At 31.9% G+C, this 59,145-nt stretch overlaps 4 protein-coding genes and 1 pseudogene across 5 annotated transcripts in view; 1 reads left to right on the forward strand and 4 right to left on the reverse strand.

Annotated features, from left to right (window-relative positions):
* Nucleotides 1-155, reverse strand: part of LOC107896691 (50S ribosomal protein L7/L12) — a 2,005-nt gene extending 1,850 nt beyond the window's left edge. Inside the window, exon 1 of the mRNA XM_016821919.2 lies at nt 1-155. This exon is cut by the window's left edge and continues 574 nt beyond it. Coding sequence (XP_016677408.1) covers nt 1-18 — 18 coding nt within the window. The 5' untranslated portion in view covers nt 19-155.
* Nucleotides 156-1,979: 1,824 nt separating this feature from the next.
* Nucleotides 1,980-3,502, reverse strand: LOC107896674 (peroxidase 72). Its single transcript, XM_016821905.2, has 4 exons — nt 3,153-3,502; nt 2,868-3,059; nt 2,629-2,794; nt 1,980-2,546 (listed from the first exon to the last, which is right to left on the reverse strand). The coding sequence occupies exons 1-4, from the start codon at nt 3,381-3,383 to the stop codon at nt 2,131-2,133; spliced, it is 1,005 nt and encodes a 334-aa protein (XP_016677394.2). The 5' UTR covers nt 3,384-3,502; the 3' UTR covers nt 1,980-2,130.
* Nucleotides 3,503-30,293: 26,791 nt separating this feature from the next.
* On the reverse strand, nt 30,294-32,634 carry LOC107905397 (uncharacterized; annotated as a pseudogene).
* A 1,315-nt stretch (nt 32,635-33,949) lies between these two features.
* On the forward strand, nt 33,950-39,309 carry LOC107896664 (uncharacterized). Of its 2 annotated transcripts, none has more exons than XM_016821887.2 (7): nt 33,950-34,846; nt 35,967-36,109; nt 36,290-36,561; nt 36,761-36,915; nt 37,569-37,831; nt 38,527-38,589; nt 38,743-39,309. In XM_016821887.2, exons 1-7 carry the CDS (start codon nt 34,552-34,554, stop codon nt 39,004-39,006), a joined length of 1,455 nt encoding a protein of 484 aa, XP_016677376.1. In that variant the 5' UTR covers nt 33,950-34,551; the 3' UTR covers nt 39,007-39,309. The 2 variants fall into 2 exon arrangements, with proteins under 2 accessions (XP_016677376.1, XP_016677386.1); XM_016821897.2 differs by having other exon boundaries at nt 34,221-34,846; nt 38,739-39,309.
* A 14,229-nt stretch (nt 39,310-53,538) lies between these two features.
* LOC107896656 (late embryogenesis abundant protein D-11-like) lies at nt 53,539-54,245 on the reverse strand. Its single transcript, XM_016821879.2, is given in 3 exon segments — nt 53,539-53,715; nt 53,718-53,861; nt 53,951-54,245. Coding segments are annotated over 3 exon segments (438 nt in total). The 5' UTR covers nt 54,152-54,245; the 3' UTR covers nt 53,539-53,622.
* Between the last annotated feature and the right edge of the window lie 4,900 nt (nt 54,246-59,145).

Genomic DNA, 59,145 nt, shown 5'->3' on the forward strand with positions numbered 1-59,145 from the left:
AAACCGTAAACTTTTCATTTTTCTTCCTTTTTGCTTCAATTTTCAGTTTGGGTGTTCTTAGTTTGAGTCCAGTGGGATCACGAGAGTGCAAGGAAAACAAAAGCTACGAGTGTTGCAGAGGGTTTAGGCATAAGCCCTAGGTGTAAAAACGGGTCGGGTCAATTATGGGCTTGAACTTCAGCCCAAATATTAATTTTCTTTTTCTTCCAGGAGCAAGCGGCTGAGGCCATCATTCGACTGACACTACAGTTGAAACCATAGCTCTGCAAAAAGAAAGGTCAAATTCTGCAATTAGACCCTATACTTTGCCTGAGTTATTTAATTTGGTCATTTTCAGTCCCTCTACTTTTAGAATTTGAAAATTTTACTCCTGACCAAAGAATAGCTATTAAATTCATTAAATTAAGTTATGTGATTTTTAAAATTTGATGTATCAAATATATTATCGCATGTGTAATACTATGTCGGTTTGTTATTTTTATTTACTACTAAAAAAACAGCTAATATATTTAATTACTGTCATTTGTATTAAGATTAAATTTTTGAAATTAAAAAAATATAGCCATTAAGAATGATCAATTGGTGAATGTGGACTAAATCTATAACTTTATGCATAGTACATGACTAATAACATAATTTAATCAAACGGATTTAACTGCTACCATTGAGTTAGGATTAAAATTTTAAAATTTAAAAAATATAAAGACTAAATTTGATCAAATTAGAGTATAAATACTAAATCTACAATTTATATAAAGTATAAGGTCTAATATCAATTTTTGACCCAAAGAAAATGAAAGGTAAAAAGCACTATGAGGACTTTATTTAGAGGTGTTGATGGTCGGGCCTAGGTATGATATTAACACATTTTATATTTTTCTAACTCGGTTTGATTCAAATTATGAGTTTAAAATTTTACCTAAACTCGTCCATATTTATAAATGTCTAACTCAAGCTCATTTTAAACCCCCTCATATTATTATTTTTAAATATATATTTATATTATTTTTAATTTAATATTTAATGGTTTAATATTTTTTGTTTATTAAAAAATGTATATATAATCATTTTAACATTTTTTAGCATTTATACTATAATAGTATTATATACTATTATATATTTAACTTTTATGTGTTATAATTATATAATATATATAAATAATATAATAAAAAAATTTACAAACTTAAAAAAAAAAAGAGGTTAGGTTGATCTCGGGCTTGAACATATTTTAAATGGTCTTAATTTGTTTTCCAAATCCATATTTTAAGTAAACCTTTAGGCTTGAGTGAGTAGCTCAACCAATGAAAAATGGATAAATTAATCTCTATACGTTATATTAAAGAGCAAATTAGTTATTCAGTTAAAAATTTTACCCATTTTTATTGTTAAAAACTAGTTATATTACGTTAGAACGAGTTATTCTATCAACTGCGTTCTACGATAAGAAGATAATATGCACATGCATCTTACAATATAAAAATTAAAAGATGAAAATCAATTTAGTTGATTCCATATCAATTCTAGTTGTAAACTTTTTTTTGGCACAAATAAAAATTTTAGTTTGTATGAGTTGTACCTAATTTTGATTTCACTTATTAAAATATTTAATAAAAATTTAAATTTAACTTAAACTTTAAATGATTTTTTTTTAACTTACCTTAGAGTGTTCAATGTAGGATAACTTTGTTGTGAAGGATGAGATTTTATTTATTTTGGATTTTTTGAATGATTAATTTTTATTTATTTTATATAATTGGTGAATATTTTATATTTTTAATTTATTTAATTTTATTCCTTTAATATTTATTAATGTGAAACGATATATTGTATAGAGTAAAAAAAAAGGATTTTTTATTTCACATAAAATTTTGAAAGCGGGTGATGTCAAATTTGCATGAACTGATTGAGTGTGGGTCCTTAGGTGCATGCTATAAAATATTGTTGTGCATGATCTTATAAATTAGACTTCATTCTATTCATCCTTTTACTTTCAATTTTCATTACTCTGCGGATATTCATGTTTGATGAAACAATCAAGACAACTCCATGCAATACATGAAATCAAGAAGGAAAGCAAATAATAACATAAAACAGGAGACTATATAATATTTATTCACTTTTTAATGCCTATTAATAAGCATTAACCTTCCTGCAATACTTTCTGATCTCACCCTTGTAGCCTGTCAATGGTGAGATATCTCCCATCTTAATCATGGACTTAGCAAATTGTTGAAAGAACAGTTCCTGGTTGTAAGCGTATGTCTTCACCAATTCCCTTGATTCAGCATTTTTTGTAAACAAAACTTCGTCAGAGCTGAGCAGACCCTTGTAGGCCAACAAGTTCTTGAAGTAGCTGTTATCAAACTTCACAGGGCTCACAAAATCCAAGAAAAACAGGTTCTGGTCACCACCTGATTTTGGACAATGGGTGCGCAAATGTGCGGCATATGATTGGTCAAGTGTGTAGTCTGGTTTTCCATTGCCTGCTTGGTTGTAAAGCCTCTGCCTGAAGCTGGTGCATCGAGCATTTCCTATTGTGTGGCTCCCTGCACAAAAATAAAACATGTTCTTTGACTTTTGCCTTCTTTAGAACATATCAATGCAAGATTTTGAGTCGAGTAAGTTTACCGGAAAGTGCTACGAGATCAACGATGTCGAGGCCTTGTAGCTTGAACTTGGTGAGAATTGTTTGGAATGTGTTGTTTGGGGCAGGGATATTGTTGTTAGAGCCACTCAAGCTTGCATCTCTGGAGTCCCTTCTTCCAAGAGGGACATCCCAATTAGGTCCTCCAGTCTGCAAATGCCAAAGGAATTAATTCAATGCAAATGCTTTGGCTAAGCGTAATTAGAGCATGGGCAGGACTTACAAGAACAGTAGAATCTCTAGCAGCCAGTGCCATAATATCAGCACATGATACAGTATGAGAACACTCTTTCTCTATTGCAGCTTTGATCTCATCAATGACTTCGAATCCCCTAGCCGAATCACGGTTAGGGTTCGACCTTTTTTCGCTAATTATAGTCCCACTGCTGTCTAGTAAGATTGATGCATCACAACCCTGTGACAAAAACCAAGCGTTAAAAGGTATTAATTACTTTTTGTGATACACTGAAACTGTTACGCCAGATGTGGCCAATATATAAAGCAAGACCTTGACAAAGCAGTCATGGAAGTGTAGCCTCAGCAATGAAGCAGCCATACGAGGATCCTCCGCGACAGCTTTAGCTACAAAGTGTTTCACAATCTCTTGAGCTTTCGGACATGAATGATCGTAAAACTGAGGGTAGAGGTACCCTCCTCCGCCATATATCTTGCCTGATAAACAAAGGGGAACAATGGCAAGAAGAGAAAGAACTGTGATAAAGCCCATAGAATGAGCCATATTGGTCCTAATAGCTTCCTAGTTTGTTGTTGGCCTTTTAACTTGATATTTTCTAGACCAAAGTTGAAACAGCTGAAGAAATGTGAAGAGGAATGTTGAAAACTTGGTTATGATGAGAGGTTCCAAGGGACATATGGGTATTTATAAAAGGGACTAGTTCGTTTGAATGGTCGTCGAACAGATGAAAACAACATTAGGTAAACTAGCTTTGCATCAATCAGAAAAAAAGGAAAGAAATGGTTAAGGTTGGAGTTAGTATAGTAATATGCCAATATTTGCATACTGCTGTTGACCAGTTCCCCTGAAATGTATTAGTTGTAAGTTAATCACCCTTATTTCTTTAGGCAAATGATTAATCGTACAATAAAACTAGCTTTTGGATTAGTTCATTACATATCCCTGTAATATATGTATATTTCAAATATATTTAAATCAAACACATACTCGGTATCTAACAGGGGACAGGCTTACCTACTTCATTGAAAAATAAACCCAAACTCATAATTTCTTTGACTAATCTGAATCATCAAACTTCATTCGACAGTGATTCTAGTTGTAGTACTAAAATTTTACTGCTTTTGTCACATGTTCAACATTTTAACACCTGCAATACGTTTTCATATTCCTTTGTTTCAAAGGCAACAATTAAGCAGCACATGGCAATCATTTCTTTTACACCAAGTTAATTCTTTTTTTTCTTTTATCTCATTGGAAGGATCAACAAAAGAAATATAAGAATTTGTAAGTAGAAAAGATGGTTGATTCCTATACGAAGTAAAACAAGTAAAGAAACAAGCATAGTTATCTTCCCTTCAATGTCTTAGATAGCAATATTAAATCTGTTTGCTTCAATTAATCTCACATTTCAAAGTTAATAAAGTTCCAAAAATTATTATAATCTTATATTTCCAACAATATTAAAATTTTAAATTACTTGTTATAAAATACAAATTTCATAATTACAATTAATAATTTAAAAAATATATGTTATTTTACTGAATTTATTGTTTACTTTAAAAGTTCATCTTTGATGAAAGAAATAATTAATTCTTATGTCTAAAATTGTTTTATAATAAAGATAATATAATAAATATAGTAAAAAGTAATTTTACTTTCAACAAAATAATCAAATATAATAATGTTACATTGCAATCATCATATTACAAATATAATTTTACGTAATCTTAATTTTAGACTCTAAGTACTTTCCTTTTTAGTTAGTTGTCTGAATCTCCACGTGGAGCCAAAAACCTACTCATAAACCTACCCATATCAGTTGATATATATCCATTAAAAGGAATCCTTACTGTCTTTTTGTTCAAGTTACAATTGCCTAAGAACACACACACACACACAAAAGGCACAAAGACCCCATTTTTCATTGCAGGATATTGATTATGTCATACTTGAGATTTTTTAAAACCGAAATAGGTTGCCTCTTACTAGTTACTCCTTGCATTCTTGGTTGAGCCTCATCTAACCTAACTTTCAAGCTATTGAATGACTCATACTTGGCGACCATTAGGTTTTTCATGGATTTTGATTGAAGATTTTATCTTATCAAATAACTACTGTGTGGCAAACCCATTATATGATGGGAAAAAGTAGGAATAGCCAAAATGTCAAACCATTATATAACAATAAGTTAAAATATTCAGGAAAGTAAAAAGGTATCCCTTCACGTGTCCTCTATGGAGTAAACTTCTATTCTTTTTTGAAGTAAATTTCTATTAAAGAAAACAAATGGAAATGGCTACATCTTACATAGCATTTTGTCGGTGGAATTTTAGATTTTGTTCTGATTATGAGAATATAAGATAAAATATAGAAATGTGAGAGTTTATTTGGACATTCTAATTTAAAAATATATTTTATTCAATTGTTGTTGTTATAATTTTTTTATTAGTTTAGTTTCTTTAATATTTTTTGTTTCAATTTCCATAAAATTATGATAAATTATTAGAATTCTTATTTTTATTATAACTTATATATTAATAAATAAATATATTGTGTTGAAATAAACTTATAAATCATAATTATAATAATTCATGAAAAGTGATTGCAACATCAACCATAATTTTAGTTATAACCATAAGTAATATATTAAAAAATAAAATATTAAATAAGAAATAATGATTGTAATTATAATATATGATATCTACTAATTTACTATTAAGAAAAAAATATTTTTTTAATTAGTCTTAAATTTTATTTAAGATAAAAGCTTAAATTGATAGAATAATAAAAACAAAGGGTAAACTGGTCCAAAAATTAAGATTGTACTCATAATCTAAAATTACTCAAGGAATGGACTGTAATGAGATTACACCCTATATTACAAGATGGCCAAAATGTTAAAAATCTAAACACCGTAATCTCATTCTGGAATGTAACACCATAATGTTACATTTGACGAACCAAATGCCCCCTCAATATGTTAGATTTTCGATGATTCAAGGATCTAATAAAGGTCTCACGTATTTCTCTATGACATCACCTATCAAGGATAACAAAGGCAATCTAGTTCACCAAGTTTTTTTTATCTTTCAAATTAACATACAATTTTAAAAAAAAAACATGACAATGCTAAAAAGAAGGATAAACTACACTATTAGTGGCTAAATTATGGGTAAATTTTTGTTTTGGTCACTTAATTAAAAAAAATACTATTTGGCCACTTAATTAAAAAAAATACTATTTGGCCACTAAACTCTCAAAAAATTTTCCTTTAAGTCATGAACTATTCAAAAGTTTTTTTATTTAAGCCACTAGGACGTTAGATTTTTTTTTTAAGTTCCACCAGCAAGCTCAAAGCAACAATTCGATGATTCGGTGAACGGTACGACGGATTAGTACCCATCGATGAGTAGATGAACATGCCTTAGGTTCAAGTCAATTTGACAGTCAGTAGCAGATATCAAAGAAAAAAAAGTTTAAATTTTGATTCGTATATTCATGACATCCAAAGCTATTTCATGAAAAAAAAACTAAAATGTAGAAGAGAAGGGGAAATAGAGCTTTCCATTTTAGCAGGCAGTGCAAATAGAGAAAGCTATATAGCATTGGTTTTAATAGCCCTGATGACTTAAATGAAAAATTTTGAATAGTTCAGTGACCAAATGTAACCTTTTTAGTTAAGTGACAAAAATGAAAACTTACCCATAATTTAGTGACTAATGGTGTAGTTTACACTAAAAAGAATTATATATAATCTGAGACCTTAACTCTCATATATAGCTTTTGCATATTAATGTCAATTGAGTCTTAGCTCGGTTGGCATTGGCATTATGGCCAATGCATGAGGGATTATAGGTAGTTTTAAGTATTATATAAAAAAATAACCTTTGCATATTAATCCTAATCTTTAATTAACACATCATCAATTAGAAATTAGTTACTATACATATTTAGCTCATACTTTATTTAATAATTTAAGCCTAATTAACTTAAATTGTATTAGATCACTTTAAATTTTAAGCTAACTCTTTTATAATAGTAAATAATAACTGTTAGTTGTTGTTGTTATTATTATATATGTATGTGACGTCTAATCCAACAATCTCTCACTTGGACCACATATATATACTTATCATCATATAATTACATGTCATAATATAATTTTATGAGCTCAAAAGTTTACAATTATAACCAAAACGTATTCCAAACATTTTCGTTCATTAATTATATTAAAATAGAACCAAGGCAACTTTTGCACATATATTGTAGCTAAATACATCCCTAATCATGTATATGAACGCAACCAAATGATACAAGTCAAGTATGGATGCATAACTTGAAAATTACATGCAAATCATTATTAATACCTCTAAGTCACAAAATATCTAAAGATATAAGGCAATCCCTAAGGCTTTACTTGGTAGAGTATGAAAATTGAAAAGATAGAAAATTGAAAGGGGGAAAAAAATAAAAAGATGAAAAGTATAAATTTTCTTTCCATGGATGTGCTTGGTAGAAAAGATGGAAAAATTGAAAGAAAAAAAAATAATTTTCTTTCCATACATTACTTGGTAGAGTTGAAAAATAAAAGAAAATAAAATAAAACATTTGAAAAATGCTTAATTTTGAACTAACGTACACCTCTCTCTTATTTTCTCTCCTCTTATCATTCAAATTTGGAAGGATTAGTTTTTATGCATTAGTATGAAAAATGATCATATCTCCTATTTTCTTTCATCACTTATCTTTCCTACCAAGCACACTCAAATTATTTTTTCCACATTTTCATTCCCCCATTATTCCTCCATTTTTCCATCCAACCAAACACACCTTAAGAGCATGAATTAAGTCTTCCTTTAGTGCCCTGCATCTTTTACAAGTAGCATAATGCATAGGAGTTATAAGCGCAATTTTAGCCACAATGAGCAAAATCTCATGGCCTCTCTCCAAGAAAAAATTTTAACCTGAGGAAACATTTTGTGTAACACCCCAAACCTGGCCTAGACGTTATGGCTGAATCCAGAAGTGCCAAATGAAATGTGTTGAAAACCGTTGTCATTAAATTAAAAACCCTTTCCAGTTCTTTTTGCCTTTATCACTATTATTAATTTCAAAGCTTTCTTTCATTTAATCATTTGGAGATAAAACGTATTTGTAACGGAAGCTTGTAAAATCATAGTGTTTAGAAAAACCGTTCAAGTTATAAGTAATTAAAACCAAAGCCAAATAGTTTTTAAAACAGTCCAGAGAGAGTCCCAAAAAATACAAACTCTCAAATCATAACACCAAACTTAAATAAAAACTAAAACAAGTAAAACAATTTTGGTGAGTGTTCACCCTCGAGTCTTTCGCTGCACTAATCCACTTAGCTTTGTGGATTACCTGTATAGAATAACAGAAAAGGGTGAGTTTACGTAAACTCAGTGTGTAACCCCACAGAATTAAGCAAGTACACATACAGAACATCACAAATCAGACAAATTCATATTCGAGCCTGGGCCCATATCGGATGCAAATACAGATATCAGAATCCTACCCCTATCCTCTACACACCATATCCGACCATCCCTACACACCATGTGGAGTTTAAAACACCCACCCATCCCTACACACCACAGTGTACCAATGCGACACATAACAGAGTATAATGCAGCCGTACTGCCAGATATTAGGCATAATCTGCCTTTCAGAACACTTCCTCCAATATACATCATCCCACCCCAATCATAGTAGCAAAACATGCATACAGAATTAACAGATACATCATGCTTAACATACTTTCATAAACGAATAGCAGATAATCAAACATAGGCATGCTCATAACAGTACTTCAGTCTAACAGAACACATACATTTAGGGTTTAGTAATCCTTTACCGACCCTACAGTAGGTCTACAGTTGACTAGGACAACCTGTGCGACTCTACGAAAAATTTTAGTAAAATGGACCCACATGCCCTTGTGGGCCGACATGCTCGTGTAGGCCACACGCCCAATTTGGCGTAGGCCATGTGGCCCACACGGCCACACCCCAGCCATCACACGGCTGTGTCTTACACACGGCTTGGCTTTCGTCAATCACATGGCTATGTTATCGCCAACTGCCTACCACACGGCCTACTACACGGCTGTGTGAAGTCGACAAAGAGGTTTTTGGGCTTTTGTCAAACTCCATTTTTTGGTTTCGGGTACACACCTGGTATTTAGTGCGAAAATTATCCCGAGCCTTCAGAAACCTAAAATTGGCATACCCTACAATGATTTAGCAGATTGATTAACCAAAACGACACAAGAATTGACCAAGACCCGACTTACCGCCGACGACAAGTTGCTTCTAACGGGAACTAAACTATTGAAGAACCACTCCTTGTTTCAAAATCTGCTTCTAAACACGAATTATCACTATCAATTACTACAAATCAACATTGCCAAAATACCAAACAAAAATTAAACACAAACAACACCCAGTTACCCAGCGATTAGAGAACTCCAACAACAAAAGGACGATTACACGACAGAACCACCAACCGCTATTAAGAGAGAATACAGATTAATGGCGTAACCAAAGAGAGGAAAAAGTTAGCCACCACCAAGAACAATTGGAAAAAGATAAAAAAAAAAGTCAAAAGGGAATTCTTGGGAAAACATAGAAAAATTTTAAGAAAAAGAAAAAAAACAAGATATGACACAATCCCCTTGATTTTCTCCCACTACCTACATGATCTCAACTTGCTCAGAATTTTAGTCCAGCCGAAATTCTATCTGACAACTGAACCAAAAATAATATTCTCTTGCTAACACAGGGATTTGAACTCCAAACCTCTTACCACTTGAACCAGCAGGCTCATTCTGATGTGGAATTACAGAAAATTAAATATAAGCCCACTAAACAAAGATAGGGCTTTATCCCAAAAATAACAAAATTTTCCCAGGGCAAGACTTGAACCCAAAACCTCTCACACACTCCCAAAACACTTAACCATTGAACCAAACACACACTTGTGTCACATTTTCACAAAAGCAGAAATAAGAATTTTGGGGCGTTACATTTTAAGATTTCAAATCACTTGTTGGTAAAACTTGTGCAAACCATAACCTAATGACTTCAATTAAAGCTAAGTATAAGTTATCTTGGTATAGTATACTTCATTTGCTGAATGTCCCCAAATAATAATATCTACATATTTCGAATGTCCCCAAATAATAAAATCTACTTGTTTCATTCCACTTACTACCCTTACTATTAAACAACTCACACACTTTAGCATGTTTTGGAAGTTAACCATTAGAGCTCAAATCAGTATCTCCAAGCACCACCGAACCCCACATTGAACCCTAAATCTATATCCTCATATCATCCCTAATCTACCAAAATAATATTGAAGGCAATTTTTTCATGGCTGCATAATGTATCTCAGTTACGTATGAATCTTCATATAGACCAACTTTCCCAATAAGACTTGTAATGCCCAAAAAATTCTGATATGACATGTGGCATAATTTTGGACTTGAATATTAAGAAAATTATGATAAAATTTATAGAATGACGTAAATAAGAATTTTATGAAAGAAACTTGATATTGGAGATGGAAGTATGTGAAAAGAATTGCAAAAATGAACATATGACAAAAAAGACCAAATTGTAAATTTTAAAAAGTACGAGGACTAATGTGCAAACTTATCAGAATATGGAAAAGATTATTTATTGTGGATTATTTGACATGAAATGGATTAGAATGTGATTTGGTGTGATGAAAAGACTTTGGGGACTAAATTGAAAATTTTGAATAATATAAAGACTAAATTGTAATTTTCTCATTTTTATCAGAAAAAAGCCAAAGTGAGATTTACATTACTCATGGAGTTATAATAAATATTTATGATGAATTATGAACTTAAATTGATTGAAGTATTGAATATTGAGAAGAAATCACTAAAAAAAGGGGAAAAAGAGAGCAAAATGATAATTTTGCCAAAAATATTAATTTGGTCAATTCTTGAGACTTAAATGATTAAAATAACACTTAAATATGATATTTGGTATTTGGAATTTATTTTGGATTATTTGAACTCCATATTAATGGAAATTGGCTTCAAATTGGCATAAAATAGACTTGAAACATGTAAATATGCCCATTTGATGGTATTTTAAATATGGGAAGGAAACTCATCAGCTCATTCTCTTCTTCTCCAATGAAAGCAGTAGAAAAACATTGAAGTTTCCACTTCCACCTTCCATTTTCTTACTTATTTCATCAATTGCTCTCAAGATTTCCACTGCCCATATTAAGATTTTGTTAAAATCTCTATAGAAATCACCTCCTAAACTCACTACTATCAACAACTTCACCAATTTTAGTTTAGGGTTTATGAAGCTTTTGTAAGAAAAGACGAATCTAGAGTGAGAAAGCTTCAATAATGGTAAGAAATGGTTTCCTACACATGTATTAGTTTGATATTTACTAAGAGTTGTCATGAGAAAACTTAGAATGAATTTATATTAAGTTTTGAATGTATTTTTGGTTGTATAGAAGTGGGGAAATGTTGATTCATGGAGTGCCAAGCTTAATTGATGATAAATTGGTATTCATAGAGACTTCCAATGAGGTAAGTATCATGGATACTCATACTTATCCTAAGTTAGTAAGCTTAAGAATCATGAAATTAATGTTATAATTAATTAAGTGTCTAATTGTGCTAGTATGATTGTGGAATCCCATGGAAAAATGTGAAATGATAAGGCACTAAAATGGGGTCGAAAAATTGATGTGTGATTATGTGGGCCTTTGTAGCCAATTATGTGAAAATGTGTTATGGTTGCCATGGATGAATCTAAGACTTGAAAGGATATGTATGTATGTGTACGAACCATGCCACTAATATAAAGAGAATGATTAATGCCATAATGGCCAAATTATGTTAAATTGTAAAGTCATGCTTTATGTCGACAATAGTGGATACAAGCTAAAATATGAGAATTTCCATAATATGACAAAGGAAAACTAAACACTAAAAACTGGTATAAGGCCTAATTAACAATGTGAAATGAAACGTATATGTAAATGCATTTGGGTGCCTAAAAGTAGTGAAACCTTCCTACATAATGAGCTTTAAAAATTGAAACAAAAGATTTTAAGTGACTATAATCATGTTTATATCTGAAATGAATATACACATATTATGATAAATGAAACTGACTACTAATTTCTATTTTAATGGTGTGAGCCATGTAAATTTCACTGGTTTTTGTTAAAATGACACAAGCTATGTGATCCTTATTGAATTTTGGTATAATGGCAAATAGCATGAGATATTTGTGCTGTAACTAAAAAATAAAATGAAACGAAAATTTGTATTGAATCTGATAATGATTTGATATGAAATCTTCTGATAAACTGAATTAATAAAACAAAGCCCTATTAGCTTAGTGAGTTAGCTAGGACATGATTGACATGCCAATTAATAAAAGATGCGATTTTGACTATGATTTAGCCTTCTGGCATAGTACTTATATACTTCTGTTATTAGTACTTTGGTACTTTTGTTACTATCACATTGGTGCTTTTTTTACTGACACTTTAGTGCAAAAGTGCTTTAGTCTTTGGACACTAATGCTACAACATTTTTATTATTACTGTGTATTGCTTAGTTAGTCTTGAGTTGTTGGATCTGGTGCCCTAAGTGCAGTATATTCGTTTTGTATACTTGTATTTTTTAAACAAATTGGTTTAATAAAAACATCAATAAATTACATTAATACCCTTGTATATCATCTTCATTGGTTTTTGCACATAAAGCAAAATGAAAGAAAATATTGGCTCACTGGTTATCTAACATTTAACTAATACTAAGCAGTATTACATAGTCGAATCATAATACGAAAAGACAACTTATATTAGTAGATGAACCTAAATATGTCTCAATCTAATAAAAAATGAGTAAATCGATTGAAAGACTAATATGTCATCTATCAAGTTCAATTGGGGAGATGTTTTTCCTTGAGCACCAGAGCAAATGACTTTCGAAAGATAGAGACATAGATGTGACTAACTAGATTGGCAGTACATCGAACAAAACTTAAGTAGAATAGATCCTAAATCCGTTTATAGATTTATTTACTTATGATGTTCATAGTGCAAATATACATTATGACATTCATTGTAACGCCCCGAATTTAAGCCTAAAAGTATTAGGCCTTGAGTAGGGGTCCGTAAGGAGGTTGTATATAAGCATTTAATTGTACAAGGAAATGACACAATTAAATGTCTGCTTTAGTGGTTAATGGCCCTGAAAAGTGTTGGAGAAATCTTGGGTTCAAACCTGGGCTTTAGCAAAAATTTTGGTTTTAAGTGAATAAAACCCTAGATGCTTGGATGATGGCCTTTTAAATTATTGTGGTAAATAAATATCACAAGGAAGCATGTGGTCTAGTGGTTGTGGCGTCATTAAGGTTGCAAGGGAGCTTGGGTTCAAGCCTTGGCTCTTGCAATTTATTTTGGTGTTTCTTTTAAAGGAACCTAGACTTTGGCCTATAGACCTTATAATTAATTGAAGATAAAATATGACACAAAAAGAGCCTATGGTACAATGACAAGGTGGTGTGTTGTCTAACTGTGAGGTCTAAGGTTCAAGTCTTGGGATGTGCAATAGAGTATTTATTTTGCTGTTTGAGTTGTGCAAGAGGTGGAGTTGGACTGGAACTCTATGGTTGAAGTGGCCATAAAAAATAAGGAATTTTCCTAATGGTTGAAAGTAATCCCACATCGGGAAGCTAACATGAGAATTGGTGATTGTGGGCTTCGACGCGTTCGTCATAAACATGTGTGTATTTACGCCCTTCTTTGTTGGAAGTCGACAAAAGTCAAAAAGCCGAAACTTCGGCATTTGAGACCTCACAAGCGTGCGATCGCTCATGGGGTAAATCGAGCTCACGAAACGTGGGCGTATGACGAGGAAGGCTACCATAAGCGATCTCATGGGCCGGGGCCATATGGGCCCAATAGGCCCGTGGGCCCACGTGGGTAAACTTCACTATTAAGTGGGACGTAGATAGACTTCTCATGTCGTGCACACGACTTAGGTAGTTCTGGGCCTAGATGGGCCGTGTGGGCCCAATGAGCTCGTAGGCCCTACACGAATTAAATCTACAACTTGTGATAATTAATAGACTAAGCTATGTAAGTCACATAGTCGTATCTAAATTTGGGCTAAATGGGCCACACGAGGGTTGGGCCTACTTGGGCCGAGTAATGGGTCTTAAGCCCATTTGCACCTTTATGGCTGTTTAGGTTACTTAAGTCGCTCGAGGCGACAGTGGACCTTTTGTTTGGTCGTTAAAACCTCGGTTTGTAAAATCACCGTAATACCTCTGTATGGTAGAATGACGATTATGCCCTTATGTTCTGTATGGCTTATGTGCTTATGATTTACATATATGATTGTACTAAGTATGACTTTGCATACACGCAATATTTATGACATGACATACTGCATGGGGTTGGGTTATTATTGACGGAGGAAGTGTACGACTTGTAGCCGTTCTGTACAAGTCTTTCAACCTTTCTGCGATACTTATGGCTTATAGCTGTTCTGTTAACTGGCAGCGTTGCTGCGATATTTATGGCCTTGAGTCGTTCTGTCTACGGCGTTGAGCCATTCTGTTGACTTAGTGCCGCAACCGGTGCTAAGCTTGGTGTGTTGGCTGGGTGGGTCGATTTTATCCCCACATAGTGTGTTGGTTGGTATGGGTGATGTATTGGTTAGACTGGGTTGGGAATCTGTCTGCATATTTGCATCTGATATTGATTCTGTATTGGGCTTAGGCCTTCTTGATTCTGTTATTGGGCTAAGGCCCACCTGATACTATTTCTGTGATGGGCTCAGGCCCAGTCTATTTCTACATACTGTATATCTGACTATTTGTATTATAAGTGATTACACACTGAGTTTTCACAAACTTACCCTTTCTGCCTAACTGTGTAGGTAATACCCAGACTTAGACAATTTGGAGTCGCGAGGGACTCAGAGGTGGCCACACGACTGAAGTGGATTTGCAACTTGACTTTATTTATTATAGATTTCATATTTGGTTTTTGTATTATGTAATAAGGACATAGTGGGTTTAAGTTTTAAGTGGGCTTTTGATTTCTTATATTAAACGACTAGTCTAGGAAAACTTGAGTTTCCAAAATATTCACGATTTTCAAAATGCTTCCACGATTTAAGTTGAATTAATATTCCAAAGACAAATATTTTGGCAAACGTTTGTGACGAGATGATTTGCTAACCCTGTACAAAAGGTTTTAATTTTAGAAATAAACTTTTAATGGCAACTCGATTCTTAAACGACGCTTCGATGTGACACGCCATATTCGGCCATAACGTCTAGGCCGGTTGTAGGGTGTTACATTCATAGTGCGACATACATTAGTCTTGAGTGAATGTTGGATTATGTATGCGTAACTTGTATACTTTGATGTAAGTAAAAACCTGTGTTCAAATAGATAAGTAACTGAAAGTTGGTGCGTCGGGTATACAACTTCATAATTGAATAAATAGGTAAATGATATCCTAGTAACATCTTTCATAACCCAAGAAATGGGTAAATGATATCCTTGTTGGATTTGGTGCCTTAAGTGTAGTATATTTGTTTGTAAACTTGTAATTTTTAGAACAGATTGGTTAATGAAATAATTCATAGATTACATTAATATACTTTATATAATGTCTTCATGTGGTTTTTGCATGCAAAGCAAAATAGGCTCACTGGTTGTCTAATTTTTAAACTAATACTAAATAATATTACGTGGTTTGATCATAATACGAAAAGACAACTTATATTAATAGATGAATCTAAACATGTCCTTAATCTAAAAGTAAATGAACACACCGATTGAAAGATTAATATTTCGTATACCAAGTCTAATTAGGGAGATGCCTTGTCTTGGGCATCGGAGCGGATGACTTCTAGAAGATATAGATATAGATGTGACTGATTGAACTGAAAGTACATAGGAGAGGACATAAGAAGAATAGATCCTAAATCCTTTTATAGATTTATTTCACTTATGACACTGAAAGTGTGGCATACCTTAATCTTAAGTGGATGATGGGCTATGTACGCATGACTCGTATACTTTGATGTAAGTAAAAGCCTAAGTTCAAATAGATAAGGAACCGAAAGTTGGTGCGTTGGGTGTATGACTTCTGCAATCTGTAGCATCATTCACAATAGTGAAATTCATAACCCAAGACACGGGTAAATGATATCCTCTCATTTGTATTACATGATAGATGAAAAGTAAATGTCGCCACGAGTTGTTCATCTTTGTGATGAATGACTTGATTACTACTTGATAGTAATTGAATTTTCATGAAGGAAGATGTAATGGTCACCATGAGATAAAATAGGATCATACTGGGAGAGCAGTTTTGTCCCAAATAGATTAAAGATATCCTATGAGGGCAACACACTTATGACAAGTTCATTGGACGAGCACTGATCGAGTTGCTTTCGTAATGATATGTCATTAGGGAGAGCTCAGCCATGATACTATAGTGGAATGACTTTGTGACTAAATGAGTTTATAATTAATAGGGAAAATTTGGAACTTAATTATAAATCATTTGAGCCCTAATCACATATGTCCAATCGGTCCCTTCATTAGCTCGTTGAAACCATAAATGAATTGCATGTTGAATCAAATGAACAGAAATGGATTGTAACACCCTTATACCCAACCCGACTACTAGCTTAAGTATAGAAATGCTACATTGATTGTCAAAAACTCTAATAGTAATATCTAAATAAAAAAAACATTATAATTTACACATATTAGTTTCGTTATTTTAGTATATTAATAATTGGTATTCGGGATAAGCTGGAATAAAAGTTTTCAATCATTCTTGCATTTAGAACAATAATAAAGTGAAATAAGTGTCACATGGCTGTGTGCCTCGACTATGTAGAGGACATGGTTGTGTGCCCAGGCCGTATAGGTCTTTGTGCCCATGTGGTTCGAAAAATATTTTTTTTCAAAATCCACATGGCCATGTGGTTAGCTCGTATGGGTCATATGGTCATGTGACTGATGCGTGTAGATTTTGGGAACCGTGTTTAAGTTTGAAATTCAAGGGATAATTTTCCAAATTAATCCCTAAAGTTTAACTATTTTAACCCTTGTTTAAATATCGAATTTTAAGTCAATTTAGTTCAAATATAAATTGTAATTAAGTATTTTAAAACCCAATTTTCTTATACCACTTAATTAACATATAAATCATTTCATATAATTTAAGCAAACAACAAGTTTCACATTTAAGTCTTTTCACATTCAACGTTAATACACACACCTAGGTACATGCTATTTACTGAAACGACAAAAATTAATACCTTGCCCCTTTCTCAGATCTACTAATGTGATAAGAGGAGATGCCTTCGGTCTTCAAAGATCCTTTTCTGCTACTCTTAACCTATGCGTATAAAACACGTGTTAAGTTATTACTACCTTAGTAAGTACAACTAGTATTTAGATAATAATCTATGTTATCAATTATAACTTATTTATTATTTAGTACACAAAATCATTTAAATGACTTGTTTGTATTCATCATACGTAATTTACCAATCAAATCACTTATCCTTACAATTAGGTCCATTTTTATTCTTATTTGCTCATTATACACCAACTAACCATATTGATTTGATTATCATCTATATAATACTTGAATCACATAGTTTATTTCAGTTTCTCGTTTTATTAGCCAAGTTATAGATAAATCACTTTTCTTATCTCAACCTTAAATTTCCTTATGTTTCACAATTTAATTACTTTCAACACATAAAATCTTTATAATTCAATAATCACTAAAGCTATCATGTAGCTTTTTCAGAAGCCTATTAGACTTAACAGAACACATAGGATATATAGAATAGAACAGAACACCACCGAAGTGGATAATAGATGTAACACCCTTAACCTGTATCCATCACCGAAACAGGGTTATGGAGAGTTACCAGAGTTTTCAGAACATTTACAGATATTTACTGTAATATTCTATTCATTTTCTGAGATTTTTCATAACATTCCTTAAATGGACCCTCGAGGCCCAATGCGAGTAATATAATCGAATCGGGACTAAATCAGGAACTCAGGGAATTTTTCATGAAATTTCAAATTTTTTTCCTAGATACAAGGCACACACATCCATGTGACCCTAGGACATGCCCGTGCTGCAGGCCGTGTTTGACCCCGTGTAACTCTCTGACTTGTACCAAACGGCCGGCCACACGCCCGTGTGCTAGGCCTTGTAGTATACACGGCTGAGACACATGCCCGTGTCTCTACCCGTGTGCTCAATTCTGAGCATTATGTTTCTCAAATTTAAGGTGCAAGGGACACACTGTCAAACCATACGCCCATGTGCTAGGCCGTGTGTCACACACGGTCAACACACGCTCGTGTGTCTACCCATGTGGACAAAATAAAGCCATTTCCTAGCTTTATTTTCACCCTTTTTAGCCTTGCACCTACACCAGCACTTCTACACAATTTATCACACTCACCAACCACATTTTCATACCAAAATTTAAGTATTATACATGTCAATTTATTCTCATATTTATCTAGATACCATGTTCATATTTGTGCATATTGTATCAAATATGCTAATTTAATTCATTCATACATATCTCATTGTGATTTCTATTAATCAATTATTTTCAAACATATACCATGATATAGTCTTTTATACATAAACTCCAAAACATGTTCATAACTAGCCATTCCTATATCTAGTCATTAACAAATATTTAAATGCCATTCCTTGGCCAATTTAACCTATACATGTCATTATAACCACAATTGTTTTACCATATGTACCGAAATGGGTCGATGGATAGTGTGAGTGATCTCGCCAAGTTTCCAATCCAACGAGCTTCTGATTTACTATAAAACAGGAAAATAAAACTAAGTAAGCATATAATGCTTAGTAAGTTCGTATAACATGGTACTTAACTTACCATTTATTCTATTTCAAGATAAACATGCAAGACATGTTCAATCAATTTGATCTTAAGCCCTACACATATCCTCATTGCCCTTGTTAGTCATACATTCCATAATAAGAAACATATATGGGCTCAACACAATTAGATTTCTGGATATATATATATTTTTCGTGTCACGTATCCATATAACATGTATAAATCATATCTTTATATTACAAGTATATTTTTATAATAATTCATCTTGAGTTCAGATTATTTCATATAAGAACTGTACTCATATAATTCAAAATATCAAGGTCAAGAATAGTATACTCAAGGTGTACAAATCTATAATCAAGGATGAACATACTCATCAAATAAATTCCATGTACAAATATCATCATTTCATATTTCCATACAGATGCGTGTAATAACTCGTTTTATTATTCATATCTTCTCATATCTGGATTGTTACCGTTGAATTGATTCGGACTATCGATGGATACAAAGGTAGTACACTTGAGGTGTACAAATCAGGATCCGTCAATTCATGTGCAATGGTACCCATAAGGTACAATTTCAGAGAGTACGCTCTCGAGCCACACATATATACAACAGAATTACCAGTCCAGGCTAAATCCTGTCTCCAATATATATATTCAATAGAGCTTAGTCAGGATTACCTGTCCAGGCTAAATCCTTTTTATGACATATGCTCTAAAGCGCTTGATCTGGATTACCCGTCCGAGCTAAATCCATTCCATAACATATGCTGAGAGGACTTATATCAATAAGGGAAATCACATTTATCCATCGATTTTCATTTATTCAAACGAGATTTAACATTTTTCAAACATTATCTGGCATGTGATTATTTCATACATCTATAACATTCATATAATTCGAATAAATGCATTCCACATTCATTTTAAGCATAAAAATAACATTTTTATCTATTATCATTTACCGGGCATTATTATTGATCGGGCCTTGTCAGATACATTTTCAATATCATATATATATGATATTTATACAATTCACAAACACAAAATTTAATTTAAACATATAAATATACACAATTTAGTTACACAAACTTACCTCGACAAATGTTCGTATACGTAAAATCTACTAATCTGACATTTTATTCTTGTCCTCATTCTAGCTCCGAATTTGGTCTATCCGGATCTATACGAATAAATTTAACATCAATTTAATATAATTCATACTAAATTTAGTCCAATTTTCCCTTTATAAAAAATTACCATTTCGCCCTTAAACTTTTAATTAATGACGATTTCGTCCTTAGGCTCAGAAAATAAAATTTATGCAATTTACTCCTTATTTCAAGCCTAAACAAAATTTTACTATAAAATTTACAGCACATGTATTCTATAAAATTCAGAATTTTTCTTCAAATTTTACAACTGTACATTTTAGTCCCTAAATCATGTTTTCATCAAAAATCACTTTGTAAAAGTTGTTTATCTATCAACAACCTTTCATATTCTACCATAACTTTCAAATTTTTCAGCATATTCATCCATGAAATAATTTTTTTACTTTGATAAATTTTCAAATTGATCCCCCAAAATAGATAGATTAAGCTATCACGATTTCAAAAATATAAAAATTACTAAAAATGAGACTTGAATACTCACCTAATTTGGCTAAGAAAGCTTACTTTCTCTTTCCTAGGGTTTCCATGGAATATTTGGGGAAGAAGATGATATAAAATGATTTTTTATTTCTATTTAATTATTTATCATCTTTTAATTTTATCACTTTCCAATTTAGTCCCTAGCCTTTTTCTAATTTTCCATGGATGAATCATCCAAAAATATCTACTAACTTTTAATTAATGGTCTAATTACCATATAAGGACCTCCAATTTAAAGTTATATAGCTATTTAATACCTTTAGTTATTAGAACACAACTTTTGCTCTTTACACAATTTAGTCCTTTATCAAATTAAACATGTAATCAATAAAATTTCTTTACGAAATTTTCACACAATATTATTATCATACTGTAGACCATAAAATAATATTAAAATAAATTTTCTTTTCGAGATCGGATTTGTGGTCCCGAAACTACTGTTCCGATTTCTCTAAAAATGGGCTGTTACAATAGAACACTATCGAAATAGATAAACAGCGAGCACAAATGTGCTAATCAGAGAGCACTGCCGTGCTAATAATCAAAGATTACTAACGTGCTAATAATCAGAGAGCGCGTTAAGGTTTCTTAATGACATGCCACTAATATCCCAATAGTTCTTATCTCATCTACTTGGGCAAGTCATAACATATACACGTCACTTTTACACTTTTTACCATATAATCCTTAAAACAATACTTCATATAATTATATCTTCCTTTTTCATTAACATATGTAACTTGTTTCAGTATTTAATAATCTTTCCACAATTTCACTAATAATTCTTATTATACATTTCACCTATAACTTTTACTTACTTTACAATTTAGACCTCATTATGACATTTCATGTAACAATGTCTTTCACTTTTAATAAAAAATATAACTTATTTCATTTCTTAGTTTAATTTCCATATTTCACCACGAATTCTTATTATCACATTTACATATTATTTTACTTATCTTACAATTTTAGTCCTTAGGATATCAATTCACTAAATAGAACTTTCGTATCTTTTCAATACATGTAGCATGTTTCACTATTTAATATAATTTCCATAATTTATCACTTATTCATATCTTATCTACCTTACGCTATTTTTACATTTTTAATAATTTTAGTCCTTTGTAACGATAGTTTATTTAACAATATTTTCCACTTCCAATAATACATATATCATATTTCATATTTATTAATCTTCCATAATTTAATATTAATTCTTATCATAGATATATTTCATATATCACTTTTACATACTTTACAATGTAATCCCTTTCTTTTTCATATTTTATCATATAATCTCACAACATTATCACATCATTCTACTCATCAATTCTATACATATATCAATTCATACACTCATTTATTTATAAAGATTATAATTCTATTAACTTTTATACCTTTTATGATTTAGTCCTTTGTATACTTTTAATCTTTTCCTTACTTTTCTTTTATTTTCTTTATTATATTTTACTTAGTCAATTCATCATACCAATATACTCAATAATTATCTCATTTTATTGTTTAATTATATAACATGTAAATTTCTAATTAAACACTATATCTAGATTTATACTCAAACTAATTTTACTTAATAATTCATTGCATATATAAAATAAATAAAACTTTAGTTGTACTTACAACTCAAAACATGGAATCAACCTTTTTTCAGCTTCTTCTTCCTTTAGCTCCTCCTTTTCCAGTGGCGGGGCGTAGTTGCCTCCCCTAAAATGGTAAATTTTTACTTTAGGCCCTTTATAATTTATAAAATTTTAAATTAATAATGGTAAAATTACACGTTGCATCCCAAAAATGATAAAAATTTTATTTAACCCTTTTAAAATTATAAAGACATAGGCTATTAAAATAATGAAATTACATTTTTACTATCATAAAAATATACAATTTAATTTCGGCCCCCCAAAAAAATTGCAGGCTTTGCCACTGTACTTTGCTTTAATTATTTGCTTGTCTTCCATATCAAAATACACAATATTTGCACATTAAAATCATATTCACATATCATATTTCATGTTTCTCAAATAAAACTAGCACGTATTTTAAGAGAAGTTTAACTTTCTTACCTTAATCACTTGTATTCAACACTAATTCTTATTTTCTCTCACCTCCAAGACAAGTATGGATGCATCTCTTTTAAAAGTTGGGTAGTTACTACACTTCTCTATTGATTTTACTCACTAATCTTGAAGAAATTTGGAAGAAACTAGTTTAATTGGTTTGTCTTTGGTGAAAAAGATTAAAATGAAAGAAAAACAAAAGTTGGAAATAATGGGGAATAGTGGCTAATGTGAGAACACAATAGATGATGGCTTTTTATAGCCATTCCATCCTTTCTTCTCTCCATTTCTCTAATTCCTTCCATTAAAAATATCTCCTTTTATTTTATTTACCATTTTAATTTCACTATTCACACTTTTGACTATTTATCCTTAATCAATACCTTTCATAATTATCTTTTTCCAATAATTATCATTTTACCCATTCTTTTTTCTACAATTCTATGGATGATTCATTTCTCCTTATGGTAAATTTTTTCACCTTTAATCCCTCATCATTTTTCATCAATTTAATTTAATCCTTTCTACACTAAATTTTCTCACTTTGTCTCAATACTTTCTATTCTCTTACAATTTAATCAGTACCCCAAATTAATTTATCTTAATATTTATACTTTTCCAAATACCTTTTACACCTATCTAATATCCAATATCTGACTTTCTCAAAATTTCAACTAATTTAATGTACATTTATCACTGTTCAAGATTTCAAAAATTTTGGGATGTTACATAGATGGTAATGGTAAAGTTGGAGAAATGAGAAAATTTCAAAAATGAATGTGGTCTTCTCACTAAGTATGGAAATGACCTGAGAATTAATTTATAGTTTTACAAATTATTATTTAACTCATTAATTAAATAATTGAATTAGTCATTGAATCAAATTAATTGGTCGTTGTTAACTCATTGAATGTAGAAATGCTAAATATGTTTTCTCATATATTATTTTATAGTAAAGTTGCTATGATTTTAACGAAATTAGAATCGGTTTGAGAAAATTATTTAATTAGTAAAATAATTTATTTATTTAAATTAATTTATGATGTCTATTTTGGAAAATAGAAATAAATGTATTGGGTTATATTAAATTTTAAAGTGTTGGGTTAAAAGTTTAGGAAGCACATATAATTAGACCTAATATAAAAGAGGTTCGAATCCTCATCATAATACATATGAGGGGAAGCATACCCTATTAGCCCCTCCCTCTCCTAGTTCAACTAGGAAATTAATTTTCTATTAAATATACTTATACTAATTTAACATGAGTTTCATTTCTTCTCATTATAAATAGATGACAGTAGTAGGGAACTTACACAACTTTAAGATATTGTTATTCTGCCCAAAAAATAGTGAAGATTTATTTCTAAGTAAAAATTATATTTTCCTGAATAATAATTCTATCGGTTTCTATTAAAGAGAGATTTTTGCTTTCCCGCTAAAAGTAAAGTAAATAATTTATGGTTCTATATTTGGTTCAAATTCGTTCGAGTTCACATTCGAAGTAGTTCGTGGTACGAGAATCAAGGAAAAAGTCATTTGGTTGAAAGCTAGAAATGATGAGGATCCATCTAACCGAAAACACGGGTGCAATTTTGAGAAAAAAATTATTGCTATAAGCATCACAAACCGTCTTCGTTTTCAAAATTTTAATTTTCTACTATGCAATAAAATCTTTTTCAAACCGAATTTTTTTCCAACAATCCTCTTATTGACATTACATGGTAGATGAAAAATAAATGTGGCCATGAGTCATTTGTCTTTGTGATAAATGACTTAATTATTATTTGAAAGTAATCGACTTTTCATGAAGTAAATGATTACCATGGGATAAAATAGGATCATATTGGGAGAACAAATTTATCCTAAAGAGATTAAGGATATCCTATGAGGGAAACACACTTATGACAAGGTCATTGGACGAGTACTGTTTGAGTAGCTTTCGTAATGATATGTAATTAGGGAGAGCTCAGTCACAATACTATAGTAGAATGACTTCGTAACTAAATGAGTTTATAATTAATAGGCGAAAAGTTGGAACTTAATTGAGCCCTAATAATATACGTCTAGTTGGTCCCTCCACTAGCTCGTTGAAACAAAAAATGAATTGTATAAAGAATCAAATGAATAGAAATTGATGGAAATGATAAAGTTAGAGAAATGGATCATATTCAGAAATAAATCATATTCAGAAATAAATGTGTTTTCTCAATAAATATAGAAATGACTTGAGAATTAATAAGTTCTTTGAATTATTATTTAATTAAATAACTGAAGTTCGAAAATAGAATTAAATTAATTAATCATTGTGAATCCATTGAATGAGAAAACTAAATATATTTTCTCATAGATTCTTTTATGGTAAAGTTTTCATGACTTTAACAATATTAGAATTTGGTTGAAAATTTATTTAATTAAAAAATTTATTTATCTGGTTAAATTAATTTATAAATAATATTTAATTTAGGAAATAGAAAATCCTGTATTGAATTGGGTTAAATTATAAAATGCTAGATTAAAAGTCCAAGAATCACATATAAATTGGATTCAATACAGGAAAGGACCAAACTCCCTTCATATTATATACGAAGGGTGACATCTCTAGTGTATGTAACTAGAAAGTGTCGCCCCCTCTTCTAGTTAAACTAGAAGACTAATTTTTCTATTAAATAAGCATTATTCGTGTTCTACTAATTTAACCTGGATTCTTCTATCTCTTCGTAGAAATAGATGACACTGGTAGAGCAATTTACACAATAGTTCATACAAGTTTTCAATATTGTTATTTTGCCGGAAAATAATGAGAATTTATTTTCTAAGTATAAATTTTATTTTCTAGGAATAACAATTCTATCGCCTTCTATTGAGAGAGAAATGCTTTCTCACTGAAAGTAATAAATTGTTTCTGGTTTTGTGTTTAGTTTGTGATTGTTCAAGCTCACAATCGAAGTAATTTGTGGTACGAGAATAGCCAAAAAGGTCATTTAGTTGAAAGCTAAGAAAGTTTGAGATCTGTCTCGCAGAAAGCACAAGTAATTTTTTGAGAAAAAAGTTTTTTCTTATAAATATCACAAATCGGCTCAGTTTTCAAAATTTTAATTTTTTGTTGTGATAGAAAATTGTTTTTCAATCGGATTTTTCCAACACAAGTATCCAACCTTTTTCTTTAAGTCTATTCAGGGCTTAATTAATTGCAAACTGATTAATAAGATTGACCATGAACATAAGAAAATGAGTACCTATAATGGTACGTAATAAAAATCTAATAAGCTATATGAATTGTAAAGAACCAAATGGAAATATAAGCAACTCAAAAAGTGGTATAAATGAACGAGTTAACAAATTGTGGTATGATTGAAAGCCTTAATGCGTTATTAAAGCGAGTTAATATTTGTATAAGACCTTGGGATGAAAATCGAAATTGAAAGGTAAGATTCATAAATGAATCAAATGTCAAACCTGAGAGAATATGCATAATAGAAACAATTAATAACTCATCAAGCTATAAGTTGAGGCTTAGCTTGTAAACTCACATGAAAGGGTCAAATTCATAACAATGTGGCTTAAATAGACTTAGAATGATAATTCTTCTAAAGGGGTTCTAAGTTAATAAAGACTTATGATAGATTTTGATTATCCTTGTTACTTACTAAGCTTTATAGCTCACACGTTAGTTGTTTAAAATGCGAAGGTACGAACTTGTTGAGAATTTGTTGTGATAGCTAAGGAGTATTGCATCACCCGACTATCCTTTAAAGTTGTTTTTCAATTGTTAAAGTGTAATTTATATTATATTATTGGCATGTATACTAAGTCTCATGATGAATATAAAGATTGTGATGTGAATGACATGTATTTAGGGTATCAAGGATTTTAAATATGCTGATTTCATATGTCAAATGGTACTTGAAACTTGGATTATGGTGTAGTGGTTAAAGGCTTAAGAAATTAGTTAAAGTTCAAGAATGTTCAAAATTGTAAATAGTTTTAGTACTACTTGAGTGGTGGCTTGAGCTGCCTAAGTGGCTCTTTGGTGACAAAAAAATTAATAACTCTAATACCACCTAAGTGGGAGCTATTGCCTCTTAGGTGGCAAATTAGAACACTATTACCTTTTTTTTATACTTAATTTCTATAAAATCTTTAAGGATTTGAGTAATCTTTAACAAATTAAGTAACTTTCCTACAATTTACAAATTACCTAGTTCTTTTGTTTTAATTGGCACTATAAGCTTTTTAAATTTTGTTTTGAAAGCATAAAACTCATTTTTGAATAAAATTCAAATAATTTTCCATAATTTTATGAAAATATTTTATCACTTTATTTTATTAAATAAAGTATTGGTTTTGCTAAAAAAAATGTCCCATTAGTGTCTCACATTCATACTGGCCATCAAAATGAGCTAGGGGCGTTACAAGGCCAAATTAAAGAAACATGCATCTCTAAAGCCTAGGCCTTCCAATTGCGCATTGAATCTTATGCCAACATAGTATACCTTTTGTCCTCCCTCCTACCTGCCTACCCAAACTTGTGCAATGCTAACATAATTGCATTAATAGCATATTAAGGAAGCAAATATACACCCATACCTTAAGTAGGGAGTGATTAAAGTATAAACTTGACAAAAACTTCCTTCCACCATATGTCAATAATATTTTTGACCAACTCTAAATATGACAATATAGTTTATCAACTAGTTTCCTGAAAGCAATTATTTTATTTCCTCCATAACTAATGGCAACCCAAATTATTGGTTGAATCACCAACCACCCAAACTCCTAGAATAGCAACCATGGGGTCTCTTAGATTAATCGATTTAGCAGGACTAAGGCAATTGTTTTTGAAAACTATAACAAGTCCCTGGCCCTTACCACTTATGTTTCTTTATTTAATGAAAAGAAGACTATCATCAATAAAGAAAAGATGATTGACCCTAAGGTCGCCCCGATTGAATCAAATACCATTTATAGTATTTTTAAATTACGTATGAGCTAAAAAAGCCAATAGACACTCTATACATAGTGAGAGTAGGTCACCCTATTTTAATACCCTCTTAAGCTTGAAATTTTTTTATCAAAATACCATTGTAAAGGATTCAGTAAGAAATCAAAGTAACACAACTTATTACTTGTGCATCCCATCTATCATCAAAGCCCAATAACCCTGTCATAGACTTTGCTCATGTATAAATTTAAAGCAAAACTACTGTTTAGACCATTCCTATAGCTCTCCATATAATGCATAAGTTCATGTGCTACTATGGTATTATCATGTATCATTCTATTAGAGACAAAAGCACTTTGGTTAAACTAATACAATACAATAACACTTGTTAGCTAAAACCTTAGACACAATTTTGTAAACCACATTGTAGAAGTTAATTGGCCTAAGTTGTATCATAGTCTTTGTTTATCAATTTTTGGAATTAAAACAATTATGATTTGGTTAAAAAACTCAATATCAACCTGATCATTCAACAAATCAAGACATAATGTCACTAAATCAAAGGCAACAATATCCCAAAAGCATTTATAGAAAATACCTGACATACTATTAGTCCCTGATGCCTTATAAGGGTTTATCTGATTAAAATTTGTTGTAACGTCTTCAATCATGAATTCTGCACCTAGAACATTGTTTATGGTTGTCATAAATAATGATTGAATGACCTTTATAATCTTGCTATAGGCTCCATTGCTTTGTGAAATGAAGAGATCCACAAAATAGCTCATTATAATATTATTAATCCCTTTTTCATTCTCAATTAGTCGCCTATTTGAATTCTCTAGCCCCCTATCTAGTTGTATTTACATCATTTATTTTCTTGTGCATAGAAAACTAAGTATTCCTTTTTCCCTCTTATAATCGCATCATCTTGAAAGATGTCGCTACCATTTTTCTTTCTTATCTAGAAGCTCTCACAACTCTTTTCTAGTAGTCATAAGTTTTGTCGCATTCTTTGTAGAATAAGGAGAATTCACGATTTGTGCAAGCTTTGAAGAGAGCCTTGTTATATGGTTCATAGAAGCATGGTCCCTCTTATTTGCCAAACACACACTGATTTTGAAGTACCCTTTTCTATCTCCCATTATAGTCCTTCTAAACATATTTGTATCACAAAAAACTACATAATGATCAAAAGAAACTTGAGGTATAACCTTAACCCAAAGGCTTGCTTGCGCCATTAAGCAAATCCACAGTTTAATTTGGATGAGAGTGTTTTCTATAGTCATTGCAAATGTTATATCCCAAGAAATATATGGTAATGTATTCATTAAGAGCTTTTCGCTAGGTTTCACTAAGGTTATCACTTAATGAGAACATATATACCTTATTTTCTTCTAGAGGATGTGCTCGAATATAGAATTCATGAAATATTTTGTGTGGCGGGTGTCAAACAAACCTTTCCTCATTATTAAAAAAATATCTACAAAATATAATATTAAAAATGAGTTATCAAATAAGGACAATTGAAGATAGCTATCTCCATGGGTAAATTATATGGATTCAAAATAAACAATACAATTTAGTCTATGTATTATTCAAAATTGAACAAATAAGAACAATTGAAAAAGGATGTTAATTGTTTTTGTTAGGCATAATAATAATTTAGCTCTTAAAATTTACTCCTTTTATCAATTTGGTTCTAATTCTTTTTTTAATCATTTTGGCACTTAATCTTCAAAATTTAGTCAAATTTCTCTCTTAGATGGAAAATTGACTGAATTGTTAAAATTTTAATAGCATTGATGTGGTAGCCTACATGGCAATTCATATGTACTTCATTGTTGACATGAATAACTTTTCAAAACTTTATGAACTTTATTGAAATTCTTAATAATTTTTATGTATTTTTTTAATTTTTTTGTGAAGAACATACATTGACTGTCACAAAAGTTGCCATGTCAGTGTTGTTAAAATTTTAACAGTTTAATAAAGTTTTTCGTCCCAAAAAAGTTATTTGACTAAATTCTAAGAGCACATTTGGTTCGCTGTATTGGAATAGAGGCGTAATGGAATAGAGAAGTAATGGAATAGAGGCGTAATGGCAAATCAATTGTTTGGTTGAATGTAATGGAATAGAGGCGTAATAGTATTCTTGTGTTTGGTTGAATGGAATAGAGGTGTAATAGCATAATGGAAAAAACTAAAATAACTAGAATACCCTTAGCATAAATTTGTTTAGGTAAATGATTATTGTTATTGTTATTAAATTTTAATAAGATTATTAATATAAATAATAAATAATTTAATCATATTTTAACATAATTATTATTAAATATAATTTAATAAAAATATATAATTTAATACAATTCTTAATATAAAATATTCTTATATGAATTTAATAAAATCATGTAAAAAGAATGTGAAATTGGTATGTTCCATTTTTCCTTTATTTAAATGTGAAATGAATGAGTAAAATATCTTAGGTATTACCATGTAAAAAGAGTGGTGTTTTGCCCTCAAATCTGCAAGTAGGATACTGGGTATATTATGGTGTTAAATATATTTGCAAATAAAACTAACCCTTCAAAACTCATATTTGCAACCTTAACATTCAGAATGATGGGCTGAAAATGAATTAAAACTGGAAATAATATTACTTTACAATCTGGTTTAGTCTAGTGCAGTCTGAAAAAAAAAAGGAATCTGAGCCCAAATGAGAAAGGGTTACAAAGAATGAAGCCAAGCTGTTACTATCTAATACCAAAAACAGAATTGCAGTACAATAAATTGCTGGATGAATGATGAATCAAATTACAAACAAATAAACTATGTTCTGAATAAGGAAAAATGGCATCCTCCATTTTAACACAGTGCTGAATGATGTACAATAATAACTTGCCAGTACCAAGATGACTTTCAACCAATCCCAGAACCTGAAATTGAAACTAAAATGGCAAATTCAAGACATGACAATAGAAGAAAAAGAAATAGCTTGAGATTTTTAAAACCATGATTTATAGCCTTTTCTTTCAAATCAATGTAATAAATACCAATCAGATAGATTCATGTTTATACTAGATTATAGCAAACTACCACTTTTTAAGAAGCAATGCTGAATAAAGCACAGATTTCAACTTAAAAAACAAAGATATCATCAATCATGTTGCAGCTAGATAGCCTATAGTTGTATTATAGAGCAAAGCCAGGTTCCTTAAATGTCAGAGCATCTTAATGGAACAATAACAATATCATGCATATTTCACTTCCACTCAACTATAGAAATGTTCACAGCTGCTCCAATATAACATTGCCTCATGCTATTGCTTTAAATTTCAATCTAAATCACCTGTTCTAGCAAATAAAGGAAAAGATATCCTTTCAGAAGGAGGCTGTACCTCAGGTCAAGCTAAGATGAGAAGTCCTAGATACACTGATGCACCAAGAAATATGAATGATATCATTCCCCTACAAATAGTGTACAAAAAGAATGTGAGCAGCAAGACAGAAATAATCATTGAAAACAGGAAAACCAATGCTTCAAGTGTTAGTTTCTCACCATATAAACCCCCATCCAACTCAATTGCAGGGGCAAGGACAAATTTCTGCAAACTTCTCGGCATCACTGGAGTTGACTTCTCGAGATATTAGATCATCATAAAAAGAGCACGACAACGAGAGCAAGAAGAAAACAACCAGCAGCTATTCTTGCAGTGAGGAGATTTGTGGATGCAAGAATCAAAGCCATCCCCCATAATGATGAGCCAAGATCTGAATGTAAAAGCAATTGTAGTAGCATAAGTATACAGATTACATACAAACTTGCACTCAAATTAGACATGTCTTGATCATGCACTCATATACAGATTACATACAATAATAAATGCAGGAGAGCTGTATCTTGTCCGAATAAGAGTAAATGGATCTTTCCATAAATTTCATAAAATAAAAATGTGTTTCTTACATAGTTCTAGCATTTATGTCACATACCATGAAAAAAAGGATGAGTTTAGAGATGAAAAAACTTACATCCAGCAGGTAAGATCACCCAATATATACCGCCTCTTGTCTGTGTCACTCCACCTTCATCTGCATGAACCTTGATCCCTTCTACTTACATCATTAAGTAAAAGGAACATTGATAATTGAGCAGACCATAATCCAAAGACTAAAACCAGCAAGATGGGTTAGTAGAAAAATTATGCAGCCAAAATCTAATGGTCACATTAAAGACATGTTTAAACCCTTCATATGACATGTGATAAAGGAAAGGGCTTTCTTACATGACCACAGGTAAGTTTGCAGGCAATTGCATGACTTGCTTCATGCAAGAATACTGTAATGAGCTTAAAAGGCAGCAACAACACTGTTCTCCATAGCTACAACAATCAGGGGGAAACATTAGGTCAATCCATTTAAGCAAACAGAGGCAACCAGTTCAAATTCCAAAGAATGCTGTATCTTTTAACAGAAAATCAACTGCAGTGAATCCTCCTAGAAAACTCCTAAAACATTGGCATCCTCATCCTTATGAACAACTTATGAAAATTGTTGTAAATGCCATAGCATTTATGAGTTCCTTATGAACAGATTTACAACAATTATTACAAAAGTAAATTATAAATGCTCCCAAAAAAGAACCCAATTTCCTTCAACGTGCAAACCAAGAAACTATTTAAACTGTTAATCTATTTCATAATTCAAGTTACCATCAATTCGATGGTTTCTCCAAAATAAGAAACTTATTAAATTTTAAACTAAAACTAACAATCATGGCTTAGTCAACTAAACCGTAGATATATCATCCTTCAAACAAACATAACCAGAGAGCTCTTACCAAAATTACCCCATTGTTTTTACCGTGTTTATATTGTTTCCTTACAACAACCAAAAGCATAGTAGAGAAAAAGATGATCTTCGTTATAAACAAGAGAAAAAAATTCAAGAAAGAAGCTTACAACAAGAATGACAACAGTGAAGACACCAATTGTAACCAGAAAGGTAACTTGGCCATTATTGCAGCAACTGTTTAGCTCCCAGTTCACCATTTTTCTGCCTTTATTTCAAAATCTAAAAAGAACCCTTTTTTTTTCCAGGGGTCTTTTGTTTGGGATTTGAGAAAGTTAGATGAAAAAACAATATATATTCCAATATCCAAATCATTGAACTTCAAATAAATAGAAAAAAATATCTCAAAAAGTTTATAATAAAGGCTTCCTAAATTACCAAGCATCAAAACCCCATAAATTTTCATCCTTTTCATTCACAAACCAAATAAAGAACTATGAAAACACACTAAAAGGAAAAAAAATCTCGAAAAGAAGAACACACCCACGAATGGTACGCCAGAGGATGTTAGAGGAGCAGAACACACTGGATGTTATAGGAGAAGACGGCGAGGAGAGTGGAGAAGAAAGGTAGAAGGAAGAAACAGAAGACGTGGATTTTGGGTAAAACAGAAGCGTGAATCTGGAGGGTAAAACAGGGACCAAAACTGAAGCAGCACCTAATCTGAGCTCAAGGAAAGGATTAGAAATCGATGGATTTTGTGGATTAGATCAGTAATGTATTAGACCCGTAATAGCAATACACTGAACCAAACAAAATATTAGAGGGGATTAAGTGGGGCCCACCGATTAGGGGTGTATTGGCATAACCAATACACCCAACCAAACATGGTGTAAAAGTTGAGAGCCAAAGTAATCTTGAAAAATAAATTAAGAACAAAGCGACAAATGAATAAATGTTTGGGGCTAAATATATCGTAATGCATTTTTGTATGATACCTTAAATTAATAATGGGCTGAATTATAAAAAAATAAAAAGAAGAAAATTATATAACATTAAAAATTTTATATAATATTCTAAAATTTTCAATATAAAATTCCATAGAATAAAAATAAAATAAAATAACTTCTAAATTTTCAAAAAAAAATACAAAAAACCGAAAAAATATTTTTAAAGATTTAAAAAATATAAAATATTTAAAACTCAACGAATTGGGAATGAATATGTTTGTATTTATCTTTTTTAAGATGCAAATTTCTATTAACGTAAATAATTAACGATTATTGAATTGTTCCTTTTCACTCACTTTTGAATAATATAAGAATTGAATTACCCCTATTTATTTTTTAAAAAAATTAAATTACTCATAACTCAATAAATTATTTTACGAAAATAATTAGACTGCTTTAAATTACCTTTATGGGCTCATTTGAGTAAAAGAACTTCTTAGATATTAATTCCAAAAATAAAAATATTTATATATTCATATAAAATATTAAAAATAACCATATTTAAATGAGAATAATATAAAAATTATTAAATAATAATTTGAGACGAGTCGGATTAACTCAAGCTACAAAAGAAAATGTCCAAAATCTTGACTCGAAAGGTAAGTCAACCTTAGATAGTATTTTTTTTAGAATAATTGACATGTTGATGATTTGGTTTAAGTAAGATATTAATATTTTATATTTATTTAAATTTGATAGAATTAAAATTATGGACTTAAAATTTTGTTTGAGTCTACTTATATTTACAAATGATTAAATTTAAATTTATTTTAAAGTCCTTCATATTATTTCTTAAATTTTTTTAAAATATTTATATTACTTTTAATAGAATATTTATAATTTATAAAAACATTGAAAATTGAGGGATTGGGCTCTTTATTTTAAATCGGTTAATAATCACGTTTAGATAAATCTAATAAAAGGGAAATGCATTTCCAAAAATATTGAAGACGATGAAGCGCAGTGCGCAAAAAGGAAACTAAGTTACTAGTTTCAATTTAGCAGTTTGAGTGGTTGCCGATTTGAACACAACTCAGCGCAGAGCAGAACAAATCCAAAATCACAAGCTTCCAACACGAAAACCAGTAAATCCAAAACCAACTTTCTTCCAATGTGTGCCATCTCACTCCACCAAATGTACACCATCAGTTGCTCAAATTCCCCAACGAGTAAAGCCCTAAAATGCCAAAGCTAGCATCGCATGCTCCTTCACTCTCTAATTCTAACCCTAGATCCTAAAGAAGAAGACAATGGCCAAGCACGCCTCCGCCGCCGTTGGCTGGGGTCATCACCACTTGCAGAAGCGCTGGCTCTTGGCTCTTCTCCTCATGCTCACTGTTTCAATGGTTATTGCCTTCTTCATCAGAGCCGCCTTCGATTCGTGCGATCGGAATGTTTCTGTTGATAATGTTATCAACTCAGCTCGGGATTCCGTCCAAGTCGTCGATAAGCGAGCCCCGCAGATCGCTGCTGCAAAGCCGAGTCCGCTCAGTTTCATGAAGTCCAAGATTGTTCTACTAGTGTCGCACGAGCTCTCGCTTTCTGGTACACTCTATTTTCTGTTAATAGTTATCTTTATCGAGTTTCAGTATTGGAGTTTGTTTTAATTGCCTAGGTTTCCTACGAATCGACTTGTTAGGGTTAATTTTACTGTACGATTGTTTCCATTGAAGTAGCATTGCAACTGAATCGAATTTTTGTGGGCATAGCTTTGATCTGGCCTTTTTGCATTGTCTATAGGCATTCATTAAAGAATTCTAGACCGATCCATGGACATATATAATTGAGTTTCGATGTACTATATAGGAACCAGCAGAGAATTTACTTGGATTTTTACAGTTAGTTAGCATGTTGTAGAAGCCATGCAAATTTCAAAAAGCCATTACTGTTGGGTTATTTCAATTTAATTAATTAATAAAAGTCCCATTTGCATAATCATTAATTACTATTTGCAGACTTTAAAAAAAAAATACTATTTGCAGAATGGAAAGATTTAATATCATGGTCAACCAATTGTTGCTATAAGTTCCTTAAATATTGAGTGCGGTAAAGCACGTTAGAATTTTTGTACAGTACCTCATAATGTTGAATTTCATCATAAAATTTGGAATAAAGAAAAATCATAATGTGCATTAGGGCCTTCTGTGTCTTAAATCTTTAAGTTCCATTAAGGCTCAGGAAAAGCACTTCACCAATGTGCTATTATCTTCAGGCTTAATCGATTTTGGGGTTCTGTCAATGTTTTAGTAACAGCTTTTGCCTTTGCCACTATGGATGAGAGTAATTCTGATATTTAATTATAAAATATTTTTTTGGCATTTTGGTGATATTTGCCATAAATGGTTTGTGCATATAAATGGTCTGTCCTTTTACAATGCATGGTTGTCCTTGTAGTTATCCTTTGTGAAAAACTGTCATGTAAAAGATCATCGAACTTTTCAGTTGTAATGTCTATTACTTCCAGCTGTCGGTGGATGTTCACTCATGTTGCTGCATTATGTGATCTCCAAAATATGGTTTTGCTACTCTATTTTGAGCAAATGGATGTCCTTTTCTAGGATAAACTTTGCTGGTTTTTTTTAAATATTTCCTTGTAAAGATGCTATTTAGAGTTCAATTCTGTCATAATTATTTCTTTTTATTATGTTTCCTTTTCTTTTTACAGGTGGACCATTGTTGTTGATGGAGCTAGCATTTCTATTAAGAAGTGTTGGTGCTGAAGTTAATTGGGTTACATTTATGAAACCATCTGAAACTGATGAAGTAATATATAGTTTAGAACATAAGATGTTGGACAGAGGAGTGCAGGTAGAAACTTCTCTGGACTACTGAAATTTGTTTGTATATTCATTTATGGTTCCTTTGCCATGTAGTGGTGCAATTTTATATTACTTAATAGGATTGATTGTATTGTATTTGTGAAGGCTTGGATAATTCAACTGTAAATATGTAGTTTCCTTCTAATTAGGCTTTTACCTGACTTTTCAGGTTTTCTCTGCGTTTGGAAAAGAAGCTATAGATACTGCTCTAAGAGCTGATTTGGTTGTTTTGAACACAGCGGTTGCTGGGAAATGGCTAGATTATGTTCTTAAGGAAGATGTTCATCGTGTTCTGCCTAAGGTGTTGTGGTGGATCCATGAAATGCGAGGCCATTACTTCAAATTAGAGTATGTAAAGCATCTTCCCTCTGTAGCTGGTGCAATGATTGATTCACACGTCACAGCGGAATATTGGAAGAATAGGACTCAAGAGCGGTTGAAGTAAACTTCCAAAATCCTCATGTCTACTATAGTTATGTTTTTGGATAAAACATGTCTACTTTCTCTCTTTGCTTTTGTTGCTTTAAAATATTTGAGGTCATTCCATATGCATTGGAACAGAAACATGCTTTTACACATTTAGTTTCTCAATAGATAAATTTGAGACTTATTTTTTACCCTTTGATTGACCATTTGGCAGGATTAAAATGCCTGAGACCTATGTTGTTCACCTTGGAAATAGCAATGAACTGATGCAAGTTGCAGAAGACAGTGTGGCTAAAAGGGTTTTGCGTGAACATGTTCGTGAATCGCTTGGAGTGCGCAATGACGATTTACTCTTTGCCTTAATAAATAGTATGCTTTTGATATTTCATCTTGAATAAAATTTTCTTGTCTTTTTCATTTTCCCCGATCAGTGCACCAATTTTTATTCGTTTTAACTTCGTAATTACACACACACAAAAAAAGAAAATCCTTATTTTAGTTTTGATAAAAGGAGGATTGTTAGAATCAGGCTTGCCATATAACTGTTTCATCTGGGAAAGTAATTGGTGAATTTCATTTGATGCCATTTATGCTGTTTCATTGCGTGCTTAATTTTGTTGTTTGGTGAGATTGTCTTTTTGAGAAAAAATGAAAATCATTTAGCTTAGTCAATTGTTATGGATTGACACTCCTGTACTCTATCGAACAGAAGATTCTGATAACAACTGTAGTTTGGTTCTGTGGATAACCTTTTACGTGATTTCTTCGTTTCCCTCTTAGTTATTATTATTCCCCCTCTGTCCCAATAAACTTTTTACATTTTGACGTTAAGTGATCCAAATTTAATGGGTATAGAGGGAGTATTATTTTCCATTAACCACCTCTCCAATCTACCCCTTGATTTTTTCAGTTCTCTTAAGGCAAATCGAAGATTGTACAAAGGATGGGGAAACATCTAACTAAAAGGCACATGGTTTTCTGCTATTCATCAATAATAGTACTTGATTACCTTTACACTGCAGGTGTTTCACGAGGAAAAGGGCAGGATCTCTTTCTACGCTCTTTCTATGAGGCCTTACAACTGATCAAGCAAAAGAAAATGCAGGTGCCACCATTGCATGCAGTAATTGTGGGAAGTGACATGAGTGCTCATACGAAACTTGAAATGGAATTACGAGATTATGTAACGCAGAAGAAAATTCAAGATCGTGTTCACTTTGTGAACAAAACTCTAACAGTAGCTCCATATTTAGCTGCAGTAGATGTTCTTGTTCAGAATTCTCAGGTACTATTTCGTTGAAAGAGTTCTCTTTTTCAAATATAGTTTACCTAACCAATGAAATTCATCTAGTTTGTCAGCTTGCTGATATAAAATTTCTCCCTCAATGTTTGGGGGCAAATAATTTTACAGACACTAATATTAGATGCTAACTCGTACATATCATTACCTCCTGTTGCCATATCATGTCTTAGTCTTTGTTGACTTGACATAATTTGATAATTGGCTTAATGACATTGGTTATCTGGTGGTTAGAGGGCTAGCATTTCTTATATGGTAATAATCGTTCATATGTCTTTTACTTTTTTTATGTTCATTTTCCAGTTGGTTTTGTAGCCTAGTCAGATAATGTCACTGAGAATAACAAAAATTCCAAGGCACAACATTGAACAATTGGATGTTCTAAACATGCTTCTCATGGAAACTTGTAAACAACTCCTTGGAGTCAAAAGTACTGTTCTTTTTTTTTTTTCATCTAATGGACTTGAAATTCCAGATTAATTTGAGTAGGTTCAAGGGATTGATATGAAGGTTTTGAATTGTTTGGACCTGTGTAGCTGATGAACTTTTACAATTTTTTTTGTTTCAATTCTTTTGCACATGATTAGCATTGCGTTATACACACTAAGTACACCTTGTTACTCGGGAAAAAGTTGCTTTAAACAGAAAAGGAATCACAAGAAGGTTAATCTTACATGTAGGGACGGGGAGAATGCTTTGGACGGATAACAATCGAAGCAATGGCGTTTCAGTTGCCTGTGCTGGTAATCTGTTAACTTTACCTGATTCTTTTTATGTGTTTATTACCTTTTAGTGAGGCTTATGAGCTTATGGCAAATAAAATACTTGGAACACACTCACTGCTCATGTTCTCTAGCCACTAGCCAGTATTCACTTTTATTTATAATGCAAGACAGGGAACGGCTGCCGGGGGCACAATGGAAATAGTAGTGAACGGCACAACAGGTTTATTGCACCCTGCTGGGAAAGAAGGGGTGACAACTCTGGTGAAACATATAGTGAAACTAGCTACGCATGTAGAGCGGAGGCTTACAATAGGAAAGAGAGGGTACGAAAGGGTGAAAGAAAGATTTCTAGAACATCACATGGCAGAGAGAATTGGTGAAGTACTTAAAGAAGTGTTGAGGAAGTCTAAAATCAAATCAAGTAAACACCTTTGACAGTGAAAGCCCCCGCCCACCATAAAATTACAATGTGGTATATCCAGTTTTCAATCAACATAATCGAGTGACAACATCTTTAAGTCTGGCCTTTTTCTTTTCTTCTTTGTAAATTATTTTATATTGTTATAACACAATGTTCAGTAGCTGTTTATCTTGTCGACAAGTCCTTTAATTTTTACTTGTTTATGGGCATAATACAATTAGATTAGTAAAGAATTCAGCTCAAGAGTGTCTGAGAAGTTCCGGAATGTTACAAGTGAAGAACTCGGTGATATAAAATGGAAAAGTTTAACGAGTACAGTCTCTTTGCCAGCGGCAATTCTGTTTGAACTTGATACAAAAGTAATTATTTATAATTAATGCTAGTGCATCACTCATTTTATTTAAGAGCTTGGAGGTTGGATTTCAGTATCTTGAACTGTGTAAATGGCACATCTACCGGGTAAATTAATGAAATATGCTGAATAGGTTGGTTTTTGGAGGATGCGTTTGGAACATTTTCACTCTTGTTATTTTTTTTTCGGTTTGAAATTTAAAGTTTATAGATTTTTTTTTGTGTGTTTGAGATAAACATTGTTATAGTCTTAAGGTATATTTGAATTTACGACGATGCTGTAGAGCATAGTGACTTACAAATTTCATCTACCATTTGAGGATGAACCCATCATCTAAGAAGTCGGGATTGCATTGCAACTCAAAGCCCCAATTCATGCTGATTATATGGTCACAGATTGAAGTGTAATTAGGGTTTCAAGTTTATAAAGGTTACGCTGTTAAGGGATGGTGTATAACTAGGGTCTTAGTTGACATTGGTTATGCAAGCATGATAATGAGTTTCACCTCATCAAAATTTCATAAAAAAGTCTATGATCATAATCAAGTAATTTGTTTTATCTATCTCCACCAAAGGCGGTGAGCTCGTTATTATAACCTGTGACAAAGTTGAGGGCAACAAGATTTCAGCAGAGAGGAGGTATTGTGCGGTGCAGAAAAGATGAAACGTGAATCGGGTTGGGAATGGTTGTTTGGTAAAACGGGAATCGGGCTAGCATCGGTTGCTTGGAAACCTTATTGCTGCCAATTCTGTCATAGGTTAATGTAATGGGTTCGACGTCTTTGGTAGGGAAAACGAATAAGTTGAGTATACTGAAAAGCCTTAGTACTTTTCGCTATGACTATGATTTTAGACTTTTGTATGGGTTTTATAAAACATCCTCCCTTGATGGGTTGAAACTTGTTGTCATGCCCGTATAACCACTGCCAACTAGGGCCCCAGTTATATTCCATCTCTTGACAGCATAACCTTCGTAAACTTGAAGCCCTAGTTACATTTCAACCCGTGACCGTATAATCACCATCAAGTAGGACCTCGAGTTGCAATGCGATTCCAGCTTCTCAAGCCATGGTTTCATCCTCACATCGTAGGTGAAATTTTTAGGTCATTGAGTTCCACGACATCACCGTAAACTTAAACACAACTTAAAATTATGATTATGTCTCTCTCAAAGAAAGAAATAAATCTTTAAACCCGAAAATTTCAACACGCAAGAAAAAGGAAAAAAGACAAATTAAAGGAGACGGTGGGGGAGAGAGATGGTAGAGTAAGGGGATGGAAACTCCCATTTATATAAGCTAGGGGGTAGGGAGAAATAAATCATGTTTTCAATTTTATCCTAGGATTCCGAGGTTGCAATGTTTGAAAATTATCCCAAGAATCTCAGGTTCAGAGGCAGAAAGTTAGGGTTAGGGTTACGACTGAAAATGGTCAGATAGAAAATGTGCCTTGCAGGATGCGTTTTCAGTTGACATGACGGTAAAAGCGCTTCTTACAGGGTCCATTCCTTTCTGACATGTTAGTTAAAAATGCGTCTTGCAGGGTGCATTTTCTATTTGACCATTTTCAACCCCAACCTTAACCCTAACTTTCTGCCTCTGAACTTGATATTCTTGGGATAATTTTCAGACACTACAACCCGGGAATCCCGGGATGAATTTGCAAGACATGATTTTTTTGCCTTGTTGAAAATGCCCCTGCGTGGAACGTTTTCTCCCCCATCATTTTCAACTCTGTGTACTTCAAACCCCGTGATGCCCGAGCAACATGTGTTAAACATGGAAACGTTTGATGTGCCTCAAAGTATTGTTCTTTATAAAATAAACTCAATACATTCTATTGGTTTTTCATACCGATTTTTCGAGTAGATTGTTTCCATAAGAATACTTGGCATTAGGAGAAGAGGGTTGTCGTTAAAAACCTAAATTTTGACCTAGTTGTCCAAACAACGATGATTTGTTAAATTACGTCTGTCTTTTAATTTGAGTGATGAGAACTATATATATTTTTTCTACTATTTTATCAGTTTTAAACATATGAAACAAATTATTTGGTTCAAGATGAGTAGACGAGTCAAAGTCGTTATCCATGACGATAGTCAAATTTGTAAGGCCAAAATTGGGCCCGTTTTGTATTAGCCCAATCTAAAGATTTGACTTTCAGCCAGAGCATAACGTTAAAAGAGCTTTGGTAAAAAATTAGACGGAAAGTGGGGATTGGAGAAGAATTTCGAACTTGAATGAAAAAGTAACAGAAATAAAAAAATAATTGGAACTAACCATACGATATGGTACAAAACAAACCAATTTAATAAATTTATTGCGTAAATTGTAAATAAGTGTACATTTGGGACTTAAAATAAGTATACAATTTGGTGTTAATAAAAGTGAAACAAGTGCATTTATGAGTGAAAACATTTATTACAACACAAATTAAAATTTAACAAACTAAATAATGAAATATTTGAGAAAAATTACAAATAACATAATCATCGGTGTCCCAAATATATGCCACAACCGAGTGGGCATCGGGTACGCCTAAGGTTCCATCAAACAAGTTAGGCTAACGACTTCTCATCATCTTCGTCTTCATCTTCACGTAGAAATCGATGTTGGTCTTTATCTTCACCACCTTCCTCCGTGGTTGACTGCGTTTGGGTTTTAGCTGCCCATCGTACATCCACTTTGTATGAATATGTTGTTGCGAGGATGGCCCATCTTAGTTGAACAACGATGCTAGGGTGTTTGCGACACAGAATGACACATCTTAGTTCAAATACTATTAAGTTGGTGCTTCATGATTTAGAATTAAAGCTTGACTGTTAGTACTAGGACAGTTCACTAATCCCTTTGGCGTAGTATCTACATCACACGAGCTAACTCACTTATACTTGGTACATTATCCTAAAAAACACCATCGCTTATTTACTTGCTCATCTTAGAGGACAATTCATCTTACTCGGTTGCCTTTGGTTTATTACAGACGATTGCAAACAGAAGATTTTGTATTCAACAATCATAGCCTTGTTATAAAAATCTCCTACTGATGAAACTTCGCAAATGTAATATCAGAGTAAATATAAACTTTTGACCTCTTAGCGGATTATCTCTGTGAATTCTATCTTCATTAGCTATCTTTGCAGACTCGTATACATCTACTTCCTTGAAAGGAAATCTTTGTAGATTCTTACTTGCGAACTAAAGAAAGCCTATAGATGATACCCATAGTGTGTCTTGTATCAATAAATACATATAACCAGATAAGACAATCTCGACGAATAGTCCCTATTGCAGATTGTTATTAGCTGCTTATCCTAACGACTCAGATTCATATTAATATCCTCACAAATTCCTGTTTCAAACTCAAGTCTGCGAATTCATGCTTTACGAAACATACTGATAGATTCATAAGGAAAACCCCATTTACGATTTAAGAAATAAAATCAACTCATCTTAATCAAACAGACAAATCTAGCTGATCATCATATCCTGCCTTAGTCTCGCAATAACAGATAACCCCTTCACAGTGGTCCACTTTTAAAAACAAATAACATGTAGGCGAATTCTTAAGAGCGAATCCTCTATTTCAAAATCATCCACGTAAGATAGTCCTGACAAACTGTCATATCTTGCATATATGGACTCGCATTAACATATAGATTATTCTTGGTGGACCCTTTCAAGTGGATCCCATATTTTCGGATGTAATGGCCTAAATTCAAAGTTATCGGAACAGTGGTTTCGTAACCACAAATCGGATTTAAAGATAAATTATTTTAAAAAAATTATTGCATGAATATTAATATAATAGTAAAATCGTATGTAAATATCGATAGAAAAATTTTACCGATTTAGTGGTTAGTTAGAAAAAAAATTATTGAAGAAATTGAGTAAAAACAAGGTATCGAGATCTCGTTCTCATAAAATCGAGTCACAAATATTTTTATAAATATTTATGAAATGTTAGTGATGTGGTATTAAAATTTCTTTAGAAAATTTTAACGTTTGGGTAGGTAATTAAATGAAAAGGACTAAATTGGAAAAGGTGTAAAAGTTGCTAAAATGATTAAATAGCTTAAGTGTCTAATGAGAAATGATTTAAAAGGAAATTAGACCCAAAATTTATTTGGGCTGGATGGCAAGGGCATGAAATCCGCAGGAAAATTGATGATTTAAGGGCAAAATTAGAATATTGCATAATTAACTAAATAAAGATAGGACTAAATAGGAAATATCTAGATTTCTCTTTATTTTTCTTCATTATCATTAGCCAAAACGCCATAGGAGGGGTTATTTAAGCTGGTATTTCATAATTTTTGCACCAAGTGAGTTAATCTTTGCCTTTTTTTTATAATTTTTGTGTTTTTAAGACTTTTACAACTAGGTCCTACTATTAAATTTGTTAGTTTTTGATTTCATGGATGAAATTGAAAGTCACCATGGTTTAGTGTTGTAAGTTTATGATGAAATAGAATAAAATTTAAGCTTTAATTTGTTTATAATATGATATTATTAGGTAATTTCAATAGAAATTGATTTTTAGGATCTAATTGTGAAAATGTTTGGAATTAAAGTCTAGTCCTGAAATTCTGATTCCCAAAGGTTATAAGGTAGTTAAAAGTGATAGAATAAAGTGTTAATTGAGAAAAATCAGCTCAATTAAGAGGCTAATTGAGTAGGGACGAAATTATTATTTATTAAAAGCTTAAGGGAAAAATGGTAATAAACAGCTTGAACTAAAACAGTTTTGGACAACAGTAGTAGACTAACTTTTAAAAATCACCATAAATTGTAGAAATCGAATTAGAAGATGAAAAAAATATGGAATTAAATATTATTGAGTCTAGTTTCTTATAGAAGAAACGGTGTAAGCAATGGATTTGTAACTCATGAGATATAATAAATTTTATGAGACAATGTCAGAATGAATTCGGGTTCCCCTGTTCTGACTTTGAAAAATCATAAAAAATTGAATAAAAATAATTAGGGTCTTAAATTTATATCTATTTTTAAGGAAAACAAACGGGAACATCATCCGAATCCTGTATGAAGAGATAATTAATTTTTAGTGAAGAAGGGTCAGAACTGTCAGACAGCAGAACATGGGTGACTTTAAAGAATAAACTATACTTATTGGCTAAACCAAAAATCCTGAAAATTTTATGGTAAGAGTATATGTGAGTCTAGTTTCAGGGAAAATTAGCGGATACTAATTTGGAGTTCTGTAGCTCAAGATAAAAATAAGTTAGTGACTATGACTCAAGTAGACAACTTTGAGTGAACTATAAATAATAGTTGAATTATAGAGAATGTTGCATATGAACATGAAATGTATTAAATTGATAATTAAATTTATTTATTTAGATCCAGAAAATTTGAATACGAAGCTAGATCAAGGAAAAGAAAAAGTTCGGGATCAGTAGATTTGTGTATACGAACAAGTATCGAGGTAAGTTCATGTAACTTGAATTATATTCTTAAATGCTTGAAATGCATGTTATTGATGTGAATATGATTTGAATGTTCATTGTATGAAAATTGATAAAACATTGATATATTTGATAAAAAGGGGAAGAAATCCCGGTTGAATGAAAGGAAAATTTGATGGATCTCTGAAAAGGAATTGACGGTAAAAAGGATCTAGCCCGGACGGGTGATCCTATCTTGATATAGCCCTCCCGAAGAATATGTGGAAAATGGATTTAGCCCGGATGGGTAATCCGAATTAGGGTCTGAATTTAGGTTGGACTGGTAATTCAGATCCAAGCTCATTAGAGTAATTGTCGTTGCAGGGGATTTAGCTTGGACTGGTAATCCCGAAAATACTCTATGAGTTTATATTACAGGGGATTTAGCCTGGACTAGTAATCTCGCTGTAAGGATGAGGTTCGTGGGAGTGTGCTCTCTGAAATGGAAATGTGCGCACATGAATATGAATTGACGGACCCAGACATGTACACTAAAAGTGTACCTCTAAAAATCCATCGAAATTTCGAAAATTCAATGGGATAAATATGGAAAAATAATAAGGGAATGGAAATCATGGTATTGATGAGTTCATCAATCATGGTATATATTATTGACACATGGAAATTATTGTACTAACTTGAATGTTGAGTTTGTGCATGTTAGGGTAATAATGCATTGAATGGATATTTGAATGTTTATTGCATTGTATTGAAAATATTAGGTAAGTATAATTCTTGTTACATGAGCTTACTAAGCACAAAGTGCTTACCCTATTTCTTTTTTCCCTGTTTTGTAGTGTTAAGAGCTCGGAGGTCAGATTTGGTTGGAGACACATCACACTATCAACTTCAAGATTTCGGTATATCAAGAAACTTTATTTTGGAAATCAATGGCATGTATAAGCTAATAAAGTAAATGTTAATATGATATGAATGTAATGTCAGCCATTGGTATGGCCAACAAATCTTGGTTTTGGTATGTGATGAGGTTATCTTATAAAAATGCATGAATCTATCTTGAAAATATGTTGAATTGGATTGGTCTCGGTTTAATATTGAAGGGAAGGTTAGATATCTATAAAAGGGCTATATTGAGTAAAAAAAAAATTAATTCGTAAACTCCGGTAATGCCTCGTACCTTATTCTGGCAATGAATACGGGTAGGGGGTATTACATCGGAGACATAAATGTGAATACACATACACAAATTTCATACGCAATTTTATCTTGCAAACCTCCACTGGAATATGCCAAATCGGCAAGTTAAGCGGATTCATATGCGAACTGCATCGTGGATCTCCTTGGATCCTACTATGGCCATATACCAGCATTCATTTAAACGTCCCATAAAGGGCTCTATACTGGTGTACACATTTCTTTGTACAATCTGTCCAAACCTCCATAAAGCCATGTATCGTTTATATTCAATTTCGATATAGTTCGTCTGAACATCCAAAAATCCTCCGTGTTAATTCGAATACTTACATGTTCCCCATAAGGACGGGGCAATCACCAATCACGGTTTGCATTTACACGTCATATCGAAGGCAAATCTTATACCATATTCCCTTCATCATCTTCTATTTCAATCACATTTCGATAACCCTTCACAATTTTGTATAATTTATACACATGCATTCTACCATCACTACTTTTCATGCACAACACACATCATGTTAAATGTTTCATACATTTTCATATTAACACATTAGGCCTCACGATACATCAATATTTAGTTATGAAGTACCTTATCATTTACATAATATTCAGCCACAGAATTCATTATCTTAGGAAAGAAGTTATAGACCTAACAAACAATACCAAAATGTAAACATCTATTTAATGCTTAAGTTCTGGAACTCACCTAGAGGTTGACGCTAAAACCATCTACTTACCTTCCCTTGCTACCCGAGCCTCCAGTTTACAAATTATAACAACCATTTTAGAATCTCCAATGAAGATATCTCATTATCATAAAAACTAGAATTTTTTTTGCATGCAGAGGCCATTAAAATGATTATGCACCACTTAATCCAAAACAAAATTGATGGATAGCTAAAATCCTTAACTTTCATTCCTTTTCTTAAATCTGGGAGCATAGAAAGGTTAGGAAGCTTACCAGCTTGAGAAATTATCAGGTACTTATGCACAAACTTTAGCTACATTTTTCCATACAAACTTGTAACACCCTATACTCGATTTAGTCGTTGGACCCAAGCTATAGGATGTTGCAACAGCAAACCGAAACATTCATAAACAATTTATTCAATAATACTCAATAATCAATAGACACAAATTAATTCCATGTTAAACATGCATTACAACCAAAACCAAATCTTAATCGGGCTTAAGAAAGCCTTTGAGAAAGTTCGGAACTAAATTAAGACCAATTTGAAACATTTACAAAATAATAGGCATAAATGAAAAATAGGGGTCACACGGCCTGTAACTCACTGTGGCTGTGTAAACTAAAAATCACTTTGAATGTATATCACACATGACTGTGTGGTAGCCCGTGTGCAACATAAATGACCTATTTGAGCAAGCTTTCATACCATTTCATCAAGTAACCTATAATGTCATTTCATGCTATTCAAAGTAACACCAAAACATGCATATTTCAAAGCCCAAAATACCAATTCACCTAATCATTTTATCAAACAACCAATATGCCCTCATTGGCCCCAACAAATTAATAACTCAAATCAAACACCATTTAAACCAAGTCTTACAACATTTCATACCACGATCCAATTCACATGCATTGTACTAATTAAACTTTGTCATTTCTTTAACATTTAAACATACTTAACTTAGCAAATACCGTGTATCCAATATCAAACCACAACCATATATTTACATATACAAGGTTATTATACTAAACGAACTTTAACTAGCTTAAGTTTATTCAACCTATGTATATGCCACAAGTAGTCAACTTTCAAACATAAAAAATCTACCAAATCGAAAGATGGTGGATGTGAGCTTATTACTGATCCGATCGACACATTCCAAACATCTAAAATCTACAGAAATAGTAGTAACACGGTAAGTATTATAAAATACATAGTAAGCGTATACAATATAAATGAATTGCTTACCTTAATCATTTAACAAATACATGAATTAATAAGAAATAATTTCACCTATCATGGCATCCAAAACCACATCAATCAAGTAAGGATTAAACCAAATCCTCAAACACCACATTCAACTTAAAATACAACATGAATTCACATTCTAATTTATCACATTGTTCCCATTCACCATTTAATTTGCATCATATATCCTTATCAAGATCCAAACAACATTATTAAACATATAAGTTTTTTAGTTCAATTACATAGACAACCACAATTGTTTAGATTTTCATTTCAAATAATCTTATATCTTATATCCAAATCATATACATTACTTTGCCAACATTTGATATATCATCACCTTTTCATTTACAATTTTACCCAATGAATCTCTGTAAAAGAACTTGATACAAAGGTGCAAATAACTCTAACACTTGTCCGAGGTCAGGTTACCTGTCCGGGCTAAACCTTTAACGATACAATAAATAGACTGTCCAGGGCAGTATATACATGTAAGATTACCAGTCCAGGCTAAACCTTTAAAATGACAACATATTACTTGTCCAAGCTAAATCTGTGTCACATGTATCTTCGAGTCCGTAACAAAATGCTAGAGCTCGGTACCAATGGAAATCAACCTGTACTCTCGAGTACGAGACTTTTACTAAGTTCATCAATATCTAACCTTAACATTTCCATTTCGTATCAATCTATTCTAATTAAATTAAATCCTCAACTTATGTAACAATTCATATACAATTCAAACTATTTATAAAACATTAATATACATTCAGATAATATTTAAGATTCAAAATATCAATATCAATCTCATAATACTACTCAAATTCATTCTTAAAATCTTTAAATTTTATTTTACACAATTTTCCTAAACTTTTACATTTTATTTGATTTAGTCCCTAAGATTGAAACAAACATAATTTTCACAATTGAACTTTATTTTTCATTCCAATTTCAATTATGTCCTTCAATAACCCTAAAAAAATCCAATTTTATAGAAATTTAATGTCACTTTTGAAAATTTCACAATTTAGTTCCCAAATGCAAAATTAACAAAACTTACTTTATCAAATAGTCCTTAAACATTACATAGCTTCCAAATCTACCATTTTCTATAAAAGAACATTTAAGATTCATCAATGGCAAGTTTTGAAATCAGAGTTACGAGTTAGCTGAACCTAGTTGCAACGATATCAAAAATATAAAAATTATAAGAAACAAATTAGAATCGGCTTACCAAATTTGAATAACAAGCTTCGATGAAAGCTTGGCTTACTCATCCATAGAGAATCGGTAATGAAGGGGAAAATAAAGATGATAATGTCTTTTCCCTTTTTTTTATGTTTTATAATATTTACTTAACTATTTAATTTAATTTAACATTAAAATAAAATATAATTTAACAAATAATAAGCATTGACCATCCCCCCACATTCAAAAGGTGGTAAATTGCCACTTTAGACCTAAACAAACATTAATTATGCATTTTAGCTAATAAAAATCAATAGTGATTAACTTTTACGTCTTTTATAATTTAGTTCTTTTGCCTTAATTAACTATACAAACGTTAAAATTTCTAGATCAAAATTAAATACACCTAATATAACAACTACGTAAATATTTAGGGGACAACCCATTTGTACTTAACGAGGTCCACTTGTAATTAACTAATTATCCAGAACCACTTGACTTTAGGGACAACCCACTTGTACTTAATTAATTATCCAGTTAAATAAAATTATCAAATAAAAATTCACCATATCATAACACTTAACTCATAAATATTAAATAATAATATTTACAAACTCACTCGTCAAAATTGTGATTCCAAAATCACTATTTCTGACACCACTGAAAAACGGGTTGTTAAAAGACTGTTCCTTAAACTTTCTTTCTTTCAATCTAGATCAGTGAAGAAGATGAAGAAAGAATAGAAAAATGAGAGAATCACACTGAAAAATAATGTCTCTCCATTAAATACTACTCACGCACTTACTTCACCGATCTCGAATTTAACAGCCAAGTGTACTCATCCATAATAATCATGTCTCCCACTAAGAAACTTTCAAGTTCAAACTTAACAAAACCAGGGTTGAAATCTAGCCTTTCCACAACCAACCCGCCAATTTTTCTTATTTCCTCTAGTATCGCTCAATTTGTAAACTTTTCAAATTAATCCCCAAGGTCATTATTCTAATTAGAACTTAACATTTCAGGGTGAGTAATCGTACATATGCTACCACATCTCTATATACTTATTGTGGAATATTGGCCAATCTTCCTCGAGTCTCCTTCGCAAGTTGATCTTGTGTAGGTCATCGAGCTCTTAGGGGGGCAGCAGAGTATGTTGCGTACACCCGAACTACCGCATCACTCGGTCGGATTTGTACATCTCGATCGTTGCAAAGATTATCACTAACACTTTGACGTGTCAAATGTTGAAGTTGGCTGAAAATTTAGTCGAGTCGCATTCTTGAATTCTCGAATCCGCATATGGCATCCATACAAATTGCAAAACAAATTTATAAACTTTAACACATGCCTAATATTTAATATCAAATGTTGGAATAAATATTATATAACTTTAAATTTCATAAACTAACCTCCTCTTTGAATTGTTGATCTAAAGATAGTCGGATATCCTCGAGCTCGGTCCTATACCTATGTGTCTCGTGCAATTGTTCCACCTATTCAAATAATATGTTTTTTCAAAATTACATATGAAAAAAAATAGGATAATGATATTATCAAATGAATTTTACCATATTACGAGTGGGAATCATAAGGGGGTCCACTCAGGGCCGTAAAAATGGTAGTCGATACCATACCCACGATTTAAGAAGGAGCATGCAACCACTGATTTTAGCTTTTTCTGGTTTCGTCACTCGACACATTTCTCAGTTCAATGTTACCAACTGCTGATCCCCAACTAATTCATCTTGCTTATTTCAAGTCAACTAGTAGTGGTAGCCACCTTAAATGTATCAGATTTCAAGATTTATCTAGCATAAGTAGACCCTCGATCAACCTCAAGATGAATGTGCACGCGAATATTTTTTTTCAACATCACTCGCAGAGGCCTCGATATGTTTGAAGTTGTCCTCCAACCATCCCATCTAGATCTTGCTACCCCTAAACTTGTTCGGCACCTTCCCTAGTAGTTACTTGCATCTTGCACTCCAATCGACACTCACCACTGGCCTCATAACGACTTCCCCATCGACTGGTAGACTGAGTTGTAAACCAACATCCTCGAGTGTACTAGTACACTTACCACAGGGAAGATGAAATGTGTGTATCTCCGATCTCCATCTTTCCACCAAAGCACTAATCAAATTTAGTCCCTCAAGCATAGAAGTGAGCGTTCGATCGAATCAAATCAAATGAAAATTTTTTGAGTTAATCGAGTTGACGAATCATATTTATCATCCTAACTTGATTTGAATTTTTCTTGAATCGAGTCGAGTGAGATGAATTTTGAACCTAATTGAATATATTTGTTCGAGTTAAATTTTAAAAAATGACTTTGGGTCATTGTAACCACTGTCACCCACCTTAATTAAATTTGTCTACTGTAATCAAATTTGTTATTAACTTTCGTCTCCTCATAATTTATTTATTAATCTTTTATATACGAGTTAGCTTTTTTACTTGCTTAGTTGCTTCAATTATCTTTTGATTCTTGTCACTATGTATTTTGAAATTAAAAAAGATATTAAATGTAAAAAATATGATTTTTTTAATAAAATTTATCTTAAAGATAAAATGTGAAATTGATACCAACATAAAATTTTAACACAAATATTTATGGAATCATTAATAATTCAATTTTAACAAAAATTATAAAGATTCCATATGATTAAACAATTCAATAATATAAATAGTACAAAATATGAAATTTAATTAATAATATAAAGAGTATATATAAATAAAATTAGTATTATTTAGGTTTAGATATTTTTTTGGATAATTTTGATTTTTGATTTGGGGGTAAATGGTAAAAAGTAAAAGCTTAAAGAGGAAAATAAAAAGTTTTGAGGATTTGCAGGAGTAAAATTTTGGGGGAAAGATATTAAAAAAAAATGGGGGGAAAATGGGTTTGGGGTAGACCCAAGGAGTAAAAGTTTTAGAGAAAAAATAAAAAGGTTTAGGAGTTTGGGGTAAAAATATAAAATATTATAGTTTGGTATTCGATTTATTCGAATTTGAAAACTTAACTTGATTCGAACTTGAAATTTGAAAAAAAAATTGAGCTGACTCGAGTAACTTGATTCATTTAACTCGAAATTTAAATTTTTTTCAAGTCAAATCGAGCTTTGCTCACCCTTACCCGAGTATGCGAGCCACGTATAGAGGTGTTCATAGGTCATGCCACCTAAGCATGATATTAACATATTTTATGCTTACCTAAGCCTAACTCGACCCAAAATTTGGGCCTAAAATTTTGTCTAAACCCACCCTATATTTGCAAAAGACTAAGCCAAGCTCATGTTAGGCCCGCCCATATTATTTTTAATTTTTTAAAAATATTTATATTGTTTTATTTTAATAATTAATAATTTTATACATTTTCTATTTATTAAAATTTTTTATATAGTTATCTTAACTTTTTTTTTTAATTTACATTAGAGTAGCATTATATATTTATTTAATGTTTCTAAATTACATAATATATAAAAATAACATAATATGAATTGTTACAAATTTAAAATAGATTTAGAAATGTTCAAACTCAAGTTCAACTTATATTTTAAATGGGCTTAATTTTTTGTTTATTGCTCAAACCCTCTCAAATTTCGAACAAACCTTATGCCCAAACCCTGCATTTCTGACGGCCCAAACCCTGCATTTCTGACGCATGATATGAATGACAACCAATGCATTTACACTTAAATGCATTTACACATGTACATCTTTTTGAAATTTATAATTGAACGTCTGTTCGTTTAAGTTTTTTGAAAAGAATTAAAAAAGAAAGAAAGAAAAGGACTGTTGTAGATATTCGGAGAAAGTTTGTTACCTTGAAAACACGTCTGACAAATATAAAAAAGCAACCTATTTTACATAAATATTAAAATTTCAGCATGTTTAATCAATTTACCCCTACATCTACCTCGCAAATTCTTAATAAATACCTCCAAGACAAACTGTCTTTCAGGATATCAGCTCATTTCCGTTCTTGCATAGTGCTGCTATATCCTCACCCAAAACCACAATGGAACAGGTCCCCATGTTTTTAACCAGGTTAAATACCCTTTGGAGTTCATGGATAATGTTCACAAAGTACCATAAGGAATCAGTTGTGGACTTCACCGGTCTCTTTAACTATATTTTCTGCTCCTTTTAAGGCTTGGTAGCCTACATAGTTTTACTCTCGACGAGAAACGAAAAAAAAATTTCTAGGATTTTCAGCAAAAAACATATTACGCAAGCAGCTTTGGGGGAACCCCAGACCTTAAAAACTCCCAAGCCGAACAGAATGCGTAGCAGCATGTTAGAGGTCAAACCTTGCTATTGTATGTATATTATATCATATATAATATATTCCATATGATCATTACTCCTTTTTCATTCACCTTTTGTTAAATGAAAAACGAATTGTAAGCTGAATGCAAATGAGAAATCAGAAGTTCGAGAACATCTCCTTTTAAGTATATTCTTAAAAGATACAACAGTCTTCATTGCTGCAAGTTATTTAATTAACGCTTATATAACTAGTAGGAAATAGCCGACCAAAGGCAGCTAATCAAGGGTTGTGGTGACCAGGGAGCTTCTCCTTGATCTTGTCCATCACTCCTTTCTTCTCGTGGTGCTGCTGGTGATACGTAGGCCCCTGCCCTGGGGTTGTAGTTGAGGTGGCCTGAGATTGATGCTCTTTGTTACCTGGTATCTTCTCCTTTAGCCTCTCTTTCAGTCCCTTCTTCTTCTTCCCCGTTCCTTCGTCTTCCGAAGACTGCATGGTGCATGCAATGCATTAAAATCTTTTATTTCGTTATTTATTAAAAGTTGCTACACATGATATCATCGATTTATTTGACTTACTGAGCTCGAGCTAGAGGAACTTCCAGTACGATGGAGTCCATGATGGCCTCCGTGATGATGTCCACCGATCCCCAGAATTCCACGGCCAGTCTCCTGAGTCGGGATTGGGTTGCCGTACTCGTCTGTCCGGCGAGTTGGGTTGCCATATGCGTCAGTTTGCGTAACTTCGGGAGCAGAATATTGATTCTGAAAGTGTGCCATGATTTTTTCTTTTCAAGTTTGATTATAAAACCTAAGACGAGAACAATGACAACTGCTTGAAAAAGAAAAGAGTTCTCTCGGTGGAAAGGTGATATGGGTGAAGTAGAGTTTTATAGGAGAGAAAATATAAAGTGTAGTAGCAAGTCGCCATGCCACCAAGTGTTTATGCGATTGCCACGTTAATGTTGGAAGCTAAGTGTCACGAAATAGCTAAAGACAAGTGTTGAAGATGTTGGCTTGCATTTAGATAAGACCCCACATTTATACACATTCTACGCACTTAGACTTTGTAAAACGAGTTTTTCTTTTTTAACCAAAATTTATCTTTTAAAATTCTTTATATCCTATTCTAAAAGTTTAAGATATTTATATTATATATTTAAGTTTAATCAAACAGCAATTCTATTATAAATTTTTTTAAAAAAATTGTATATTTTTTTTAAAATAATGAATATTTATATTTTTCAATAATTTTATAATTTTATTAAACTATAAATTTTAAAATAATAATTAAGTTAAGAGATTTAAAATCCTTGGGACATGGGTTTCATCCCGTCTGTATTGATTTTGTATTTTTTTTTATTTTTTTTTCTTTCAACAACAACATGAGTTAAGGGCAGGCACGTCCACCGTTAAATTAAAATATAAAATTTTTCATTTAAGTTTTTTAATTTTTTTAAAAGTTTAAATTAGTAAAAATAAAATTATATTTTAATCTCCTAAAAAATATAAAATTTTGATTTAATCTTTTAAAAATTATAAAAATCTAAACTATTAAAATGATAAAATTATATTTTATTATTATAAAAATTATAATTTAATTTCGTACTCCTTAACAAAAATTTCTGATTTCATCTGTATACGTTTCTTATACATTTTTCTAGTTTGTCTTTTTCAAATTCCTAACTAAATCTATTCACTAAATTTGTTTACACTCAATCTATAACAGCATTCAATTGTGCTCATTAAAATAGGTCATGACAAAAAATAAAATTGTGATTACTTAATATACAAAAATATCAAAATTTTCATAAAAAGATAATGAATTATTATCTACAGAATTATATGCATTTATAATATTTTTTAAGAAAATGAAAACATGATACAATTATTTTAATTTTTAAAAAAGATGAATTATTATTATTATAAATATACAAAATATGGTTTGAATTAAAACACAAAATCAACATGATATTAATAAAAGAATTATTTTCTAAATTCTATTACTATAAATAATTATATAAAATATGATATGATATGAAAAATAGCATAGATACAATATGCATGCTAAATCTATATAAAATAAATAATAAATTCATAAATACGAATATAATATTATTATTGTTACATGTCTTGCGACTCGGTCCGAATGGCAATCCTACTAGGGAAACTCGAACAGCTCGTCATCCCCCAGATGTCCACAGCTCGCCATTCCCCAGTCTGTCTAATGTCCACAACTCGCCTTCTTCCACATCCATAGCTCACCATCCTCCCGTCCACATAATGTCCACGGCTCGACTTCTCCTTATCCGACTGATGTTCACAGCTCACCTTCTCCCACGTCCACAGCTTGCCATCTCCCACGTCCATAACTCGCCATCCCCTATTCGCTTGATGTCCAAGCTTGCCATCCCCGTGTCCGCCTGGTGTCCACAGCTCCCCATTCCTCTGTTCGTCTGATGTCCACAACTTGTCATTCTCTCGTCCACCAAATGGCCACAGCTAATCATCTCCCTATTCGTACACCCACAAGGATACCTCTTCGAGGAACCCCTAAGAGGATACGTGTCAAGTCTAAGGGGATAATGTATCCTCATGCATGACACCTAATTATCCCCTAACACGTCCCATCAAAAAAACCATGCCTTATAAATACGAGTAATACCATGAAAAAGGAAGGAAAAAAGAACCGTCAACAAATATAAAAAACCACTTGCATGGCAAGCAATGGTATGAAGAGAGAGTCAGTTCTATAAATTAGGTGCCTATGAGTTAGAGATTTCAAAATGATATTATAAGAGAGAAGGAAGCATTAACTAAACATCAAATTTAAAATTAAATAGTAAAAGTGTTTTATTACCATACCATAAACTCAATTTTAAATAAAAATTTTAAAGTTAATGGTAGTAGCTACCTTTATTTTAAATTAAGATTTAAATTTTAAACTATTTTAACTATATTTCTAAATTACTAAGGTTATATTAATTCGGTTTTTTTGTTATTAAAATCATTGATTTAATTATTAAATGATACAATAAATCTTAAATGATATAATTTAAAATAATTTTTTTAAAAAAGAATATTTAAAAAATCTTAATTTTGAAGTTTTCAAAATTTTTATAAAAAGTTTTACCGTTCACACTTTTTTTTTTGAATGTATTTTATTTTTAGTTTTTACATTTAAAATTTATGTGACAACGTTCTACTTTTTAATATTTTATTTTATAATCTAGTAATTAAATTAACGATTTTAATAACATTAATAGTTTAAAATGTAATTAAAATATTTTAAAATATTTTACAGTTTGCATCCAATAAATTATGAGTTGTTTAGAGTCCCCGTAACTTAAGCTGAAGAATTGCTTTGTTGTAAACTTCTTCGGTCACTTTGGATACATTGCACATGTGGTGCCATTAAATATTTTGCCTTCAAAAAAATTTTTAATCTCACCATACCATCAGTTAGAGCTGTTAGGGTGAGTCGCTCAACAATAAATTTTCTTACGATATTTCAAATTTTTAATCGAAATATAAACATATATCTTATCATTAATTTTAATCTAATCTAGGAAAAATAGAAGTTAGGATTGGCTATCTTAACCTAAACCCACTAATCAAACTGGCGTCTATACTCAAAAGGTTTTGTTAAAATCAAAGTTATAATTTCAGTTGGTTTAATACTAATTAACTAAAAATATAAAAGATTAAATCGTTTTTTTTATTGGTCATGATTTTTTAATTTTAGTTTTAACTCACTGATTCAAATTACTTTGGCTCTAATGGTCAAACATATTTTTTTTTGGTAAATAAAAACAACGGTAAGCGAATACAATAACAATCAACCCGTTATACTTGCAATTCTATCAACATGCAAAGCTCCTTGTAATGAAATAGGTGGTTCCATATAAAACAAAATCTTTGATACTTCATCATTTGTCTGACTTAGTCATAAGATCAGCATCCGAATTTTGTGTTCTATGAATATGGCGAATTCTTATTCTCCAATTATGCTTAAGGAGGCAGCTAATTAATCGCAATTCAACCAACTTACTTGAATCAGCCCCAGTAGCTATCAAGGTCTTCACTAAAAGTGTATTATCGCATTCAAGCTCTACTTGTCTGAATCTCTTTTCCCATGTTATACTTAGGCCTTCATAAATGACATGTGCTTCAATCTGAAAAATCGATTCCTTGCTCACCACCATGGAAAACCCGCATAACCATTCTGCATTCGCATCTCTAAATACACCCCCGCCGACGCCCAATTATTAATATCAGAAACAACTCCATCAGTGTTAAGCTTAACCTAGCCAACATAAAGATCCCTAAGTTTGCCAACCTGTTGAATCCATACATCATTCCAGAAATTTATGAGTCCGCCATCACCTATAGCCCAAAACACATTACTTATAACGTTCGGCCAAACCTTCATTAGAGATTGCCAAATATACGAACAAGTACTCCTTTTATGGACAACAGAAGGACCTCTTGAACGTTGTATTTACTTCTCAATAATTGAACCCACATTGCTTTCGTACTAGAAAGAATCTGGAAACCCAATTTCAATAAGAAAATCTTATTCTAAACAAATAAGTTCTTAAGGCCAAGGCCTCCATTCTCAAGAGGATGACAACAATTTTCACAATAAACTAAAGTTGCTTTCTTGGACTAAGATGTCGAACCCCAAATGAAGTTACAAGCTAACTTCTCAATTTCACTACAAATAGATAGAGGAATGTGAATTATACTCGTTAAATAATTGGGAATACTAAACAACATCGATTTAACCAACGTGATTCTACCCGCCAAAGAAAGCTTACTAGTTTCCCAACCATTCAACTTACTCTATTAAGTACAAAATCAAAATTATTAGATGTAGCACAGGAATGTAACAGAGGCATGCTAAGATAGTTCCCAAGGTCATCCACATGAGTAAATCCAATTTCTCTATAAATCCCAATAGTGACTGTACTTGGAATATTCGGAGAGAAAAAAACCTGCGACTTTCCTTTATTCACTTTCTGTCCCGAAAAATAACAGAATGTACGGAAGATATCATTCACCTAACTTGCTTGAGTCAAGTTGGCTTCACAGAAGAGAATGAGATCGTCAGTGAAAAATAGATGAGAAAGTACAGGACCCCCTCTTGAAAGAAAGATCGGAGACCAACATCCACATCCTACAGCCTCATCAAATAAGTGCCCTAATCTTTCCATGAAAAGAACAAACAAGTACGGAGATAGTGGGTCACCTTGTCTCAAACCGCACATCGGGCAAAAACTTTCCGTGATACTACAATTCCATAGAATCTGGAAAGATGCAGACGAAACATAGTTCATAATCACATATACCAAAAATCTAGGTAGGCCCACCTCCAAAAGTGTGTCTTCCAAAAAATCCCACATGATCCTGTCATAAGCCTTCTCTAAATCGATCTTCAAAGCCATCCCATATTTCTGACCTTTGAAACACATTATAGAGTGAACGGCGTCCTAAGCAACCACAATATTATAGTAATATGCCTTCCTATAACAAAGCTAGCTTGGTTCTGATCAGTGAGCTTCATCATCAAAGGCCTCAGTCTATTAACTATCAATTTCGTTAAAATCTTATAAACCACCGTACATAGGCTAATCAGCGTAAACTGAGAAATCCTCTTCAGCCCTTGAAATTTTGGCAATAAAATAATCAAGTTTTATTAATCGTAGGATCAACAAGCTCACCTCCCATGACGTGCCTAACCATATAACAAACTGAGGCACCAACAATGTCCC

This window comes from Gossypium hirsutum, chromosome A11 (assembly GCF_007990345.1).
Source record: "Gossypium hirsutum isolate 1008001.06 chromosome A11, Gossypium_hirsutum_v2.1, whole genome shotgun sequence".
NCBI lineage: Eukaryota > Viridiplantae > Streptophyta > Magnoliopsida > Malvales > Malvaceae > Gossypium > Gossypium hirsutum.

Coding starts and splice junctions, on each gene's coding strand:
- LOC107896674 (XM_016821905.2), bottom strand. CDS start 3,383: ATGGCTCATTCTATGGGCTTTATCACAGTTCTTTCTCTTCTTGCCATT. Junction 3,060..3,152: donor TCCATGACTGCTTTGTCAAG/GTCTTGCTTTAT, acceptor TTTTTGTCACAG/GGTTGTGATGCATCAATCTT. Junction 2,795..2,867: donor CTAGAGATTCTACTGTTCTT/GTAAGTCCTGCC, acceptor TGGCATTTGCAG/ACTGGAGGACCTAATTGGGA.
- LOC107896664 (XM_016821887.2), top strand. CDS start 34,552: ATGGCCAAGCACGCCTCCGCCGCCGTTGGCTGGGGTCATCACCACTTG. Junction 36,562..36,760: donor AGGACTCAAGAGCGGTTGAA/GTAAACTTCCAA, acceptor ACCATTTGGCAG/GATTAAAATGCCTGAGACCT. Junction 38,590..38,742: donor CGTTTCAGTTGCCTGTGCTG/GTAATCTGTTAA, acceptor AATGCAAGACAG/GGAACGGCTGCCGGGGGCAC.